At 33.2% G+C, this 72,089-nt stretch overlaps 1 protein-coding gene across 1 annotated transcript; it reads right to left on the reverse strand.

Annotated features, from left to right (window-relative positions):
* Positions 1-10,388: 10,388 nt before the first annotated feature.
* LOC149572653 (alanine aminotransferase 2-like) lies at positions 10,389-35,104 on the reverse strand. Its single transcript, XM_089813757.1, has 15 exons — positions 34,946-35,104; positions 29,069-29,119; positions 26,814-26,864; positions 24,717-24,782; positions 24,552-24,613; positions 24,338-24,416; positions 22,387-22,491; positions 22,141-22,251; positions 21,844-21,981; positions 21,506-21,580; positions 21,146-21,266; positions 14,333-14,487; positions 14,142-14,216; positions 10,781-10,984; positions 10,389-10,685 (listed from the first exon to the last, which is right to left on the reverse strand). The coding sequence occupies exons 1-15, from the start codon at positions 35,099-35,101 to the stop codon at positions 10,569-10,571; spliced, it is 1,566 nt and encodes a 521-aa protein (XP_089669883.1). The 5' UTR covers positions 35,102-35,104; the 3' UTR covers positions 10,389-10,568.
* Between the last annotated feature and the right edge of the window lie 36,985 nt (positions 35,105-72,089).

Below are 72,089 nucleotides of genomic sequence, written 5' to 3' on the forward strand. Positions count from 1 at the left end.
AGTTCTTTTCCAATTGTAAAAGGAACACTTTGTTGGCTTGATAAATGATATCGATTGATAAGATAAGTTGATGATGATAATGTTGATGCCTATATAGTACAAACAAGAAGATAATTTGATGGTAGGACAATCAATTATATTGTTATCATTGTTGTCAAACTATTTGGCATGTTGTTTGAACTTGTTACCATAAATTCATAAGAAGAAAGAGTGAGTTATAGAATGCTTTAAGTGTTGCTATTGTACAAAGATATTAAGTAATGACTGTAGATGTTAATTATATGATAACACCTATTTATGTAAAGGTTTGAGTAAGTTATGAAGATATGAATCAAACTAGGTAACTGTTGGGACATATAATGATGAACAATTAAATGATTTGAAAGGATTTGCAAATTTGTAAAGGAATAATTTGATTTTATTGTTGGATATTATTAATGAAGATGATAAAAGAATATGGAGACGACAACACCCTACACTAAGCACCAGTAAAAATGATTTGATCAGTTGGAAGTGATGTAGATATAAAAAAGTAAATAGAAATTGGAAAAAGAATTGGTAAACGGGAAAAACACAAAGACTAGACATATCAGTACAAAGGAAGGATAGGTAAATAGAAAAAAAGGGAAGGCTTATTGGAAACAATGGAGTGATATTGCAGGACAAAGAACAATTAACAAAGACGTGAGGCATGATTGTAAATTTCAAAGTATTATTGAAAAGTGTGAGTTGTATTGGACTACTAGAAGGATGAGGTGTGATTTAAGGAAAGAGGTAAAGGCACAAGGATCAAGGTAATACGTTTGATTGAGATTCTTCAAGAATTTCCTTAAAGGTCAAAACAACTTATGGAAAAGATCAAAAGCAAGGCTAACATAGTTAAGAAAAAGAAAGGATGGATGGTTAGATTTGTATTTAGGTCTAAGGTTTGTGATCAAGGTTATTCTACTAAGAACGAGACAAAGATATTTGTAATTGTTGCAAATGAAGGTTGTAGAAATTTGCAATCATAGAGTAAGACATGGTTGCATTAGATCAAAAAAAATGATGAAGCATGGAATGTTAATGTGTTGAGGAACTTTATTAAGCAAGAATAGTGTAAACTGAAGATAATTTCTTATATTTTTACTCTCTAAACATTGTAGCAAAAAATTTCTTTCATCGAATGACCTTAACAAGTCTTTTATAAATCCTCTAACCAGGTGACATTCTCATAAGAGTGTTCAAAATCCTCTAAATAAGTCTCAAGTTCAAACTCTAGCCCCCATCATGTGGTCACCGGATTGAGGGACCTATGGGTTCATGCTCCGAGGACCCATGTGTGGGGGTACATTGTTGCACTTGTGCATACCATTGCCTTAGTGGTCAAGCACATTCAAGAAATTGGCTATTCATATAAGGTCCATCACCAACACCGGCCTCTAGTGTTTTGGTGTTTGGGTAATACTTTACCACTGATAAGTCTCAAGTTCAAACCCCATCCCCCATTGTCCGGTCACTAGACTAAGAGGCCTACGGGTTCGTGCTTTAAGGACCCATGTGTGGGGGTACATTGTGCAGCTGTGCGTACCATTGCCTTAGTGGTCAAGCACATTCAAGATATTGGCTATTCATATAAGGTCCATCACCAACACTGGCCTCTAGTGTTTTGGCGTTTGGATAATACTTTACCACTGATTAGTCTCAAGTTCAAGTTCAAGTTCTAACATGATTACTCGTAATAATGTATAAGACTTAAATCTCCAAGGAAATCCCTTAAGCAGGTAGTATTTAATAGTGTTTTTGTAACCCTTATTGAGGCAAACTCCTAACTAAGCACATTCTAGGAGAGTAAAAAAATTGTGAGCATCATTCTCACACCATGGTTTTCACCCTAATTGGGATTGCATGAGATATATATGGTATTATACTTGTGTGGATGTTTTTATGTGTTGCATGTTACTTTAAGTTTACTTTACCGATAGTGTTGATAATGCATTAAAAAAATTTAAAAGATTAATCTGATTAGGAAAGTTTGTTGGTATATAAGTTTGATTGAGTTGGTGATTATTGATTCTTCCACCCCACCCTCCCTCTCAATAATCATTCCTATACCTACACGCATAATGGTCTATGATCCTACATGTTGAGCCTCTATAAAATTGAGTTCATATACTCACTCTGTCTTATTATTATATTTCTATTCACTTTATCTCTTCTAGTTTCCATCCCAAAAATGTGTTTACTTGCACCAAGATCTTTCATTTTAAATTCAACATCAAGTTAAGGCTTTCATTATGAATTCATACATTTCCCTTTACCAATAAAATTACATATCATCAACATAAATGCAATATATACGAAATGATTAGACCATCATCTTTATAATAAACATAGTGATCTGAGTTAAAACACTCAAACCCAAAAGTCAACACATGTATCAAATTAATTTGTTTTCTAACAATTTTCATTAACGATGTCTCCTGCTCCTGCTCCTGTCTCTACGAATGATGCCCTTGCAGGGTTTGAACCTATAGTTTCTCCTGCACATTTATCTCTTGTGGATAATGGGGTTGTTCCTCAAGCCATGGCAGTGGTTGGTCCCTTTGTAGTGATTAGGGATGCGGCTTACGCTCCTGTGGCTATTGCTAGGGAGGCTCATGTTTCTCTACCTTGGTGTGTTGTGGGTAGCTCCGCAATCTCATATGCTGATGCGGTTGCCTATGTGGCAGCTATTGGGGGTCAAGCTGTGAAGTTGGGACTCTAAGTTGATGTGCCTATTGTTGTAAGTAACCTGATTCTAATTCATCTTGAGTTTGAAATAGTTGATGAGGTTTCCACATATGTGAAGGACTTCTCTTCTACAATTGTTATTTTTTGTTTTAAGGGATTTCGGCCCTCTCTGTCGGATCTACATGCTTGGATATCCAAATATTGGGAGCCTATCATTTTGGATTTAGTTCAGATTTACCCTATGGCAAGGGGTTTTTAATTGTGAGATTTGCTACTGCTGAAGATAGAAATGCCATCGTCTATCGTGGTTTCTCCTAGGAGGAGAGGTTCGCCTTGATGGCTAAACCTTGGTATAAGGATTTTGGCTTGTCGACTGAATCATTTAATAAGATTCCTCTTTCGGTAAGGTTGTCATATATTCCTCTTCACTTATGGCTGGATTCAATCCTGAAGGCTGTGGGGGAGGCCCTTGGGGACTTCTTGTTGGTTGATTTCACATCTTCCAGTGTGTATCAGATGATGTATGCTCACATTCTTGTGGAGATTGACGTCTCCAAGGGGCTCCCTAAAATGATCAAGTTGGTCTCTCCAAAAGGCTCTTGGATTCAACTTCTTGATTATGAGGGTATTCCCTTCAGATGCAGGAAATGACATAAGACCGACCATCTCACTGCGTGATGCTCCTCTAAAGAGGTTAGATCGAGGAAATCACCTTCTTAGTGATTGGGGGTTTCGAATGATCACTACACAACTCAAAATGTTTCCATTGTTGGGGATGGTTTGGAAGGCTCTTCTCAGGAAGATATTTCTTTGGTGAAGGAGTTTGTTGTTGTCTCTAATGTTTCAACTGATGTCCCTATGGTGACGACCAAGAATGTTGCAGTAGTCCCTTCTTTGGCTATTGTAGCTATTGACTCATTTGTTGCCCCTCTTGTGGCTTTGTCTCGGGATGGTGTTGTTGTCCCTTCTTCTGCTACGGTCCAAAAATTGTGTAGGGGTGTTGTTTCTTCTCCTGTCGCGAGGGTGTTGGGAGTTGGTCGTGAAGCTGATGACCTTGAGTGGCAGAAGGCTGCTAGGAAGGTGGAGGATGGATGGTCAATAGTAAAAGGAAAAAAAGTCAAGCCTTCCAATCCTTCTTTTGATATGTCTTTGTAGTGCCCACCCCTAAGTTGCATTTCTGTTATCATTGCCAAACTCTTTTAGGCCAATTTATGTTTGATGATTAGTATTATTATTTTAGAGATTATCAGATGTTGTTTTACACTCAATTTATTATATGATGAGATTACTTGGTACTCTATATTTCATGCATGTATAATGATTATTCAATGTTTTTAGTTATCGATGACGATTAGTTAGATGGTTTATTATCACATGTGCCTTCTTATGGATACTTAGCCCATACTGCATGTGTATGGTGTGCGTGTTTTTTTTATTTATGTATGGTGTTTCTGATGTGGTTAAGGAAGGGAGTCGTAGTCACCTGCTAGTCGGGATCTACACGATGCACCACTTCCTGCCATTATCTGTTTAGCTTAGAATATTGTGTTTGTACATGCGTGGATTTTATGCAGGTTGCAAGTACCGGGTATCGACTTCCCTGAATTGTCAGGATGAGCGTACCCTATCGCATTGTCTCAATGGTAAGAGAGGGGAGATAAACTCTTAAGTCCAAATCCTAAACCCTTTAGCCAATTGTCCTAATTGATAATTAGGACAAGTATCTGAGTTAAGTACCCTCCGAATGTATCAAAGGATGTAATTTCGTGATTATAACCCTTTTTGTTTGATTTAGTATGTGTTTTTCTATGATGGGTTTTCGTATGTTTCTTTATGAGTCCTTGGTGTATTTTCTACTAATTAAGTCTAATTAAAAAGATTAATTAATGATTTAATTTAATGGAAGATTATTATGATATTTTAATATTTGATTATATTTAATTAATTGAGAAATTAATTAAATAAAAGAATTAAATTTGGAGATAAAAGTTCAAAGATAAATTTAGAACAGGATGATATTTATTTAATTTAATAATAATATATTTGGAGTTCATTTTTAAATAAATGCTAAATATTATTGTTATTTAAATTAATTAAATATGTTTTGAATAAAGTTTTTAAAATAAATTAAAAGTTGAAAGATATAAAATTATTAAGAATTCTAGATCGCATGATCTAAGCATGAGTTTAAATATGAGAAATAAATTAAAAGATTAAATAATAGAAAATAATAATGTTATTTTAATTTCATAAAGTGCACATGAGATTAAAGTAATAAATTAATTTAAAATAGAAGTCAAGTGGAATATTAAGTAAAGTTATTTAATAATTCAACTTAATGTGCATGAAAAGATGAATGCAAAATAAAAGAAAAGATAATAAAGGTTAATTTGGGAGTTAACTGAGCTGTGCAAAGAGTCTTCTCGGGTAAACGCACAATTAGTGCCCCGATTTGAGGAGAAAACTCTTTATCACAACTTTGGGGGTTCATTTTTGTGCCACACGAATTTGGACGGAAATTTTTGGGAGACAATTTTTGGAAGCGAATTTCAGAAGGTTGGTACCAAGAAAGTTTTCCAGAGGAAGGTTATTAAGAGGAGCGAATTCTCTTACAGTTCTTGGAGATTAGATAATAGCATCAGGATTAGGTAGGGTCTTGTGTTTTTTATTATCCATTAAATACGCAATTATTCTTTCCTGTCTTCTTCGTGTCTGGGGTTTGTAAATCCGAATTCTCTGTGATGAAAGTTTTAACTTTTTAATATTGTGAATTTATTAATTGTTCGTCAAAAATTTCTGTATCCATAGAGACTGGAAGAGTTACTAGAACCCTTGTTTTCTAGATTAAGAAATTAAGATTTATTTGGGTAAGGGTTTTGGATGTAAAATTGAAAGTTCTAATTTTTTTTATAATATATATATATATATATATATATATATATTCCTTGGAGGAAAATTGTTTTAATAAAATTAAATAAAACTAATTTAAAATATACATAATTTATTTTATATGTATATATTAAAATAAAGTTTTAAAAAAATAATTAAAAAAAAAATAATATGTATTTGGAGTGGGGCGAGGCCACCACTTCCCATGCCCCACACTCCCACGCTGCCGCAGCAGGTGGTACTGCTGCGCAACAGCAGCAGTACGAAGTACTGTTGCCTGCGGCCGCAGATGGATGGCAGGCCGGCAGGCCTTTAAAAACGCCATGATTTATTAAAAGAAACGAATTATGATTTATTGTTATAAATCAATTTTTTTTGTAAAACGTTTTTAATAAAATTGTTTTAATTAATATTATTATTATTTAATTTAAAATTTATTAAATTTTAAATTATATTGAAATTTTATTATTATTTATTAATAGTTTTATAAATAAATAAATGTAATATGTTCTTTTATGTATCATTAATTAATCTTATTTAAAGTTTGACTTAATTAAGATTAATTAAATCGAAAATTTGTTTAAACAAGTTTAATATTATAACACTGATTTTAATGGAAGCGTAGATTATTATATTTAAAGATCAACAAGTGTTATTAATAATTTGATTATTACCTTTAGATTGTTTTAGGACTTTGACTTGAAATCAATTAGGGGTAATTAGGTGTTTCATTTGGAGATAGGAACGGGATAATTTGTAAAGGTGAATTATGGGTTCTATCTGTTTAAAACATACGTTCAACTGGAAATGGAAACCTCACATTAACTCAATAGTATATTATCAATCAAATTGAACTATAAAACTTTTTACTTGAATATAAATACTGAAAACTGAAACCTTATTGTTTAACTCAACTGTATGTTTTCAAATCAAAACCAATTGTGAGACTATGATGTTTTCTATATATTGTCTATGCTTTGAGTGTTATGGGGTTGGTTTAGCGTTGACCAGTTTAGGTTGTTACCAGAGGCTTGGGGTTGTGAATGTGATGTCATGATGATTTGGTCTCGATCTTTCTTAACCCGACCATGGTAATGTGATGGAGTGCTCTATGACATGATTGTATTTACTAGTTGTTATTGCTTTTTGTCTTCTTATGTGACGTTGTGGTGTATATATATTTGAGATACTTGACTTAACCATTTTTGAGTCTCGAACAGTTATACTTGGATTGCTTTTCGGTCGCTTGAGAGGACTGAAGTGTTTGTTATGTTCTTGATGATGTCATGTGTTGACTTGACCATTTTGGAGTCTTCGATCAGTATTGTAATTTACTATTGGGATACTTTCTGGTTGCTCATTGGAGAACCATTGGATTTTGTGATTTATCATTGATGCCTTCAGTTGCTGATACAGAACTGTCGTGATCATATGATTATTATTTGATGCTTATCTGTTGCTCATGAAGAACTGATGTAATTTTTTGTGGCTTATCTTTTATGATGTTTTTCAGTTGCTTGTATAGGACTGAGGTGATTTTATTATGATTCTTTGATTTGTGATTTCATGAGCCTAGGGTAGGTTATCTATGTGTAGTGTCGGGAAGTGGCTTGCAATGGGGATCAGGGCCCTAAGACGCTGCCTGGAGTAACCCATTGTAAGTTGTTTTAATAAGTGAAAACATTTACACTAAATGAGAGAAAATGAACCTAACAAGATAATTGTATGTTCTCTCCCATGCCTTGAGTGCTAGTACAGACTAGGATGGGGTAGAGAGAACGCTTGGTTACGACCTTGCACTCCGTAGTATGCCTCGTCAGTACGAGAGGATACTAGTGGCCGCAGGATCAGTAGGGACCCGGGATTCCTAAGGGATTGCTCGGGTAACTTCTATGTGACTTTTGCGATGACACTTTCCCACTTGCATATTAGGTTTCCTACGTGTCTTTGTGGTGCCTCTGGGTCTAGATGTCTATCTATGTTGGAACCCTTGAGTTAGTATACTTTTAGGATTTCCAAACTTAGAGAGTACTTGTGTTTTGTGTTTTGATACCTTGTTTGGGACTTGAGACTATCTCCTCAGCGCGGTGGGAGTGGACCATTTAGGTTCCACGCGGTCAGGTGGTAGTGCTTTTACTCTTACCATTGAGATCCGTTTCGTGGTCACCGTGACTGGAGTTTTTGTGATTGGCATTTACCTTCACTATGTTCTTGGATTATTATGATGGATAGTTAGATTTTATGATAGATGTTTTATCATTATGGATGTATGGATGTATCATGTATGGTGAATAGTTTCATATATTTTTACTGTACTTTGTATCATGGATTCGTGGAGGTTGATGTATTTCTATTTTTACATATGTATATTCTTTTAAGCCTTTCATACCCTGTGACTTGTACAGTGGATGATTGAGCATCTTGAATTAATTTGCCAAGAGGCATTCGGATCAAATGTATATTATGGACATGGGACTTTCTGCTTATTCTTTCATATGTATGTGGTAATTGTTAGACTTAGAATTAATTAAATTTAAATGTGACTCAACGTCTTGGGTTCCTTAAGAAATGTAACTTGCAATGTATGTTAGTCGATGATTACATGTTATTGCTTCCGCTACTATGTGTTTGATGTGTATGTTATACATTCTTACTTTTAAAAAAAAAAAATGTTTAGCAAACTTAGTGAAACTTTAGGTTAATTCTTTTGGATCCCTTGGCGGGGCATTACAATCTTTACGTTTTCAAAAGATGGGACTGAAATGTAAATCTTAAGGCTTGGTTTTGTATTAGGTTTTGGGTCCTTTCAAGACCTAGTGCTTGCTTGTTCTTTTGAGGCTGTTCCTTTTTGTTTGGCTCTCCTGGCCTTTTTGGCCTGTTGTTTCTTTGTAGTTTGTCATGGTTCTGGACTAAATGTTTATTTCTTTTGTAACCATGGGGTTTCAAACACCTATTTTGGTGAAAGAAGTGTATTGTGTTATCTGTGAGGCCACCCTAGTCACCTTATCTTGGTTGATGACCTGTTTCATCTTTGGTCTGTTGTATCTTTGTGTTCGAGCTTCATTAAAAATATTTTGATTTGTAAAGGTTTCAAGCACCCTTCAAAACCTATTTTCCTTAATCAAAAACACATATATCAAATTTTGAGTACCACATCCTAAAACTTTTCTTGAGGTCATACAAAGATCTCTTCAATTTACAAACCAAATTACCTTTACCATGTAATGGTCTGGATGTGTCCTACAAATCACCATGAAAGAAAGTAGTTTTCACATCCATTTGTTCAGCCTCTAAATCATAAGCAACATAAATAGAAAGAAAAAATCTAATGGGTATTATTTTTGAAGCATGAGAAAATATCTCACCATAATCAACACCCTTGTTACATCCCTCTTTCAAGAATTTTTGTATACAATTGTTTGAATTTCATTATATATATATATATATATATATATATCCACACACACACACACATTTGGTAAGGTAGTAAGATTGTGTCTAGCTGCCTTTGTGTGTCTAAGTAGATGTAGGAGAATAGATCACCCATAGGATAGGGATGGAGGGTATCATTAAGGAAAGGGGAGGAGAGAAAAGGAAAGGTCAAAGTCGTCAATTTTTTCAAGGGTTGTGAAACAAGTAAAACCGTAAGATTTGTTTGGTTACCTTAGAGTTGTAGGGTCAACATGGTAATCATAGGTTTCCAATCAATTAGTTTATACAATGAAGGTTACTTCCTCTTGATTAATCTTATATATAAGTAAAAGAACTCAAGTATTCAACCATTCCTATTTAATCTGATAATTTCATTGTTACACAAAAATAAATTAATACATTAAGAGAGAATACAGCTCAAATATACATATATTAGTAGAATGTTATACTGACCGACCATGGAGAAGGAGCATTAGAATGTGTGCAGAAAGTTTGGACACTATAAATGAGTGGATTTGCTACATGGTTTCCGAAAAATAAGAGAGATTTTGTGTTTGGCTATTCTCTTTTTACTGGGCGGTCTAGGTTGGGGGACTTTTGCATTGCACGATTATGCTATGGAATTTTTAAACACATTTTAAGGCTTTGAGCCGAATATTGTTGTGTGATTATTTGTTATTGTCAACATATTTGCTCGATGTTATGGAAACTGATTTTTTTGCCAAAAGGGATTTTCTAGGATAAATTGGTTTCTTATCTTATGCCTATAATTATTTGTCTCATTATTGCTTTGAAAGTGTTAAATGCTTTTAAGCTAATAAAATTTCTGTAGATCCTCTATCTCACATTTCTCTCTTGAAAAGGTTGTGAACGAAATGACTGCCTTATGTCCCATAATGGGCATGCTTTGTTTGCACAATTGTGATAGAACAAACAAAATGATTCAAACCACTATTATGTGCCACCATTGCCAAAGAATGGGATATCTAAATACTCTAATTAGCAATATAGAAAAACTTCAAACTCGTAAAAACAGAGTACTACCAAAATAATCATGTCATAAATTTTGACAAAGAACATATTGAATTATATTAACAATAGACTAATTGTCGCTGTATTGTATCATGTACTATCACGAGTATCCATAAGAATTACATTAGATGTCAAAGAATGATACTATCGTAAGTATCGAAAAGTCTAAGTCCATAAGAATTGGATGAGCTGTCAAAAAATGATTATCATAAGGCATTATCATTGCTAATCAAACAAACTTGAATCTATAGATTTACACATTTGATGAGATAAAAGAGAATCAATCATCAAGAGAAGGAAAATATGTGAAAAAGGCACCAAAGTGATCTAAATGGATGATTTTATTGAGAAAACAACCAACACCAGTTCACATTTTAAAGTTTCGAAGTGAAAATCATCTACAATGAATTAAGGCATTGCTGCGGCAAAATCAGCATTATTTTATTCAGTCTAAATAGCAAATATTGCAAATTGAAGCACATCGAACCCAATCTCAAGCATGCTTAGTCGTGATATTCTTCCATGAACCGCTTGTGAAATTCTGTTAATCCAGATACTATTGCTGGCATTTTATCCTCTTGCGGCAAAATTGTACAACGAAAATGCCACGTGCCAGGTACCTTCCAGCAAAAACAAATGTCAACATTTTGATTCAAACATTTACTTGACTAAAAAAAAGAAACGTGAATCGGCAAAACTGACCTACAGAACCTACCTGACCAAATCCAGACCCCGGAACTACAACAATCCCTGTAGCATCCAGTAATTTTTTAGCATAGAAAGCATCAGGCACTATTTTAGCTGCTTCTGCAGCTTTAATTGCTGCTTGAGGCAAGTGGAGACGAGGAAAAGCATACATGGCACCCTCTGATTCATTACAAGTAACACCTTCTAGCTTGTTCAATGCATCGACCAATGTCTACAAAAGTCACCCAGTACAATCAGAAGAATAAAATGTTATAAAAAACAAATACAAACCATTTAGACCCTACAGTAGTGTATAACATACAATGATTATTCATATTAAACAATAGGAGCTACAAAAGCATCATATGCATGCCAGTGTAATGCCAATATCTGCCAGAAACTATCAACTTTATGAGAAAACTGTTACAATCACCTTAGTTGCATACAGAAAATCGGCCCTCCTGATATTGGAAGAGGGTAAACCAGCCCAAGTTCGGTGGAGGGGATAAGAAATGTTTTTTATACTTAAAACGAAAATATGTCTCCATATAACAATATGGCTAATATCAAATATAGAAGCAAGAAGGCTCCTAGAACTAGGTCATGCTGTGATATATTTGGTGTCAGAAGGTTAAAAAATTATAAACAGATGCCCCTTGCCCCAGGAAGCATGACTAGAGCCCTTCCAACTTAGAACATGTCACGGTTATTTCAAAATGAGCATATTCATCCCTATCTTTAGCAAAATATCATGAAAATTTTGTTCACATTAGTTCATAACTTGGCCCAAATAAGTAGATCCCAAATATATATTTGCACGTCTGCAATTTCTGGCACCAGATGCAGATATCTATTAGAAACATATCATTCTGTACATTCATTATGTATTTGTCACTCTTCATTTTTAAAGGTAACTGACCCTCAACTACCATTGCTTATTTCAAAAAGTTTCTTTCATAGCCACCATAAGGAGATATATCGAACATGTACAATAAACATAGGTAACTACTAAATGACTGCACGAACTGACAAATATCTACCGTTCCAAAAGGTTATCAGTTGAATCTCATTGATTCTAGCAAATTCAAATTCTGGAAATAAGCGAATGTTTAGCAATAGTGTATTACAAATAGCAATATACACGATTCCTGTATGATAAATATGGTAATAATAATTGAGACAGATAACTTATCCACCTAAGAAAGAGGAATCATACAGAATCAACCCACAGAACGGATCAGAGCATTCATCACAAATTAGCAATGTGACAGAATCTAGGTATTGCCATGATTAACAAATACAGAAATAGAAGATGGCAATATAATAATACATACAATGATCGCAAGAATTCCAAAATTATTGAACTTAATCAGTGGTCTAATATGTGCCACTCCATTTCAGATTCCCTCAGAATCAGGCAAGGAGTCAATAAGAATATGAGCCACTCAATTTCAGAGTGCTCAGATTAGAGCATGGAGAACAAAATCTTGAATCAAAATATGCACATACAAGGACTTCATAAGTGCAATACTATAATTCATTCATGCAAATAACATTGATGCAAATTCATTCAACATTAAATTTTGAACTTACACTAAACTGGATCATATGCAATGGCCACTACAAAGAAATGAGCACGGGTTTAAAGCTTGAGAGAGAATGAATTTATTTTCTATGAACCACACAATCAGCAGTTCTATCATTATATAAAACTCTCAAGGATAGATGATGTTAAACCCGAAAATAGGAAAACCTGACTAGTATGAACATAAGCACGCTTACATGAATAAGCAGAAATTTCTTTCATATTTTAACACATTCAGGAATCAAACATGATTGACCACTAGGTTCTGACGAGCAAATAACACACAAGAATTCACCAGCACTTTAACATTTTGGTCCAGGAATACCCAGACCCTAGAATCCACGCCCCCCCGCCCATTTCAGATTAGGACATTGGCCTGCAAACTACACCAATCACAGATTGCACTTAGCGTACCCAATATCCCACTCCGTGAACGTTTTGTCTGTTTACAGAAGGATAGAAATACTTCAGCTATCATTATCAGTTATTCCCCACTAGGTCCACTAGCTCAGCCAAAGCCAATATATTATTTATGTCATAAGGCAATGACAATCATCCATTTTAGCATTTTCATTGAAAAAAATGCTAAAATTGATCTAGATACCCACAAGCTTGGCCAAAAAAGATTTAAGTTCTGTGTATGGTATAGGACAACAGCAATCCCTCCATTTTGCTTCTTATCTTTTAAGAAGCTAAAACGTAGAGCTTTGTACTGGAAACAGTCACAACTACTTTAGCTATTGATTTGAATTTTAACGTGATTCTGTATCTTCTGACAAACTGTGATTATACCACCATACACTGAGCCTTAAGTTATGAGAAAATTAAGTAAAAAGAAGTCTATCTAGAGTAAAGCTTGAACAAACAAATCGATAGGACGTATAGAATAAGCAGGAAGTTAATGAGTGATCTCAGGACCATGTAGAGGTGGTTTTGATCAAAGTAACAAGAATCAAAATCAGATCGGAATCGGCAAGGCCGAATTGAATTGTGAATCGGCCATAAATAGTAATCGAATCGGCTATGATCGGCAAATTTTAAAAACCCTTGAAATTTAGAGGTTTAAACAATTTATAACTTATTTCATGCACCGTTTATTGAATATATCTTAAACACACTATAACATCAAATAGAATCTAACATACATAAACAAGGAACATAAATGATAAATCCATCACATACGTAAAATAAATCTTTTCTTAGCTTAAGTAATTAGAAATCATAGTGAGTCACAACATAGATATATAGAATTATAAATGTTGTCAAATCATAAATGTATGTAAGATGAAGATCCATTAAACCAATGACATCAAATCATAAATGTATGTAAGATGCAGATCCATGAAACATGTATATCTGTAAACAAAATGAAAAGACAAGTCTATCTAGTCTAGCTCTAGCTCAAGTTTATCTCTCACTTTTCCTCTCTTTTTGTCATACTCAACAAATGGAAGGCCTTTTAGAGTTATAAGAAAGAGAAATAAGAAAAAAAATCATTATTAAAGTTGTACTTTTTTACATTTTTATGTTGCCCAATTGGGCTGCCCCGATTTTTCCAGCTGATTCATGGCAATTCATGTGATTCATGGCGATTGATGCCAAGAAATCGTCAATTCGATTCACCGATTCACAAAATATTGGCAAGCCTGAATTGAACCGATCAATCACATGAATCGTGTGAATCACCGTGATTCTCGTTACTATGGTTTTGATTATACAAATAGATATGCATGTATGAGAAAAATGTAAAAACTTAAAAAGACAGTTGAAGCAGCATCTCAACGTTAGGCTTTATATAACTAACCTTTGCCCGCCTTGCAAGGGATGAAAGAATGTCATCCCTCTCTGTACAAAATATTTCAAACGACTCATCTCCACTCTACAAGAAGTATTTCATAATGAGTGCAGAAATCAGAAGAGAAAAAATAGGTCAATACTCAAACCAGGATTTTCTGGAGAAAAGGGTATATAAAACATCCAGTCACAAGTATGTACCTGTGGTGGATTCATTATAAGATTCGCCAGTATCTGGCCTGAAATGTTAGAGCAAAGATTCACTGAGGCCAATTTATATAATTGATCTTTGACATCACTATCAAGTCCGGTAACCTCCATATAGCCACCTCTTTTTCCACATTCACCATAATATCCTGCATATTGTGACAATTGTTGAGTTGCCTTATTTATCTTAACATGAGAAAAAAGAAATTGACCATACAGAAGAAATCTATTTTGCCTGCATTGCATAAGCTACAAAAAGTAACTGCACTAACTCAAACACCAATATCAAAGTTGACAAAATTGTACCTTCATCCAACTATATCTGGAAGAGAAGAATCATTTGATGGAATTTAACGTGCTTAAATATTAGTAGTTTATGATGGTATAATTGTTTTGTTCAAGTTTATGGAATGGTTGTATCAGCTGGAGGTCCTTTTATTCATTAATAACACACGGAAAAGAAAAGGCTAAGAGAACTACATCAAATTTTAGTCAACCAATGCACGAAAGGTCCCTCCAACTGTGAAAGTACGTTTAATATATTTTTACCAAACAATCCTAAGATCATAACTCAATGACATGCACAAAATGTCCTCCAACAGAAATCATTTTCTTTTCATGACTAATCCTAAAAAGTTAAAAACTCTATGGCTCATAGTTCTAATCCATATATTTATGATAAGTATATGATTGGCATCTGATTAGCTAATAAGCTAGCATGAAACTTAATGCGCATGTTTTACTCTTCTAGGGAACCTTTAGTGATTCTTGCAGCAAATGGAGACATAAAATAATGTTCAGCATTATTTTTCTGCCTTTTATTTGCCTTTTTCAGCAAGAGACGCCTGGAAACTTGGTGGGAGACAGGGAGACAGTAAGGTAAAGTCTCTGACCAAAATCGAAGAGTTCAGGTATGTGAAAAGACTTGGAGATGTGTCTCCTGGTTTAACTGCAATAAACTAAGAAAATCAAACATGAAATAGAGGTAGATCTAACCATAAATGTGATCAAGACTAAGGTAATAATGAAAATGTGTCAAACTGGCAGTTAGGAACGTTGATTTGAGAAAGATAAGAATAAATTCCACATGAATAATATCTAAATCCACTTCAACTAAACTATATTGCTCATGCCCTCTTAAGATGTGGCCTGCACAAAATAATAAGAAACCTTCCATGTTAGAAATGTGGTAACAAGTCACAGCAGTTACTTTCTACTATGTCATCCAGTGTAGTTCAAGTAATTTTGAAAGGGCCTTGCCACATCTAACAAATTAGTAGTGTTCTGATTATGTGTGGGCAAGAAAGCGGGAGGATCAAATAATGAATGGGAGGGAGTGCTACCCGCGTCTTGCCACCATACCTAAGCAGAGAAGAAGAGAGATCCTGCATTCCAAAGAAAATGTTTATCTGCCATCCACTGTTCAATCAAACATCCACTCTCTTTTAGTTTTTTAATTGATATGTCACCTTGCTGTGAGGAAGGAGAGAGAGAAGACCAAGAGTATTGCTGCCAGGAGTCATTGACAAAGAATCAGCACAATGATTTGTGTGTTCTCCTTACAAATTGATTCTCTCAATCCTCAGCTGAAGCTTAGTATGACTGTTGACAATTTGGCTAAGAGGATATATAAGGACAATAGAGTTTAATTTGTGGCAACATACACCTACTATGAAGAGAGCAAAACATGTGAAATTTTGCATAGTTGGACTTAGAAAATTGTCTAAGTGTTATTCAGCAAAACAGTGGACAGTTGGAGTATTTTGTTTAATGCACTTCACAGGATGCATTTCAGCATGTGCGCAATTGAGAGAAGGTAGTACAGGATATATAGAGCACGTGGTTAGAAGCGCTGAAGATTTGGATATGTATGGACAAAGTTATGGACATTTTACTGGGTATAGGTTATGACAGGCAGAACAGAGTAGATGACTGAGTAAAAGCATTTTGGTTGAGGAATAGTTCTGGTTTACCAAAACAATGACTTAACAATGTTGTGACAACATCCTAGATGTTAACCCTCACTTAGCAAAAAGTAATTTTAAGTTCTAGGAAACATGCAAGCTATTGAAGGTAAACTGGTTAAGTAGTTTGGTATTAGGAAAGACACTTTTGTTTGTAATAGTGTGGCATTGTATTATAATGATATAATGTTTTAATGTGCACTTTGCATAATCAGTATTGATGCAAAAGTGATGATAGTACAGTACAATACAGATGAATGATCAATTTTGGAAACAGAGATACAAAGACAGATTAGATATTGAAGATATCAGCACTGTAATTAGTTTTTGTATCTATACCTTTTGTATATAGATTGTACCATTGTATATGCATGTTTGGACAGTGGGCTCAGCTTGCTACTTTTGTATTGCAATACCAACTCGTAATAGGGTTGAGGCTTCTAACAAGGCCTGATCATCTAACAAGGACAAATACACTATACAGATGTAACAAACTCCTAACAGGGTATTCAATATCTTACGCAAGATACTATTGATTAGTGGATCATTTTGTGGGTTCCATCCCCACCGGGGTTTTCCCTAGTTAACAAATAATGGTGTTATGAGTTGCATTGTGTTATGGTTATGTTTACTTTTCAATTTGATCATATATGCATGTATAAAGATTGTTAATAATATCCATAGTTGGGCAAAAGTTTGTGGAACATTGATACCAACTCCTAATAGGGTTGAGGCTTCTAACAAGGCCTAGTCTTCTAACAAGGACGGATACACTATATGGGTGTAATAGACTCTTAACAGGGTCAATATCTTTCAAAAGGTACTTTTGATAAGTGGATCATTTTGTGGGTACCATCCCCACTAGGGTTTTCACTTGGCCAAGGTCTCCCTAATTAACAAATAATGGTGTTATGAGTTGCATTGTGTTATGGTTATGTTTACTTTTCAATTTAATCATATATGCATGTATAGAGATTGTTAACGATATCTATAGTTGGGCAAAAGTTAGCGGAGTACTGATTCACCCCCAAGTATTCCCTATTTCTAACAATGAGTATTTAGGGTCTAATATTCAATCCTTATTTTGAATGTGCTATATGTTGAAAATGTGGAAATTAGTGATCCAAATCTGATAGAAATTATGGACACAAGCACACTTGTAGCTTGAATTTACTTAACATCAGTGTATGCACATCCATGTATCTTTCCTATTGCATATCCATGTATCATCCTCTGCCATTTTAGTTTAGTTGAAAGGTCTCTTAGGTTGCTGAATCTAATAGCTTGGACACTCCACTAAACATTCCATTGCTCTTCTTAAGCCTCCCTCCCCTACACAAATTAGCACAAGGAACCATCCTAATAGTATTAAACTGTGAAATATAAGATGTCCTTGAACAAATTTTGAGATGATAAGCATAATAATTCTAACATATGGAGGGCCCAATCTGCTGTTCACTACATAGGAAGAACACCTAGCAGCCCTAAGGAACAAAATTTTAACAATTTACATGGCTTGCTGTTTGACTTTTCATACATTATTCATTATCAGTATTGCTTAATATACCTATTAACAATTATTATTTATTCCTTAATGTGTTTGAACTAGTTTCATAAATAATAAAGCTCAAAGTCCCAAAACGGTCAAGACTGTCGCCTATAACTTCATCCATAAAACCTTTCACTCCTATCAAATTTAATGGATTCCTGTCGTTTTAGTTTAGATGAAAGGTCTCAAAGGTTGCAAAATCCTGCAGCTTGGCACACTCTGCCAAACATTCCATTGCACTTCTTAAACCTCCCTTCCCTACCCAAATTAGTTCTAATAGTATAAAATTGTGAAACATAAGAAGTCCTGGACAAATTTTGAAATGATAGGCATAATAGTTCTAACATGTGGAGGGCTCAATCTGTCGTTCACTACATAGGAAGAACACACCTAGCAGCCCCAAGGAACATAATTATCATGATTTACATGATTTTCTGTTTGACTTTACATATATTCATTATCAGTATGTATATATTATTATGATTTATTCCTTAACATGTTTGAACTTCCAACAAGTTTTCATTACTAATAAAACTCAAGGTCCCAAAAAGGTCCAATGATCTTGACTGTTATGACTTCATCCACAAAACCAGTCACTCCTATCAAATTTATGCATTAAAGATTTCTTCCTAATAATAATGATATACTTTGAAATATAAATTTGCAAGGATGATATAATCCTTCCACGCAGTTTAGTTTGAGAGATCAAAATTAATATTAGAAATAAGTTCAGCCAAACTCATTTAATGAGATTTCTTTTAATTACTCTGTAAAATATCAGAAGGAAATAAAAATTACATCAAAGGGTGAGGATTCACAATGGTATGTCTCTTGAGATAAAGATAATAATAGGTTTATTGTATCTAACTCATAAATTATAACACTGGAGCAAACTAAAAACAAACACAAAAGGTTAGTATGTAATCTTTATTATTTGATAAAAATGGACTTATTTATGTCATGTTCATCATTCATTTTATAATTTGTTGTGTACTAATAAGCATACTGAGGCGATTAATTGAAAATTAGTTAAAAAAAGGAAATTCCACTTCTAGATCAACCAGATTGAGAGATTGAATGAAACATTAGTAAGATTGTTTAATAATTGGTCAAACTAGAATGCTAGGTAATTAACTAAATGGTTAGGAATTGATACCTGATTAAGACCATCGGTATTAATGACAGAAACAATCGGTCAAGAAATTCATGTGTTGGACAATATTCAATTTTACCCTTAACTGCAAAATTTAGATTAGAAGCATCCTTTTTACCTTTCTTAATAATGAATACACAACAGCATGGAAGTCTCAAAATTGTACGATGAATTTATACGATTCCTAACTGTCTCAAGTGTTTAATTTAAATATAATCCTTAAATATTTATGTGGAAAAAACATACATTTATTTTATGAATGCTTTAAAACATAAAGCAAGATCAATTGTTCCATTAAGCTAATTGTAGAGAATTAAATGACATATTCTTAAACACTGATGTGCAATCTTTCCTTCAATTTTGTGATAAATAATCTAGCTCACTAATCCTTGATAATGATTAGGATAGACAATTTATTAGAAAGACTAGGAAATCACAGTACACCAATTTAACTCTTCTTCCCTTGTGACATAGAAATTAACAAAAAAAAAAGGATTTCATTTCCTTGTAGCATTTATCAAATGTTAGTTTTACAGTTCCCTTTCAATAAAAGATTAACTGATTAGATAAGAGTCCTTTATATAAGAATATACATAGATATTGAAATAATTGACATCATCATTTTCTTTTCAATTCTTATATTTAAATTTCAACATCGCATTGATGTTATATGATAATTTAAACAGTTTCATTTTATTTTCATATTGTTAGTAAACCCAAATAAAGAGGAGGAAACATTGAAAAACCTAGCAACATTTGGAATAAACAGTGCCTCTTTCTCACACTTAACAGAGAATGCCATCATGATTGAACCACTACATCTAACATCTAATAAAGCTGCAACAACAGCTTATGTCACATCATCCCTATAAATTTCTTAAAATTGGGGAGTAATAAAGAAAATTGTTGAATTCAAATCCAAGGGACGGGAAATCCCCCATGAATCAATACTCTAATAAGATGAACCTACATGTGCTAGTGAAACTGTACAAAGCCCCATTAGGGTTTGAGTGTATGTAATTATTCATAATCACTTTTAGTGATATGATCCTCTATTCTGGTACATGATTTAAGGGTGACATAATAATAGGACTATGACCTAGATAAAAATTAAGTAAACAAGAAAGTGGTTACCATGGAACCTTTTGCTTTATGAACTTCCCAATGTGAGTAGCAGCTATAGAGAAACTGTCTAGGGCAATGGCCCCTAGAAAGGGCTGCATATCCAGCATTAAGTTTACACCAAACATAATTAGAAAACAGAGCTACATAGGGTTTGATCCTGTTTGGAAGTGTGTATGTAAGCAGTCCAAAGATGAGGTTGTCTCTAGTATGCAAGCCATCAGAGATAAGGCTTAAGGAAGGGAGTGTATAGATAAAACAAAATTAATAAATCCAAGATAAATTGTTTGAGTGAGGGGCATTGGGATTATAATCTTTAGTATAAAGTAAAGATAAAATGTTTTCATTGTATACTCCAAATGATACTGAAAACTCACTTATTTCTTGTGGGCCACAAACCAGAATTCTGAGGTGGGATTCAAAAAGGACATATTCTCTTCTCCTAAAAGACAGATCTCGGTACACTTTTAGTAGGAGTTATAGTCTTGAGATGAGAATAGTTTAGGGCAATAGACTAACCCTATTAAGACTTTGGCTAGAGCATTCTGTTTCCTATCCTATTTGATGGATGCATGCCTATCCTAGTGTTGGATGGATGCTCAACTTGTGTTATAGATGGATGCCTAACCCTGTGTGAAAGCTAGATGCCTATAATGTTCAATGGGTAGATGAATACATGAGTATACAATGAATGAACACTTGTTACTGAAGGAGAATTAATAACACGAAAAATATACAGTAAGTACTTTGGGACATTACGCAAGGGTCAACTTCATTGAAGTAATAGGGATAGATTCAAAAGATCAAATATCATCAAGTAGATATCCAACAAAACTAATCCAATATTAACCACACATCTTTTAAATGTATAAACTTGTAGTTATTTCAGAAAGATGAAATTTTTTGAAATTTTCCAATTTCCAACTGCCATATAACTATATAAATTAGTGCAGTTTTTATATCTGACAATAATCATTAACATCCCAAATAAGAGAAAGGAAGTCACTTGCTTTATGTACCTTTAGATACTGACTGATAAGATACAAGGCAAATGTCCTTTTCATTGTAGCCTATACTCCTTGAAATCTTTTTGAAAGAGTGGAATTCTTTGTTATCTGCATAAACATTGTCCTGGTAAACCTGCATTTCCCAAACACTTACTCAATCTAAATTTTCAGAGTTAGAAGTATTTTTTTCTGACCCTGATTTAATAGAAACAATTCCAACATAAATAACTCACAAATCGATTTCATGTCCTCATATACTAGTGAACCACTATAAATTCAATTATAATAGAGAATTTGATTTTTACAATAATTCACAGATAACCAAGGAAAGATAATTGTAAACTGATAGAAATGTGTAATTAAAAGAGCTACCTCATCAGCAAGAAGAACCAAGCCTTCACTCTTGCAAAACCGCACTATCTCTTGCTGATTTTCCTCTGATAGAACCTTCATAAAATTTCAAGTGTTATTAAGAGTGTTTCGAAGACTAAACTTTGAGAATGATTACAAATCCAGTTTTCCAATTAAACATGCTGGATCTGTTTAGAAGACATGCAATCAAATAATCGTTTTTTTCATTATTTTACAATAGAGCATAGAAGGCTTAAAATGCATTCAAGCCTCTAAGAATTCAAGTACCTTACTATTCCAAAATGGATCTCAGAAAATTGTGATACCAAATTTATTGCTTTGAATTTCATTTGGCTCACCTGACCCGTAGGATTTCCAGGATTTATAACAACAATAGCCCGAACATCAATTCCATTTAAGCGAGCTGCTTTTAGCTGTTCTTTGACTTCATCTATTTCCAATCCCCATCCTGTTGCCTCATTTAAGTAGTATGGAACCTACAGATATTGAAAATAATTAGTTGGTAAACCTTCTTCTTACAGCCACTGAGAACCAAACATGCAGAAGGCGCCCCTGCAGTGAAAATTTCCAAAACAAGGTGAAGAATGATAATTCTTTGTATAAAATAATAATAAACCCACTGTAGACATACGTACCAGTTTCCCACCATGAAGGGTAATAGATGCTGAGTACAGTGGATACTGTGGAATTGGACAAAGAATTCCATCTTTTTCTGACCTTATAAGTAACTGCAACATCATATGAACCTGTGCGTATTTATATCCAACACAATAGTGAGCATGCATACCTTCCCAAACAGCAGGTAGCTCGTGGGGACTACTATAAATAAATAAAGAATCCGGACTAGCAAATTCTTCAGTATGTACTATAATCTAATTTACCCCAGGACTTGCTCCATCAGTCAGAAAAAGGTCATCTGGATTGCAAGGAAAACCATCACGTTTAGCAATACCCCTGGCAATCTCATCACGTAATGACTTGACACCCTGTCAATGTAAAAGGTTAGATGCACATTAGACATATATGTTCTTTCAGAATTAAGTTTTGTAAAAACCACAATCCCCCTCAAGAGTTGATTTCATAGAGACAAAAAAAAAGCATGAGCAATTACATATATGGTTGGATAATATTAGAAAGATAGGACCCTTGGACTATTATTGTCTTTTGATTTTGCACACTGAACAAATCAAACAGAAGGCTTTCAAAACATGTGAATGGACAACTGGCAAGCAGAGATTAACTTGTTATTTCCTTAACTGTTTGGAAACATATTGACAATAAGTCAAGCGCCTATATCAAGAGCAGTCAAATTAAAGGATACATGCTTTATTGATACATAGTAAAATACGATCACAAACATAAAAAAACTTTCATGATGATAAATAACAAGAGTTAAAATCGTACCACCAAACCATGTTACAGTTGGGGAGCCCAAATGCATTAACATCATTTCAGAACACAGAATAATAATGTAATTTTAATTTCTATTCATTTGAAAGCAGCTTATGCTAAGCATTCAATATTTACCTCCAATAAGACATCATATTGTAAGAAATTAGAAATTAAATTGCTAATTCAAACACCAATTGACCAATGACAACAATATAATCATGTGTCAATCATCACAACACTCAGAGTTTGATACATCATCTTTCACTTCAAACTCTTACATAACAGAAGACTTCACGATTTTAATGTTTAATCTAATATAGCTACCTTCAAGAATGAGAATGTTCATTTTAACAATTGCAACTTCAACAGTTTTAATCTCCATATTGAGTTTCAAATATCAAACACAATGATGAGAGCCTTCTAAAAAACATAATGCTGGCTTTGCATAGGTAGCCATTAATTAATTGTTTGGCTAATGCAAATAGTTAATGATATGTGTTATTAATTATTTTATTGCTAAGTTATATCTTTTTCTCTATTTTCTCTATGGAGAAGACACTATAAACACAGCGAGTGTACTGGAATGGGAGAGAGACAGCGTGCCAAGGAAAGAACAATTGTATGTTGGCTAGTTTCAATTTATATATTTGGTTTTTCCCTAATTTATATCATAACTATAGGAACTTTTTTAAGGCTAGAGATGTTTTCCTTGTATCAGGACTATTTATAAAAGTGTGTTCAATTTATTTAATCCTATCATTTTATGACTTATGACTGATTAAGATGATAATAGGTGATGTGTAAGGAAGGAGATGGCATGATAAACACAAATCTCATATGTGTAAATGGGAAAGGAAGAGCACATGATCTTTCACTTCTCTATGGTTTATAGAAATCATTAGCTCCCCACCCTTACCCCACAACTTAAACTTATCTTTTGCTTGCCATTTGTGGGTTACTAGGAAATTTAGAAGTGATAAAGATATTAAAAGTAACCATCTTTTCATGCATCTCAATGGGCAAGCCATTAATAGCCAAACAATTGTTTAGAATAAAATAGAAAACAACGAACATTTATTGAAAACATATAACTTGACACTATAATACTCCATACTCCATATTGGCATCTGAGGCTACAATTGCTAGTATTAAACAGAGAGGTACAGAGTATTGACTGAGGAGGCACTGCCAACATCTACAAGCCATGGAATTTTGAACCACAGATTTATGGAGATAAACAAATAATAGCCTATTACAATGATGGATCTATTTCATCCTCCAACATGAAAAATTCACAGGAGACCAGTTTGACATCTTCATACTATGCTAAATTTGATTTGCAGATATTGTCTTTTTATAGTGATTTCCCAACCAGCTTATTCAACCATACATATGCAGAATCAGCATAGGTAGAAAAGTAAGTTTCATTGTATATTATACCTGGCTATGACTGTAGGCACCAGTAGCTCTTCCTGGAATTCCATCTAGGATTTGCCAAGCCCTACTAATAGAATCAGAACTGTAACAGCAATTGTTGGTATCTTAACAACAATGAAAAATGTTTACAAACCAAAAAAAATTACAACAGAACGTACAAAATGTTCTAAGCGAGCTTTGAAATTTGTAAGGTAGTGGTAAGTGTAGATTGACCTACCTAAAGATGCCATGTGTTTCATCTTTGTCCAAAAGTGTTGGATGGTCACATAATGCTAGCACCTTGACAAATATCATGGATAAAATGAAGTTAACAGAGCATAAGGTAAAAGCTTCCACAAATCATGACAAGTGATAGATACACAAATAGAAAAATGAAGTAAACCTCTCGGAAAAATGTAATGGGCTGCTGACCCAACGAGTGTGGATTTCCAATATTGCAATAAATAATCTGCAATCACAAAGCATGGTTCAGTTCAAGGAATAACTTACTCTCTGTAAAGATCTATGAATTAAAAATGATGAATGAAATGTTTCTATCAGCAATTAAATAAGCTCAAATGTAGAATGTGTTCCCTAATTTGAAAAAATAAAATTAACAACTGTTCGTTAAGAAAAACAACTTACCTAGCATGAAAACAGAATGTTAAAAATTGTGTTACTAGAAATTTCTGTGATTATACTACCATATATCTGATTATTTTATAACAAAATGACATAATGTCAAAGGACAGACCATAGGTCCATAACTGTAATGCCATTAATTTAATACATTATATGATTTAGCACAAAGTATTTGTATTTGCCAAATTCAAAATAATACAAGGAAAATGCCACCAATAAAGAGAGGGTGACTTTTGTGAGGCTAATCACAAACTAGTACTCATTGCAGCTTCATAAATTGACTAAAACTCAGGAGATATTCAGGGCATGATCTGAATTATCTCTCAATTGGAAATGTTGTGCCAACTATACTCCAACAAAGTTAAACCTCTCCACACATGAATTCTCAATGGAAAAAAATGTAAGGTTGTTGCTGAAAGGACGACAATCAGAACTACGAAGTCAGCAATTAAGTGATTAGGCCAAACACATTCACAGGAGTGTCCATTATACCAGCACAACCATAAGGTATGGCATTTGCAGATAGAACACTCTTTACAAAAAGAGCATTTGAGTGTAAAGAAAAATAAGAAATGTAAAGGCATAGAGGTTTTTATTTGTTATAATGATCAATTAAAGGCAAATTAAGTACCAGATTAAAATATTTGCTATTTATAGCTTATTGCTACAACACACTATAAAAAATATTCAAGTAAATATGTTCAGGCCTCAGTATGTGCCCAAAAGAAAAATAGTTTGCAAGTATACAGAAGGCATAGTAATAAAGGATAACAAAAATGCAGAAGCTTCCATTAGAGCTTAGAATAAAATTCAGATGAGCAGATCTGCTGACAAATGTAGAATATTGAGAAATTCAGAATATAAAGTAGTAAAAGGCCCAATTAAACTTATCAAAAACCTCAAAATTCAATGTCAAAACCAAAACCCACAAAATCAAAGCAATATCACAAGACTGTTGGGCATTACGTCTTAATATAAAGATGGGAAACCAGCTAACATTATTCAAAGTTGGCTCAACTGGAACATGTGAAATCAATTATTTAACAAAATTTATGAACAATAATGATAAGTGAGTACCAATGACACAAAGCATCAAGGCCAGTGTAACAAATATAATAGGCTCCTTGCCCATATAAAGCACAAGGACTACTAGGTTCCATATCAACACACTAATACTAATGTCATATGAGTTAGAGAACTTCTTCCCAATATTTAGCCTTTCATAATAATCCCTTTTAATAATTCATTATCAACCCATAAATAAACAAAAGAAGTAAGCTAGATGGTTGCCCATAAGGAATGAAACCAAAACCGTGCAAGGAAAAGTGAGAGTTTAACAAATCAAGAATGTGTCACGTATGTACATGAATATGTAGATAACTATATGTTTTGTGTCACTTCGTCATCTTTTTTTTGTATCCAATATCTCATTGTTAAAAAAGCATAAATCCTATCCATTCATAGGCTAGAGAGTACCCATAATGGATGACAACTAAACAATAATGGGTGGAAAGAAGAAATAGTGCAGGCAGATTGTATTGTATATTTAGGTGTATATTATTCAACAAAAAGAATTAAGCAGAATTAACATATGACTTTCACTCTATATTATTTTCTTTAATTGTTCTGAGAACAATATTTTATGTCGAAATTTGAAGAACACATTCTATGACACCCTCATACAAACATATAACATATCGATGATTCTCCAATAAAAATAGTCCTAAATTTTTTTTCTACAACGAAGAATTCAGATGGCATAAGTAATGAAATGGATTAAAATGGGATTTACTTCTTCAGATCACCAAATCATGTGATCAATAGTGTCTTTTGAATATGCAAGATGCAATTTAAATACCTCACTAAAAGGGAGTGAAGATGATTTTGTTTGCAATTCCTGCTGTAAGCGCTGCCAAGGCAAAACAGAAAAGGAGAAACTTCAAATTAGTATCAAGCTAGATCAAGAATACAAAAGATTAAAAAATGCATGCAATCACTTATTAAGTTATCAGTATGAATACTGTCAGCTTACCTGCCCTCATTAACCTTTATGATAAAAGCATGCTTTAGAGCATGAATATTGTTCAGTGCAAGGACAAAACAATCTATGCCTATTTTCATTTGTCAAAGGAAATAACATGATAAGAGAACTGTAAACATTCCACAATTCACATGTGCACAATATTGGATTTAATAGAATCCAAAACTATTTACTGGATATAAAACCTTCTCCAAATTACTACAGAATTTATAGTGGTAGCCCTGCAGCTTCGTAGTGAAAGAGGAAAGACGCATATACTCTAATTGCAGTTTCACCCCCAAAACAAAATAAACAGTGCAGTGAAAACTATTTACAGGTAAAATATGCTTGGATCATGTCAAAAAAGAATTATGTGCAGTTGTGAGTTGTGTGCTTTTCTTTTACGATTATTTTTCAATTTGAAACCAGTTTGCTCTTTCAAAGTTCATATAACCATAATCTGACAAACTTGCAGGTAATTGCTACCACAGAATGTTTTTTGCACTATCAATTGCTATTTTTCTTTTTAAAAAATGGTTCTGTAAATGCTACTTATATCTAGTTCTACATTGAATTTGCTCAATTTCTGGATAATTTTATTAATTATTATTAATATTCATGCATGCCGCTGTGAAAATCAGTATTCTGATTATTAATTAGCCTTACTAAACAATACTACATAGATGGTCAATTTATCAAACACAAAGTAAACAGAAACTTGCTAAACAGTTAAGCCACTCAAAAATGACAAGAAAATAGCAATCTACGAAGTAGTAAAGATAGCCAAAAGACAAAGGTATTGGTCATTGATCCCTAGTACTTTGTCATAAAATAACAAAGGATATCTACATCATCGAATTGGATAAGCTCATGTGATAAATCAATGGGGCTTTCATTGTGGAGACGCATTAAAAATCACCAAAAGATGCATTATATGGTTATAAGTCTAAATGTTAAAAGTTCAAAAGGCTAAACTACCACATGCCATTTATAGTGTGGCATACCACAACAGTGAGGTCAGGTGCAAGTCCTACGTGGAAAGATAGCCCATGGTTATGGCATCTAAGGCAAAGGGCACTCCATTGAAGCAATTATCCTACTAAAACAAAGTTACATTTACACTATGGTAAAAATCTCACATTAGACAGAGAATGAGTAAAGAGTGGCTTCTTTGCTAAGCAAATATGTTTTTGAAATGTCATCCTGGCATTTGAAACAACTAATATCAAAAACCTTTAAAAAGTTCAATTTCACAATATAGCTATGTTGAAGCCTGCAAAACAAAAATAGCATAATTGTGTAGCATTGAGTATCTCATAAAGCTTGCACAAAAAATGAATGTATCTAGTAATCAATTGATATCCAGATATTCAGGTTCATAGCCTTAATAAGAAAGGTAACAAAATCAACAAATCCTAACTCATCTAAATGCATAACAGCTTGAAGAGAAGCTTTTCTAGCCAAATAAGATGCAAAATAGAAGGAATTCACATAAAATATGTTAAAGACTCCATCAACATAACACAAAACAAAGAGGCAGCACTGTTGAATGCGTTGGAAAAAAAATAGAATCATATGCAAATATGAACTTATTCAACGGAACAATATAAAGAGGGTTGCACTCTTGCAAAGCATTTTGTTTCCATTAGGAAGAGTACAACATTGAACCTATACTAATTTTATAATGAAACCAAACTCAATAAGGATCTCTGTATCTATGGAACTTTTTATAGGATCTACCTCCCTGTGTTCGCCGTCATTTGAAGACCAGCAGATTAAATCAAAGAGGAAATATTTAATTCTTGCAAGACATTCACATAGGAGTTCATTTGCACTTCAGAGACCATTGAACTTGGTGTAAATCCATGAACAAAAAAAAGTAAAAGAATGTTCAATAAATCTGACTCCACAGACTGCTGCCTTTGTACACATTGTAAAACCTAGTTAGATGCTAAATGAACAATAATAATAAACAGAAAGTTGTGAAACAGTGGGCATCCAGTTTATACATCAAGAACTATAAATAGATGATGAACTCTGGCAAGAGTGAGCAATAAAAATGGCAAAATCAAAATTAAGGAGGTTACAAATACCTGGGCATGAATAACAATTTCTCCACGTACTGCATATTCACATTCCAAAACCTGTAGTACATAACAGGAAATTAATTATAACATACAGTGTGTGAGGATATCTGAATATCACATTCTTATAAGTGTTTAATGATATAATCAAAAGACAAAAATCAAATTAACCAGACATCAATAATTCAAATGCTAACATGATCAAAGATGACTTCTTTCCAATATTAATATGCAGATCAATTTGAAAACTTTAAAGAATCACGTTTCAACCTAAAACAAATATATTACTTGAGTAAAGAGAAATTCACTTGAAATTACAAGCACTCAAGGCTTAAACTACAAAATATATATATATATATATATGCTAGGAGATTGACCTTCAAAATATGATATTATACTTTATAAATAATAAAAGGGGCATTGATTTATCAGATGGCTAATCTATTGAATTCAGCAAAGGATTAAACATACTCATAATAATTTTATTTTACATACTTTTAGAAACTAGCACAAAGTGCAATCCATTATATTCTCATTGTTGCATGTTTTCACAATATCATCAGTCAATCAGCAGAGGATAGAAACAGATTTTGACAGTATCTTCATAAAAAATTTCCCAAATTAAGATCCAATGTTGCAAACTTTCATGCTATATTCCAAGAAACATAAATGGCAGCATTGGATCAGAAGCAGAGCTACAAGTGGTAAAAAAACATTTTAAATATCTGCTTGTGGATGATCAGATAAATTTTATTTTTGCATGAAAGATGGTGACAAGATAGAGAGGCAATGAGCTATATTTGATTGCACTCTTTGAAAAACAACTACTCTATAAAAGATAGGATAATATAAGTGTTGACTCTTGTGCAACACACCCATAGCAAATACAAAGCCATATTTTCAACTTTCGCCATATGCATTAGCTAACAATTTACTAATAAGTTATAACCAATTAAAGATATCTCCTCTTGGCCCATGAACCTTGCCTATGCTCTATCATTTATGTTTGTTTTCTCACGTGAGCTCAATCCCTATTCATGGCATCTTGTGTGTTTGCCCTGTGCTCATTTTGCTCCCACTTTCTTTCTTTGGCGTGCTTAGCATTTATTGCTCCTCTTGGACAAATATCTAATCAAAATCAACCTTCTTCCTTCTACTTCAACAAAATGTCTCAATCTAAATCCTAGTGCTCTATTTACACTATTGATCTCCTTGTTCCCACAAGCTGATTAGATGAAATCTCATCCAACAAATCACACAATATCATTCTAACAAAGATTTCATTATCGTCCTTGTGTTGAATGGCCCATCAGATCATCAGCACAAACCAATCATCTGACACCTTTTACACATCCTCACACACATGTTATGAGCTCACTCTGGCCCCATCTTAGAAACAACTTGTCACTGTGGAGCTAATGGCACAACATTAATGCCATTAAAACTACCATACCTCTTTGCACTTGCATGAGCCAATACAATGGCCATATCATCCATTCGGCAAGCCCCTCCATGGCATCACTTATCCCATGAGCTTATGCTCGCATCACAAACATAAAGCATAGCAATCTTGGGCTCCACTCCTTGCTAACTCATTTATGACAGCTCATTGTGCAATATCTCATGTTGATAATCAATGGCATTGCACCCAACTTGTCATTCCTTGAGATCAAACCCCATCAGACAACTCACACAACCTACGAGAACCATAAATTATAACACCACTAGGTATTGTGGTGACCTTTAGTCTCAATCCTCATTGCACAGCCCCTTTGCCCCCTCCAATTGATAAGCTCAGCCTCCTTTCTCCATGCCCATAGCTTGATATTATTGGTTCCATGAATATGATAAAACTATCTCCTACTACTATGGTGTCTTCCTTTTGAGGCTGCCAAATTATCATAATATGATTAAGTTTAATGACTGCTTGTCATTTTGACTCAAGCTTACCTAGCAAACAGCATAACTAATCATCCCACTTGTGCCATTCACATGCCTACACATCATACCTCAAGTGGTACCGTGTATTGCTTCGTGTGAAGAAATTTGATGGCTAGTTTCATTATCAAGATTGTTTGTGATTAGTTTAGGTGAGGATTTTCTACCAAGCATGGCCCGTGATAGGCCTTATAATTGATTATCGCACCCATCTAGTTTGCAATAAGCATGGTAATGATGCAGCTTCTTCAGGCCCTAGCAACAATAATAATGAGCACAATGGACTCGTAACAAGCTCCCATGCACCCAATAAAACTGACACATTGGATTCCAACACAAAGCGCAAAATTAGTATTAACTTTAATCAGAATATAGATCAGATTTCATGAGCTCGTTAAATTTCAATTAAAATATATATATATATATCCTTAAAATCTGATTTTCATTCGTAGTCAGCTTACAAGTGGCTCAAGGCAATGATACTGAGTACAAATAAGATATCCTTGGCATTGCACAAATAATGAAGGAGGAATTAGAAACATTATGTGTGTGGCAGGAAGATATTTAAATCAAGGAAGCCATTTGTACCTGAGTTTGCCGAGCACTAAATCAGTGACTTTTGGGAATGTTCCAAATACACAGTCAGTGGAGAACAAAGATTTGATAAGATATGAGCTCATCTGCTAGACTCAATGCAAAATAATCCTCTTGTCACAGCTCTAGGCTCAAAGTTTTCGAAAATGCAACATGATATTCTGGTCAGAGCTCTAGGCTCAATGTTTTCAAAGATACCTTCAACATTAATCTTCCTAAAAAAACCAAATATGCATGGCGGCTGAGAGTGCACTTAATGACTAGGTTCACAATTGGCACCTTGGCAAGAAATCTATAGAGTTGTCTAATTTACTAGTGCCACAACTTAGGGAGATTTCTCATTGTGTCATGGACCTGGATTTCTATATAAACATGCCTGCATCTCATTGTTGAGGTTGAAGTGACAACATTGGAGAAAGCTAAAAGTTGTTCTCTTCAACACAAACAATTTGACATGGAGACAACATTTTTTTCAGTTTACATCTTGTTGTCTGAATTTATCACTATTGCAGCTTGCATGAGCTTACTTTGTAAACATAATTCTGAACTTTAATGTAAATTTAAAATTTAGACATGATTTTGTTGGTTAAACTTATGCAGTTGTCTCCACCAGTCTCTATCATTTTTTACCATGAACAATCATTTATTTCACTCTCCTGGGATGATTGTAATTTGCATGCTTCATGTTGAGCTAGCACTAGCAGAAGTGTGATTTGTTTATTTTGTGTTGGAAGGAAAGTTCTTCAAGCCAATGGCTATTCTCCCTGCATAAAAAACACACAATCTCAACTTTCATCCCTTCATTTAAAAAAAAAAAATTCCTCCTCCTCCCTTATCCTTTTGTTCTTTTCTATCAGCAGTTAGAGTAGGGTAGAATAGGATTAGTTCAGAATTTAGTCTATTTTCCTGCTCCACTACTACATCTTGTTCTAAAGGCATGTGTCTTCTCAATTCTGCGACCCATAATCTAAGGCTAACATTATCATGTAATATGTCTGACCTAATTCTAACAAGGCACCTCATTGAAAGAGCATCTCAGTCACCACTGAGTTTCTCGCAATACAGAGACCCAATGACCTTGAAACCTTAGGGAGGCGTTGAGCCTCCTTTCAAGTTTCAAGAAAGTAATTTATGTTTCCAACTCTTGATGTGTGCCCATGTGGTTTCATGAGCCAACAGAAAGATATTTACTTTTATGCAATTTGATCTATGTGCATTTTAATTTTTGATATCATCTCAAGATGACCTCCATAAGCACTCATCACACCAATGAATGTCTGCTTCTGTATGTTGGCAATAAAAATACAAGGCAAGAGAACCCACTTGGCACACAAGCACCTTTGAGAATTTGTTTATAGGAATGAGGAACAATAGATCTAATATATCAATTTGGTCTTTCACACTCTACTTCAAAATTGGCCTCCCTGCATAATTTATCAGATTCTAATACCACATGATGCATGGTTTCAGAAATATAGAAAGGAGCTCAAAATGCACTATCAAATACTGAACATTAACAGAACAAAAATTCTGGGCTTTACAGTTACTAACGAAAACCTGTAGTCAATTCAACTTTTGAAAAAAAATTATACACGTACAAAATCATTCAAAATGATGGCCATGAAGAGATAGTTCGTGTTAAACAAGCCAGAAACATCCTTTTAAAATGGGTGTTTCCTCTTGAAAATGAATGCATATAGAACTAGTGCGATGGATAAAAGAGTAAAGGGTGACTAACCCATACTAGTTATCAGGATAGAGCCTTCTATGGCTGAGCATTGTCTAGCAGCTAGACATACCAATGGCCATGATGATGACCTGCAGTGATTACAAATCCAGAGATTTTGAGTCTTGATAAGGTGGAGCTGGAAAACAATATGTCCAGGATACAATAGAATTAGAAGATATGCAACACTCTGCACAAAGTCGATACATTACACTGGACAATCTTTAAAGAAGCAAAGGCAATTACAGCCATGAACCAAGATGAATACGAATCAATGTTGAATGCTTCTCCTATGAAAAGATCTTCAAGATCCATCTTAAACCTGTTTGGTAATGAATTGGTAAGGCATTCATGAAAGTTACCCTTTTCTTGTATGTGTGATAGAAGAGTGACTTATGACATTCTACTCCATTCCTTTATGTAAAACTATTCACAGAAATCAGTCTATAATAAGAAGGTGGCTTAGTGACTTTGTCATAAGGTTAGTTGAAACATGCTTTATGTAGATCATTACTTGTCCTCCTAAAACAACTTTGATCATGTTCTTAAGACATGCAAGGAAAGCAAAACAAAATATATTCTATGGGGAGAATGAATGTATAGAAATGGCTTTTTGCAACATAATATATATATTTTGCGATGTTTGCAAGTGCTTTTAGATCATATCCTTATAAAATTAGACCTGAAATGTGTTAAGAGGTATCCAAATACTCTCAAGGTGCCAATCCTTATATTCTTAAGCCTAGATGCTTGTGGGATGGGCACGTGAAGTATTTTGGGTTAATCTCAGTGTGCGCCAACATAATTTAAGATAGATCTCTGCTAGATTTGATCACCTCTCATTTGCAAATAGAACAATAGAACATATCCAAAACTTTCTTGAATAGCAAATATGTAGAAAATAATGACCATTTTAGTTCACCGTATCCACTCTCCACAATATAGAAACAGAGAAAACTAGCTCTTCATCAAACCACTCTCCCCAAATTAAATATCACATAATGCATGCAAAAGTTAAAATGATTCAGGAAAGGGCAAAAAAAGGAAAGGAAAGGAAGAATCGTGAAAAGCCTAAATGCATCAGCAATGATCAAGGTGGAGCGCTTGTATTGTGAAAGACAGGACACAAGTTCAAATCCCACGGGGGCAGACTACACATGCCTTGTTTGTAGTATAATGGATATCTCACCCAAGGAGCATGAGGTAATCCTATATTGCTATCATCATAATATAGACAAAAACATATGGCTGGCATCATAGAGTGTAAAAGGACCTTTCCTTTCTAAATGTAAAATAACGAAAAATGAACCAAATGATAGCATTGGTTTTCCCCGACACATTATCAAATTCCATCTTTGAAAATGTTGCAGCTGGCTCAGCCAGTAAAGAAATTAATCTTTAAACCTGTGCGATTTCAAAAAGAAAGCCGGTCCTCCTTACATTACATAGCATGACAAACACTCAAATATTTACCTATTATAACCGCTAAAGGTTGCACTCAATGAAAAGAAATTTGATTTTGATAGGTTCCCACGCATATCAGGAAACTAATCTTAAAACTCAAATCTTGAATTAATTCAAGAAAAAGCATAAATCGACGTGACCAAAAAAGACAAGGTGAAAGGAACCTTTGGATTAATGGTAGCAACTGTGAGAGGAGACGACGAAGAGAAATCTCTCTGCCATCCACTGCGAGGAGGAGATGAATGGTTAGGAACGCTATTTGCCATCGATTTTGCTTGGGCCACAAATCTTCGAGCTCTGTCGATTACAATTCTCCGCATCTTGTCTTTCTTGACCGCTACCCTTCCTCCTTTTATACACCTGTCCTACGTTGGATCCGCCCGGTCAAAACCGGCTTCTGCCCAGGTAATAATTCCGCTGTTTATTTGGCCAGCAGTTCTCCCTTCTGTACCCGAAAAATGTCCACTAGTAAGAACGCTTGTGCCTACGAAATTTGACGGCTACGAATCAAATTCCGTCAAATACAGCCGCTAGAAAGCTTACTAATTTTAGTGGGCCGGGAAAGCATTCCTTTCGCTTGCCAATGGGACAACGTGCCGGATTCTGAATGGCTCGAGGATGTTTCTAATTCCAAGGCTGTTTAGTTTTGTACAATATCATTAAACAACTGCAAATCCGGGATTCTGGACTTCCGATTCCGTTTTGTTCCCGATGGATCTCTTATACGGAGGGCCCCGTCCCGATAAAACGCGTGCTTGAAACTAAAAATTATAGCGAGCAACGAGCAACGAGCAACACCAGCGTCTATCCATCATCATGGTATGCTTCTCACCCCATTGTCCATGCAAACACCCAAATGTCCCAATTCACTGTATTTATTATTATTATTAATTTCTAAAAGAGTCATATTTGATATATTTTTAAAAAAATTGTGGGAGCTTTGTTTGTAGAAATTGTTTTTTTTCATAAATGTTGTAAGACATTTTCATTTAAGATTTTCTAATGTTAAAAATTAATTTAAAAAAATTGTAATAAATCTTTATTTTACTTCAATTATTGTACTTTCCTATTACATTGTGAATCCTTCATACATGTTTCATGTTTCTAATCTTTGTGTGGGCAAGTTTCTAAAATTTGAGATGCTAATTGGTAAGATTGGTAAATAGTCATAAATAACCTTTTCTTTCTACAGATTTTATTTAATTTGGGGTACAAGTTTCCTTCATTGATTTCTATGAGGTAGGTGAAGGACCAGAGTCAATGAAATCTTCACTACTCGTTCATATTTTCTATTTTTCAATTTCATTAATTTTCAACTTGATTTTTTTTTTTTGTCATTTGTGAATTTTGTTGGGCTGGAATTTTCCACTATTAAGCACTGAATATTAGTTTTTCGTGATATCTTTCCTTGTAATCACTTTGAAATGTGTGACTCCTTCATATGGAATGTGTAATAGTTTGTGTACCTTAGATACCTTTATATGAGTGATCTAATAAGTTACAATAAAAGCATATACCATTTACATGGATTTGTCTTTTACCCACATCTCTGGATCAATAATTTTTATAATTCAATATTCATTAAATGTTCAATCTCGGAATTTTAGAACATAGTCTTAGGAAAATATAAGTTATTGTTTTTAAAATTTATTGTATGTTATTTGATGTTTTCTCGGATTATTCTAAATAAAAGTATTTACAAAACAATTTACATACAATAGTATAGCCAACCACATAAAACATTTTGTGACTAGGAAAGGATATATATCAATCAAAACATAAGCATATGTTGAATTGACAAATGAAAACTTTGAACCATTCTCAAACAGATATAGTGATAATTATAGTTTTATTAAACATAATCAAAAATTATTATATTCCAATTTTTAAATTAAATAATTAATTAATATAAATTTATTATTTGACTTCTTATTATCTATAAAAATATTAATTAATTAATTAATAATAATTAATATTTACAGATATAGATGATTGTTTGTTAATTAATTCAAATAATAAAAATGCATTTTTAAAATATGAATTTGTTTTAAATCAAACAATGAACACATAAAATATTGATTAAAGCCCATTTCCCATGAAAATAGCTTAAGCATTATTTTCAATTTTTCATACTATTACCTTCTAATTAATATTTCCACCTATATTAATAAGGTAAACTTGTTTCTATTAGTTAGAAACTTTTATTATATGTTTAATTCATTTTTTGGTCCAATAAATAGGCCTTATTTACTTCTCACATAACATTTGGTCAATAGTGGAGATTAATTAAAAATAATAATAAATGAGAAAATTTAAGAGAGGGTAGGACCTATAATTAGCACATGGATGGATGACTCAAAATTGCATTGAGCATGTAAACAAAATTTTAAGTTCCTTTATTTTAGGCGTGAGTCAAATAATTTTTTTAAATTTATTTTAGGTCAATTCAACTTGAACTATCTAATAAAGTTGGTTCTAAAAAAATGTAATAGGTCTTTGACTTTATCATGAAAATTTAGATTTCCTTTTTTGTTAGGTTTTCTTGGGTTTACAAATGAATTTCTCCATCCACATGGTGGGTTTTCATATTTGTAAGTAAATTTTCTTCATTTAACAATCATTTTTCCGCTTTCCTCTTCAATACATGTAACCCCTAAATTTCTCTATCATTGCTATTAAATTTTTATTTTTTGCATTCAATTAGAAGAATTACTCCTATTGGCCAATTGTTGCACGTAATGCATTTTAATTTTTAATCAATAAATGATACATTTAAAATGTACATAGATTTAACAAGATTATCAAGTGCACTTGCCCTTGTTTAGAAATTGTTTATAATAAATATTTTAGAAATATTTATATCAAATCATATTAATATTATAGTGTATATGTTTTGAGAAAAAAACCAATGTAAAGTCATATTATTATTATTTTGTGTAAGTAGTTAAGGGATGCACTTTGATTTAAGAATTATTTATAAGAAATAATATAGTTGTTAAATATTTTAGAAATGTAAAGTTATAAAATTAATAATAATTCTTAAAGACAAAATCTATAAATTGTTACAATGAATTGTCTTAAAACATATTATTACTTTAGTATGTATGTCTCAAAAAAGGAAGTAAATGTATTTATAAATGTAAAAAGTTGTACATTTAATAATAAATATATAGTAAATATAAATAATATATGATTTATATACAAAGTTGTTAAAATTTTATAATTTTAGTTTTTTTATTTTTTATTTTTCTAAATATTTTTCCTTAGTTGATTTATGAATTGTAATATACCTTGTAAATATGTTAAATTTCATATTTAATAAATTTTTTGTAAATAATCAATAAATATTTCTCATATCAATTTAGAAATATTTACTTATTAGCATATTTAAAATATTGTTGAACTTATAATTAAGGCACAAAAATAGTTTTTTTAAAATTAAATCTTTAAAAGCAATTTTATTTTTTAATATTTTTAATGTCATTACTAAATGCATCGATATTAAATTTTCTTTTTTTGAGATGGAAGTAATTATGTTAAATTACAATGTGTATATAACTATATTAATAAATAGTTTTCAAAAAATTTGTCACTAAAAATGCAAAGATCAAATGAACTCAATCGATTGTAATCTAGATAGTGCAAAGTAAATACAATAGTACATTACCCAGCAGGTACAATACGAATTTACTCACTCTAAATAATTTATAGTAATAATTAATCACAATACATAATTAGAATTAATCTTGACTTGGCCTCTTACCAATCAAAAACAATGTGCATAGATGTTTTATTCTTACTTTTATTTTTATATTTATTAATTAATTTAAAAATAAAAGAATTATTTTGTGGTCTTCAATTTAATTAATAGATAATATTAAATTACTCGAAGAAGTGCAAACATGTTTTCCCTAGTCATTTTTGTGAGTGGTGCTTTTATGTTTTCTTTAATAAAATTTTCAAAATTATCAAATTCAAATTCTTTAGTTTTAATGAAGTTCTTAAAATATATTTTAGTCTAATTGTATAAGTTGCAAAATAAATAAGAATCATCTATATCTAAAATCTAAAATATATAAAAAGGAAGAGAGATTTGATATATCATTAGAATATTAGTTAGGGCACATTAAATCAATTTTGAGATCATTAGGTCAATGTAGGCATATGCATTTATGTTGGCATGTCTTCCAACTTATTTTTAACCATCAAATTGAAACAAGGGTCTCAATAAGTTAAAAGGGGAAATCAATTGCTTCTTGTACCTAACAAAATAAAGTTCCAATAGTATCTTTAGGCACCATCAAGTTAAAAGTAGCATAGGTGAAAAAAAAGCTATGAAGATCAAAGTGCAAGGATCAAGACCATGTAAAAAAATTAGAACTACAAATATCAGGTCAAATTTGTAAGTGCGATGTCAAACTTTAACTAAGTTCAATTCATCTTGGAGGCTACTCAAACTTTATCGTCATGTATCTCATAGAAAAAATTAGGAGCATATCACTCACCACAAATTATAGCACATCTCCATATAACAAATAATTATAAGTGCTATAATCCTCCTTAGGAGCATATCACTTACCACAAATTATAGCATATCTCCATATAACAAATAATTATAAGCACTATAATCCTCATCAATTTTATAAAGCATGTTTATGTATTATAAACTTGAGTCATTTATCTAGTTGGATTCATCCATTATCATCCTATTATGTAGATCAACTAGGATAAAGTAAAGCCATGGTTTTATTGTTTGTTTATAGTGAACTCATCTCACCTTGTGCCGTTAGAGCTTAAATTTTCAATTTTACTCTTAAAACTAATCAACTCTAATTTTCTATTAAAAATAGACCTAAAATTGCCTCTATCCTAATTGCCTACTAGAATTTTGTATTGTAAATTTTTATATGAGTCTCTTTATCCCCCTCATTTCTCATTGAGAAGGAATCCAAGGTTAAATTGGAACATGTCTATGACTTTAAGTAGAAGATTATAGGATTGAAAATCTAAATTGTATGCTTTTATCACAGCAGCATGAAATAATTTGACCTTAAAGATCTTTTTGAGTAAATGTAAGGCTCCAATCATGTATGGATCATTCTATTGGTCCAATTTATCTTTTGATACTTTATCTTACTATTGATGATATTATTTTTGTATTGCCATCGAGGTGTATGGATCGTGTGATTAACTAAGCTTGTATGGATATGTATATGCTAGCTTCACTTTATATTTTGGTTTTATATCATACTTGTCAATGGTGTTCATGTGGATTGTTATTTAGGTTTATGGATTTTGTACATGGATTACTTGTATGAATGTGCATGGATTGTTTTCTTATCTTGAAGATATTGACTTAGTATATATTAATATGACATGACAATTAATGGAAGTTGTTATCTTGAAGATATTCTATAGATCTTTTTTTCTTGAAGGAAAAGTAATTATAATAGTGGTCATTATGATGGTTGTTTGAGCAACAAGAATATAGATACCATCCTCATGGATGTTTCCATGCCATGTTGTCAAGGTTTTACCATGTAAATGTAAAAGGGCTCTATAACGAATGATTCATAAGGCACAACACTAGTTGAAGGTTTTGCAAATGGGTTAGCAAGTGAAGCAAACTTAATCTTAGAGGAAACATGCTTGAGTTGAAGTTGTACTGGGAGGGGTGACCTCTTAGGATGGCCCAATGCTACACTTCTATGAGCATCACCTAGATGTATAATGAGATGATCTGTTCATTCTCATGAGATATGGGTTCTTATGGACTTCTAATAATGAAACGTGGGTTGATGAATTTGAATTAAAAGCTACAAAATTGAATCCTATTAGAAATATCACAATCTATGACACTTTTTTTATAGGTAATGTTGAAGCCTAAATTATAATTTATTTATTCATATTAATTATTATTATATGTTAAGGTCAAGTAGACTCGAACTCAAGACCTCTCAAATGAGAGTCTCATAATTTACCACTGTGTTGTAGGCTCTTGCCTATATCACAATGTATGACTTTTTTATTATTATGTTCTTTTATTTGATTTGATTTATTATTTATTTGTAGCCAATTGTATTTTAATATTTTAATTGTTGTCTTACATGAAAATATATTTTATCGACCTTATATATTGGTAGTGGAATTCAAGGAGCATGGATAAAGAGTTGGTAGCGGCTAATTTTTCTCATATGATGTTTCCAACATAGTTTTTATCTTTTCATTCTTTAAATTTTTCCACCTTTATAGTATCTCATTGGTATTTGTTGTTGGTTGTGCTTGGTCAATTTTTGTTATATCTCTAGTTTGGCTAGTTTTTTGTGTTCATTCATGTTGCAGTAGTATGGCACCTCTCAGGTATGTGAGAGTTTATGGATGGACATTATGAAGTATTTGGTGAACCTTCAAATGAACCCTAGCTCTAGGAAACCATGTTGCACTAGTTTATAGTAATTTTTATGTTCGTTATGTTTAGACAAAATGATGGTGCACTCTGGTTACACCATAGACAACACCACATAAATGAGCAGGAAGGGGGAAATGATAACCACAATCATTCCAAGTCATTGTGGGATATTTTTTATTGAGAAAGATTGTGAATATTGTATGCTATAAAATCTTATGTGCACACTAATTGTGGAATGGAAAAGATGAAGTAGAAGAGAGGAGAGGGTTAGAGTTCCTCTGCCAGCTCAAAAAAAAAAAGTTTCATCTTGCCTAATGTAAAACTAAACGATGAATTGCTAAAGAAATTAATAGGTTGAAAAATATGTAATGTCCCCAAATAGGACCTTAATTAATAAACTCTAAATTTTCCAATTAGGGCTTGGATTGTAGTTAAAGAAGGCAACTTGTAACGTTCCTTACTAGGAGAATACAATTTCTGAATGCATTAAAATATAATGGTAGGCTTAAATTATATTTAATGGAGAAAAAATATTTGATTCATACTATATTTTTAAGTCCCAATTTCTTACTTCATTCCACTAGCCTTTAGAAGGATGGTAGAATTACTTTGCAAAGGGTGTGCAAAAGAGTCTATAAGAGGGGTCCATCAAGGTTTAACTCCAATGTTGGGAACTACCCATCACCTAACCAAAATTACACTATCTTTCCCTTCACAAAATCCCTATCTCCTTAGTTTTATTATAAAGTCGTTAAGAAATTGACTTAGTATATATTAATATCATTTTATAACCCTATATCTAGATGTAATGAAATGAAAATGAACAAGTAATTCACTAAGCATCATAGATTTGTTATATAAAAGATCTCATATAGATTGTATGAGCCCCTTATTCTCTTCTAACTAACAACATTGTAAGGTGGAAGACTTATTATGCCAAGGGTATGTGAAACAGTCTACGAGAAGGTTCCCTTAAGGCTTAACCCCAATGTTGAGAACTACTTGTCAAGTAACTAAAAGTACCTTTCCCTTCCACAAAATCCCTATCTTATGTAAGCCTTAGTAAGAGATAGGAATCAAATTTGTATTGTTTATAATCTGACTATCAGATTTAGATATTTATTATTTATATTATATATAATTTAACATTTATATTCTAAATAAATCAAATCTTTTAGTTATATAATCTGATTGTATACTCCCTCTATATGATTCAAATATATAATATATATAATTCTAAGTATTACACACACACACACACACACACACACACACACACGTGTGTGTGTGTGTGTGTGTGTGTGTATTATATATATGTATGTATATGTATATGTATATGTATGTGTATATGTGTATATATTGTTTGCATGAATGCTGATGGTATTCCTTTGGGGGAGCATCCTAAGCATTGGAGAGTATTGACATGTTGCATTCATGGCTGTGTTTGTCATTGATGTCAACATAGCAGTAAGTTTGTGAAGACTAGCAGAGTAGCAGACATAGAACATACTTGTACAAACAAATTTTTGATGTACAAGTGAAGTGTGTTTAAGGACATGTTGTACCTTGTGTCTTGATGATGAGGTTGAATGTGCAAAGTCTAAGTCAACGATGTATAGAAGTTATAAGTTGTTTACAGAGAGTAGTGCAGAGATAGAGTGCATGGAAAGCAATTTTTGATGATACTATTATATCTTCTAGCTGAGATATAATCGGGTGATGTGTAGTCAGACAATGATTGAAGATAGTTTTATGGTGATGTCAGTGACTGCACAGGCTTTAGTATCACACGTGTGAATTTTTGTATAGACTATGAGCTGACAATGCTATTGTAATTGCAAATTAATTAATTATCTTATTATAATTAATTGGCAAAGCCTCAAGGTTGACTCAAGGAATTATTTTGAAGATAGGGTATTAAAAAAGATGTTTTCCTTATTTGTATATGTATTGTGTAATATATGTTCTATGTGAAGTGTGAAAAGGAGCAAAGTGTTTGGTGAATGTGAGTAAGTGATCCAAGGGATTATTGGATGTGAGGTTTATTTATTAGTTACAATATTAGAAGGAGTAGAAGTCTAGTTGACATGACAGATAAAGAGGAAGGAAGTATAATTCAATTCTATTATTCTGCAAGGAATAATACATAGATCATTTGGACAGTGGGTTCATTGCTCTTGCCCCTGAATCTATTTGGATAGTGGGTCCATCTTCCTTCCACAACTCCTAACAAGGTTGGCACAACTCCTAACAAGAATTCAAAGTCTCCTAATAGGGACTAGTATGTATTGATTGTTTTTATAGACTCCTAACAATGTTCATCCTTTAATAAGGAATATTTATATTAGTACATCATCTTGTGGGTACCATCCCCACTGAGGTTTTTCCTCTAATAAAGGGTTTCCCTAGTTAATATTCTAGTGTTATTGTGCATGAATATCGTGTTGTGGTTTCTGATTTTATTGCTCACATGGTTAAGTTTGATTAAGGTTGATAATTGTGATAATAATTGGATAACTAATTCACACCCCTCTTAGTTATATTGGTGGACTATATATTCTAACAATTGGTATCAGAGCTTCAGGTCCTTGAAGAGAAATTTTAACAACTTTGGGAGATCTATGAAAAATCTTTTTAGAAAGGATAGTCCTAAATTTGATGTGGTCAACTATGACAGTTGGAAGGTAAGATGAAGACTCATCTGTTGTGTATGGGTCTAGGTTATTGGCTTTTGACAATAAGTAGGAAGGAAATTGTAAAAGAAGAAAAGCTTGAAGAATGTAGTGAAGTAGGAAGAGATCTATTTATGTGTAATATGTGAGGCAGGGAAGCCTCACTGTCAGCCCTTCCATAAAATCAATATAGTCAAGTAAAATCTCTATTAAATTCTTAGGAGATTTGGAAAGCAATAGAATCTACTTGTGAAGGTGATACACATACAAAGATGATAGATTGTAGAATTGGATTTGTGCATTTCAAGATGCTAAAATGATGGGAAATGAATCCATAAGAAGCTATGTTGGTACAATATCTGAGATTGTTGTAGGAATTCAACCGTATGGTGGATCCAAAGAAGAAGATGAACTAGTATGGGAGATCTTGAAAACCTTAACACCGACATTCAAGAAAGAAGCCCATATGATTGAACTTATGATATCCTGTACTAAGAATTTTTCCTGAGAAAGTTTGCTGAAAGATTAGAATCAACATAAGCAAGTTTGAGATGGTCTAAAGAGTTCAAACAACATTCAATGCTTTAAGTGTTCGGCCTAATCTGACTAGAAGTACGAGCACACATGGAGATTTTGCTAGCAATAGTAGAACCATGATTATTGAGGATAAGAAGATTAAAGAAGGTATAGCCCTTATTGTAAGAAGAGAACCAAATGGTAAGAATATTTTTGAATATTAGACTTGTAATTAATTTGGTCATTATGCATCTAAATATCCTAAAAGAGAGAAAAAGTATAAGGGAAAGTTTAAGCCTAGAAGACCTAGAAATTGTCTATATGCAAATGAAGATGAGGAATTTAATGAAAAATTTCAAAGTGAAAGTGATGATGAGCTGAGATTCGTAGCCACTAAGGAAGATGATCTTGACATAGAAATTAGAGAAGAAAAAGCTATAGTTTCCCAAGTTGAAAAGAAGTCTAATTGGATAACAAACAATGGATGTTCACATCACATGACTGGTGATATGAATAAGTTTGTTAAATTTAGGAATCATGATGGAGGTACTATTAGAGTTGGTAATAATGTAGCCTATCATATCACAGTGATAGGGTTATTACTCTAGATGGAAATACTAACACTGATGACGTCTACTTTGTTGATGGATTAAAGCATAACTTGTTAAGTGTTAGACAGTTGGTAGATATGGGTTATCTATTGTAATTCACAAAGAAGACTTGCATTATCAAAGGCAAAGATGGCAAGTTGATTGGAGCTAGAACAAGGTCCAGAGGTAATGTATTTCAATTGAATCCTACTGAAATAACATGTTTGGTTGCTAAAGTGGATAATAGTTGGCTATGGTATAGGAGGTTTTGTCATATAAATTTTGATAACATTGTGAAGGTTAGTAGCACATTTGTAGTTAGATATCTGCCTAGGATAACAAAGTCTACTAATATTGTTTGCAAAGAATGTATCTTGGCTAAGTAGAAGAAGGTATCTTTTCCTAGCAAGAAGTTCACTACTACAAAGAAGAAGCTAGAGATTGTTCACATTGATTTGAATGGTCCCTCAAGGACAAGAGAATTCTATGGAGAAAGGTATTTTATGATTTTTGTTAATGATTTCACTAGAATGATGTGGGTAGCATTCCTTAAAGAAAAGTCTGAAGTATTTGAGAAGTTTAAGATATTTAAGAATAGAGTTGAGAATGAATCTGGTGTTAAGATAAAATGTTTGAGATCTGATAGAGGAGGAGAGTTTATCTCTAAAGAGTATGACATATTTTGTGATGAGAATGGAATCAAGAGACAGTTGTCTTCACCCAAGACACTTGAGAAAAATGGGATTGTTGAAAGAAGAAACAGATCAATAGTAGAGGCAACAAGAGTAAAGATGTTTGAGAGTGATGTATCAAAGACATTTTTGAGAAAAATGATCGATACAATAGTGTACACTATGAACATAGTACAAATCAGAAAAGGTATGAATAAGACTCCTTATGAATTATGGTTTGGTTCTTCACCCTCAGTAAAGTATTTCAGAATCTTTGGAAGTAAATGTTATATAAAGAGAGATGATGATATTGGTAAGTTTGATCCAAGAAGTGATGAAGGCATGTTTCTTGGTTATTCATTGAAGAGTAAAACTTATAGATGTTTTAACCATAGAACTAAGACTATAGTTGAATGCACAAATGTAAAAGTTGATGAAAAGTTTGGAGTTAAGGAAAAGATAATGGATTACAATTCTGATGAAGAAGAAGATACTACTGGAAGTGTTAGACAAAATATAGAAGTTCTCTTTGAGACTAACAATGATCTATAGAATGATGTGTAAGTTGTTGATCAAAGAGGAGAAATATCTGAACCAAGAGTAGAGATAAGAATTGAATTAGCAACTCCTACCTCTAACAAGAATCTAACAAAGAATCACCCTTTGGAGTAGATAATTGGAAGTAAAGACAAAGGAGTGATGGAAAGAAATAGAGTTAATGAAGATATGTGTTTGATTTCTCAAGTTGAACCTAAGAGTGGAGATGAAGCCTATAAAGATGATCATTGGATTCAAGCAATGAAGACAGAATTAGATCAGATTGTGAAGAATGAAACATGGGAATTAGTTCCAAGACCTAAAGACAAGAATGTTATTGGAACCAAATGGGTATTTAGAAACAAGATGAATGAGCAAGGAAAAGTTGTAAGAAATAAGGCTAGACTTGTGCATAAAGGATATTCATAGCAAGAAGGAATAGACTATGAGGAAACATATGCCCATGTAGCTAGAATGGAAGTAGTAAGAATGTTCTTGGCTAATGTAGTAAACAAGAAATTTAAAGTGTATCAGATGGATTTAAAATCAACCTTCTTGAATGGAGAACTTGAAGAAGAGGTATACATTAAGAAGCCTGAAGGTTTCCCACTTATAGAAGAAAAAAGACATGGTATGTAGATTGAAGAAAGATCTATATGGTCTGAAACAAGCACCTAGAACCTAGTATGCAAGGTTGGATAGTTATTTGGCAAAGCTTGGATTTGCTAAAGGTACAACTGACAGTAACTTATATTTTGAAAGAAATAGAGAATGGTTTGTTGATAATAGTAATATTTGTTGATGACATAATATTTGGAGGTAATGATGAAGCAAGTGATAAGTTTTCTAAATAAATGAAGAATAAGTTTGAGATGAGCATGATAGGAGAAATGAAGTTTTTCCTAGGTTTGTTGATTGTGCAAAACAATGATGGCATTTTTATTTCACAAGCTAAGTATTTGAAAGACTTGTTAAAGATGTTTTCCTTGGAAAGTTTTAAGCCTATTGGTACACCAATGATAATAAGTCACAAGCTATCTAGCAAAGATGAGACACCTATAGTTGAGCAAAAGAAGTATAGATCCATGATTGGAGGTTGACAATATTTGACGCACACTAGACCAGATATAGCAAATGTAGTTAGGATTGTAGCTAGATTTCAAGTTGATCCTAAGGAGTATCACTATGCAGTAGTAAAAAGGATATTCAAATATTTGAAGGGGACATCTAATTATGGAATACGGTATGACAGATTGAGTGATTTCACTCTATGTGCATATACTGATGCAGATTGGGAAGACAATATGGATGACAAAAAGAGCACCAATAGAGGAGCATTCTTTCTTGGAGGAAGATTGGTTTCTTGGCTAAGTAAGAAACAAGATTGTATCTCACAATATACAGTTGAGGCAGAGTATGTAGCAACAACAAAAATTGTAATCAAGTGATGTAGATGAAGAAGATGTTGAAAGACATTAGGATAGAATTTTTAGAACATGTTATAATATACTGTGATAACACAAGTACAATAAGTATGTCTAAGAATCATGTATTGCATTCTAAGACTAAGCATATATCTATTAAGTATCATATTCTAAGAGAGAAGGTGATAGAAAAAGAGATTACATTGGACTATGTGAGTACTAAAGATCATATTGTAGATATCTTTAGGAAGTCTTTACCTAAAGTTACATTTGAGTACTTGAGAGGTATGCTTGGGGTTATGCCCCTACCTACTTCAAAGTAGATTATGTTGAGATTGCATAAGTCTAGTGGTATAGAGCATAATTGTTAAACTGGACTGAATGTTGATGCTTCCTGTATGGGGGAGTATTTGTTATGAGGTGAGTCATTGAGGACTTTTGGTACTTAGTATTGAATAGTGTCTTAAGACACTTGAGCCGGTTAAAGTCTTTGAGCAATTGACATAATGAGGTCTTTGTCATTGATGTCAATGGGGGAGAAGAGTGCATGAAAAACATCTCCTAAGCATATATGGGGGAGAAGAGTGTCCTAAGTGTGTATGGGGGAGAATAGTGCACAAAATATCTTGTAATGCCTACCCCTACTTGAATTTTTTGATTTGTTTTGATCGGATTCTTTTAGGCCTATTCTATTATTATGTTTTATGATTAGCAATGCTGGATCACCAGAATTATTTAATTATATTTCATATTCAGTTAATATATGTGTTGAGTTATTTTAGTACTAGTTATTTCATGTATGCATGATTATACTTTGATGACGATTGTATACAATGATTCTAGTTATTTCATGATGTCCGTTGGATGAACTATTTTTAGGCAGTTTCTATGGATATTTACCCAACACTTGCATGTGTATGGTGTGTGTGTGTGTGTGTGTTTTCTTTATGTTTGACATTTATAATGTGGTTGAGGAAGGGAGTTGTAGTCACCTACTAGTCCAGGTCTACACGATGCATCACTTCCTACCATTGTCTGTTTAGTTTAGAATATATGTGTTTGTACATGCATGGATTTTATGGAGATTGTAGGCATCGGGTATCTACTTCCTTGAATTTCTAGGATGAGTGTACCCTATCGCAGTATTTTAATGGTATAAGTGGGGAGGTAACTCTTGAGTCTGAATCCTAAACCCTAAGCCAATTGTTCTAGAAGATAGGACAAGTATCTAAGTTAGTTTTTCCTTTCTCAATTTGTCAAGTGACATGAATTTGTGATTTAACCCAGAGTTTGATTATGTTCTTTATCTTCAATTGAGTTATCATTTTTGGTTTTGTGGGCCTGTGATGATTTTTTGTTATAATTAAATCAAATTAAAAGATAATTTAATGATTTAATTTAATGGAAATTTTATAAAGAAATTTGATATTTAATTATATTTAATTAATTGAGAAATTAATTAAATAAAAGAATTAAATTTAAAGATTTTATTAAAGTTCTAATTTTGGCATATTTATATTTATTTAATTTAATAATAATTTATTTAAGAGTGTTATTTTAATAATGAACTCTAAATAATATTATTAGTTGAATCAATAAACATATTATTAAAGTGTCTCATGATTTAATAATAGAGAGAAAACATAATTTAATAAAGTTTATTTTAATTAAATTGCATAAAGCGTATGCATGAAATTAAAATATAATAAATTAATTAAAGAGAGAAAGCTAATTAATTTAATAAAGATATTTTAAATTGCAAAAAGTGAGCATGAAAGTGCAAAAGATAATTAAATATTAAAAGATATTGATCAACGAGTCCCCCTTGGTGATTGCACAATCAAAGCCCCAATTTTATGGGAGAACTCTTTATCATAGATCTAGAGCTCATTTTGCGATTACACAAGTTTTGGAGGAGGAATTTCGAAGAAGGAAGTTTTCAAAGAAAGGGGATTGTTTTGAGTGCTTCGTGTGATTGTCGTTTTAGCATAAGATCCAAGTAGGATCTCGTGGTTTATTTGTATAGTGATTTTTTATTCGTTGATCTTCTATCTTCTCTGTGCTGGTTATGTTTACTATTTTTAGAATGTTATCTGGGTTGAAACCCTTGTTTGCATATTTATTATTCTTCATTTTCGAAGATGTCTGTGAATGAATTTCATTCTTGTGAAATCATTGTTTGTTAATTTAGAATTGAAACCCTTATTTGTTGAAATATCGTTCTTCATTTTAGAAACACATGTAAATGAAGTTTAGTTTTGAAAACCTTGTTAGATGGATTTGAAGGATTATTTTGAATTGTTAAATCTAGTTGTGGGTTTCGATAAGAAAAAAAAAAATTGTTTTATGGATTTTGACTATTTGATTAGGGGTTCTATATTAGGGTTATAGTGGAAAATGTATGTGTGTGTGTGTGTGTGTGTGTGTGTGTGTGTGTATATATATATATATATATATATATATATATATATAATTAAATATTTAAAAATGATGTGATGGGGGTTGTTGTTTTGTTTTTAATAAAAATAAAAATTTAATAAAATTTAAAAAATTTAAAAAAGAATTATTTTGGGTGGGTGGGGGCCACCACCCCTCACCCCCCTTTCTCCTTGCCATCCTCCAACTGCACAACAATAAGAGTGCTATCAGCGACCTTTATGGTCTGTTGAATGATAAACTTTGTTGCTACAATAGTAGGTATTGTCGTAGGCAGCATTTTGTTGTCGCGTCAATAGATAGCCCATGGGCTGCATAATAAAAGCAAAAAAAAAAAAAGGTAAGTTTTTAAATTATATATTTTTTAGTTTATGTAAATTTTATTATTAATTATATTAATTTAAATATTATAAATGTTAGTAATTAGTACATGTTAGAAGGTATTAATTATTATTATTTTATCCCGAGATTTATAATTATTGTATTTATAATTTAATATAAGTTATCTTATTAATAAATAAATAATTATTATCTTTAGTGATTTAGGGATTATTGTTTCTTTTGAATAATTTTAAAATTAAGGATCTTATTGTTGAAATATTATTGGAAAGTAAGATTGATAATAGTAATTTGAAAATGACTATTTTAGTAAAATCGTATTTTAATGATGATGTAATTTTATGTGAAAATGATTTTCATCAACATTAGGGTAATTTTATGATTCAAAAACCTTAGTAGTTATTATAGTTTGAAAAGATGAAAACTGTAATATTTGGAAATGAAAACTTGGAAACCTGTAGTGAAAATTAAATGTTTGTTTTCCAAAACTTGATGTATTATGAAAGTTGCATTGTGTGTACTATATGTGATGTGTGGTTTATTGGTGTTAGGGTTTTTGGGGTTGACTTAGAGTGTTGACCAAATCAAGATGTTCACCAGAGGCTTGAGAATTCTATTTTGAGATGTCATGATGATGTTTTGGTCCCGATCTTTTATACTCAACCATGGTAATGTGTCTTGTATGCTCTATGAGGTGTTTTGATCTATTGATTGTTATTGCTTTCCAATATTCTTGTGTGAAACATAGGTAAATGGTGTGACCTATCTGATATAACCTTTGAGTCTTCGATCAGCTGTATTTGGATTTCTTTTTAGTCGCTTGTAAAGGACTGAGGTGTTTGTATGATTTGTTCTTGGTGATGTCATGTTATGATGAGGATTGGTTTATGTGTACTTTCTTAGATCAATCCTGTTAGAATGATCATTTTAGTGATGCTTGTATTTTGACCAGTGATTTCAGTATTTGTCAGTTGCTTGTTTAAGAGCTAATGTATGGTATGTGGTCATTTGAGATCTTTTGATTTTATTGAGCTTAGGGTAAGTTATTTGTATGTCATGTTGGGAAGTGACTTGTAATGGAGGTCAGATACCTAAAGAGGCTACTTGGATAACCATTGCAGGTTATGTTAATAAGTGATAGCATTTCATTAAATGGTTTTAAAATGAATTAACAAGATATTGGTACTATAGAAAGTCACTAGGGGGCCGGAGGATTAAAAGACTAGCTAGGTAACCTTAGAGCTAACTCATTAGTATGCCTTGTCTATACAAAAGGATACTGATGCCGCATAGAGACACTAGGGGGATGGAGTCTAGAGAGGTTGTCAAGGTAACCTTAGAGTTGGCTCATGCAATGACACTTGCCCACTTACATAGTATATTTCCTACATGTATGTGTTGCCTCTAGGATTAGTTGATACTTGTGACTTGGTACCCTTTGAGATAGTTTGCTTTCAGGTGATTCCTTGAACCTAGATGTTGGTTTTGACTTTTGAGTTTGTTATCCTGTTTGGGACTTGAGACTATCTCCTTAGCATGGCGGGAGTGGACCTTTTTGGGTTCCATGAGGTTGAGTGGTAGTGCCCTTTTTTATACCATTGAGATATGACCATTGGATGTCGTTATTGGATATGTTTGTGCAAATGTTCCTTTTTATCTAATCTTGTATTTCTATGATGGATGGTTATGCTCTAAGTGTATTGTATTTGATTTCATAGATCTTACAAGATGTAATTTATTTCATGATGTATATTATTTTAGCTCTTCATACCCTGTGACCTGTACAGTGGATGAAGGTGCATTATGATTATTGCCAAGTGTCATTCGAGATGACTGTATATTATTCAAACGGATTCATACTTGTATATTATTATTTGATGTGGATTTATTAAAAAAATGGATTTAGTGTCAATTAAAATTAAATTTGATTCATTATCATGGGACCCTTAAGAGTTATAACCTATTTATGTGTTGTTGATGTATGAGTGTATGTTAATTGCTTCCACTATTCTATTATTGTTGTGTATGTTATCTTTAAAAAAAATGTTTGTCAAACTTAGTAAAACTTTAGGTTAACCTCTTTTGGGTCACATGGCGGGACGTTACATATCTACTTTATTAGGGATATTTAGAAAGATTCATGAATATTCAAAACAAGATGTGTTCCAAAGGTTTTTTAGATTTGATCGATGAAGAGGATTTGAAAAGATGAGAACAACAACAGAGTGATGTTTGGTATTCTTGGAACTTAGATGTTTTTCATCTATGTTTTCATCAATGCCAAAGGGAGAGATTGTTAGCAAGAATGCTGATGATATTCCTTTGGGGGAATATCCTAAGCATTAGAGAGTATTGACATGTTGCATTCATGACTGTGTTTCTCATTGATGTCAACATAGTAATAAGTCCATGAAGACTGGTAGAGCAACAGACAAAGATCCTACTTGTATGGACATAATTTTTATGTACAAGTGAAGTGTGTTTAAGGACATGTTGTACCTTGTGTCTTGATGAGGAGGTTAAATGTGCAAAGTCCAAGTCGATAATGTATGGAAGTTATAAGTTGTTTATAGAGAGCAGTGCATAGACAGAGTGCATGGAAAATAGTTTCTGATAATCCTATTATATCTTCTAGCTGAGATATAATCTGGTGATGCACAGTGAACCAGTGATTGAAGAAAGTCTGATGGTGATGTTAATGAGTGCACAAGCCCTAGTATCACACGTGTGAATTTTTGTATAGATTGTGAGCTGACAGTGCTATTGTAATTACAAATTAATTAATTATCTTATTATAATTAATTAAGAAGGCCTCAAGGGTGATTCAAGGAATTATTTTGAAGATAGGGTACAAAAAGAAAGATTGTTTCCTTATTTGTATGTGTTGAGTAATATATGTTCTATGTGATGTGAGAAAAGGAGCAAAGTGTTTGGTGAATGTGAGTAAGCGATCCAAGGGATTATTGGATGTGATATTTGTGATTTGGTTACAAGATTAGGAGTAGAAGTCTAGTTGACAATATGAAGAAAGAGGAAGGAAGTATAATTTAATTCTACTATTGTGTAAGGAATAATACAAAGATCATTTGGAAAGTAAGTTCATTAGTCTTTCCCTTGAAGCTATTTGGACAACGTGTCCATCTACCTTCTACAGCTCCTAACAGGGTTAGCAAAACTCCTAACAGGGTTGGAATCTCCTAATAAGGATTCAAAGTCTCCTAATAGGGACTGCTATGTACTGAATGTTGTTATAGACTCCTAACGAGGTTTATCCTCTAACAAGGAATATTTATATTAGTACATCATATTGTGGGCACCATCCCCACTGGGGTTTTTCCTTTGATAAAGGGTTTCCCTAATTAACATATCTAGTGTTATTGTGCATGAGTATCTTGTGGTGGTTTTTGATTTTATTGCTCACATGGTTAAGTTTGATTAAGGTTGATAATTGTTATAATTATTAACATATCTAGTGTTATTGTGCATGAGTATCTTGTGGTGGTTTTTGATTTTATTGCTCACATGGTTAAGTTTGATTAAGGTTGATAATTGTTATAATTAAATTCCCACCCACCCCCCCCCCCCCCCCCCCCCACCTTCAGTTATATTGGTGGACTATATATTCTAACATTTATATATATGTGTGTGTGTGTGTGTACATGTATAGACACACACACATTTGTGTGTGTGTGTATACATGTATAGACACACACATTTGTGTGTGTGTGTGTGTGTATGTATATATATGTAGATGCATATGTATATGTGTGTGTATATGTACATATATATACACACACATATATATTCGCTATATATATATATATATATTATAATATTATTATCTCGTGTTCCCTTTCCATTCTTCACATGAAGAGTATCCAAATATATATATTCTTCTCTTATTTCTTCCTTGGGAGTAATTTCAATACTTATTAAATATTAGTGGGATTTAATAGTTGCATCTTATTGAGAAGAGACACATAATTTTGTCAACATTTAATTAATATTTCTTTATATGCCTTTCTCTCTTTTTTTTATGATAGGTTTATTTGTCACTCTCTCTTATTGTATGTGATTTTCTTATTTTCTTCTCCTAAAATCAACCCTAAAGAGAGTGTCAGTTTACTTTTCGTAAGGTGCTTGACATGAAATTATTTCTTTAATATGATAATTGATGCAAGAGTATTCTGGGTGTAAGGAAAATCTTGCATCACCAATTTTTTTTTTTTAATAATGGTTATTTCGATGTAGAGTTGCTATTTGGAAAACTACAAGTTTTAGTAAGTTGTTTATTTGAGCTTAGAATATTTTGATTTCAACCATGGAGGTTCATTTTAGACATATTGGCCTACCAATTGAGTTTCATTACAATACTAAGTAAATAGGTAAAGTTACTGAGAAATTTTTGTCACAAAACCTTTGAACTCGGTTTTGAAGGCTTCAAAGGTTCCAAAATAGGGCCAAAGTTTGACTAAATAAGGCTTATGCTTTCAAGTGTTGTATATTAGGATTGAAAAGGGGTAATCATAGTTAATTAGAGTTATGGTTGATGAGTTATACTCCTTGAAAGTTGTGATACTTGATATTATAAAAATGAAACTATTTGGGTTGACTCTGATGCAATGAAATATTAAAAATAATATTAGTTTAGGGTTGATTGGCCTTAGGATCTTAGGTTAAAATTCTAGAACCTTCTTGGGAAATCATCTATGTAAAGAAGGCTTGTAGGGTTGTCTAAGGTAGTTCTCGATTGTTTTTGGTGGCTCTAACTTACATAATATTGTAAAGAAAAAACTCATGTGAGTTTCCATGTTGTATTTTTGAATTCTGTAGTTCCATACTTTTGGAGATAATAAGAAGCCCATTTTTTGTTCTTGCAAATTGTTGTTATTCTTTAATTTTGTTATGTGTTTGTGTAAATAAGGGGAGTAACCTTCATCAATCATCTATTTCATTATCCTTATGTATACCCAAATATACCTTGGGGTAATCTCTCTCTTTATTTATTTGACAAGTAATCAATTTTGTCATGTGCAAATGCTTAGTTTGGTTTAGATTAATGATGTCTCACCTTCCTAGTCCATGGAAATAATAACTAACACTTCAAACTATGTGTAAGAATTTGGTATAGCTCTGATGCCATGTAAGAAATTGCCTTAGGGAAAAATCATCCAAGACCAAGAAGCACAATAACTAGCACAAAAAGAGCAACAAAGTATGATTAGAATAAAAATATAATATTCAATTGATTGTCATTGATTGTATAGTACACTAGAGGTGCCTGTATATAAAGGTCTCTAAGATGCATCTAGAATATCTAGGAGTTAACAATATGATAAGCCTCACAACTAAGCACATGTCCACTAGGAGTGGGTTATCCTCCATTAAGCATAAGAGTTAGTGCGATGATGAGAGGATAAGTCTACAAAGGTCCATCATGTAAAATGATGTTGTAGACACCATGTGCTTAATTAAGAGTGCAAACAACTATGTTGTCTATGTGACGACTCAGTTGTTTATGTAAACTCCAATGTTGTAGACACCATGTGCTAAAATAGAGTTGATTACTCTTGTGTTGTCAACATGACAACTCATATGAGTATGCAAAATCCTAGGTGTCTAACCTAAAAAATAATAAAATAATGCATTTATCCTAAGTAAACTTTTGTAAAGTGTAAATAATAATTATTTACACTAACACCCCCCTTAAATGCAAATTAGGGGAATGCACTTAAGCTCACAAAAGCTATGATGAAATGCATAATGGGTCCCAACTACAAGGTTGTGTTAGGTACCCATGTACAAATACAACACTAAACACACAATGCAATCTCTTTGCAATCAAGGAAAGAGGGAAAACCTCATGGGAAAAACCCTCCCCCAAAAAGAGAGAAAAGTACAATAAAGAAAGATGCATAAATGGATGGAGTAATCAAGACCCCACATTCCCCCCCCATTATGACATACATCATGCATATACAATAAAGAATCCCTCGATGAAATCCCCCCCCTTAGTGAAGGATCTCTGAATGATAAGTGTCTAAAGACAAAAGAAAATCCAATGCTGAAAAACAACATTTCTCCCTTTAGAAAGAAGATACACCAAGTATAGGTACAAATATGCTTCCCACTATGGATAGGAAGATGTAAGAGGGATCCAAATGTAGTATGCGATGGATGTTGCCTCTGAAGTCTACTCATATGTCGACAAGTCCTTGATGAATGAAGATGCCACGAGCCAATTTGGTGAATGCCCACAAGAAGGTGGCAACCAAGGAAGCATGTCCATGTATGATGCTAAATCAAGCTCCAAAGATGATGAAGCATCCTTATAGGAAGGTGGAGGAAGAGAAGTAATGTCACCTCCCCTAAATGATGTAGGTACACCCATGATAGAAGCTCCTTGATGACTGAAGAAGCTACACCATGAAAGTTGAATGATCGCCCTCTTTTTAGGAAGAAATGGTGCCATAGGTGTAGTAGAGAATGCTCCACAACTGATAGGAAGAATCCTTAGAAAATATGATGTCTAAGGAAACTAGAATAAAATCTCCATAGATTGAAATGTCTCCTCATAAGTGAAAGAGTCCTTCTCCATCTGCTGTAAAGAAGCCACAATCAAGTCAGTCTCGAAAGAAAGCTCAAGTGGTTGAGGGTCAGAGTGTGCCCTCACAACAAGTGAAGAAGTCTCCTCAAGAAAGAGAATATTGATGTCATCGATGATGTCTCCCACATATTCAATATGAAACTCCACAAATAGCCCTACAATTTCTAGAAGGAAGTCATCCCATGAAGATGAAGTAGGAAGACATGGTAATACCTACTTCACTGAATCAAGAGCATCTGTGGCTAGAACTGGATTAGTAGTATCAATAGGAATATCAAAATGTGTGATCTCATATGGAGTTGAAGATACCATAATTGAAGTGAGTAAAGAGATAGTGTCTTCTGGAAGGGGAGGAATATTTAGATCTCCATATGCTTCCCAAAGACCTATCCAAATATCATAAGGATAATTGTACTTGTTAATGACTTTAAAGCAAGAATGAGTGTCATTGAAATAAATGATGTCCAAAAGTCTTGTAGCAAGTTGCTTATCAATGGAAGAGATTGGTTCATTTAAACAAATATAAGGAAATACTTCCTTATGCTCTCTTCTTAGATGATTAATGAGTAAGGCACTTTCTAACAGTTCCTCTTTGTTAACCTTGGTCTAAGACTACCCTGACATGTGAAACAAAACTCCATGAGATCAATGTATTCACCCCCCAAAATAATCAATCAACCCCACCTAATGTATGATTTGGCACTTTATAGGTAGTGTGTTTATAATAGGCCACTTGCTAATTTAGGCCTTAGTGGACTTCTGAGTTTTTTGTTTACAACCTCCTTTTGGAGTAGAAATCTGAAACTTTACAATGTATCTCAGATATACAATTCTGAAGTTATATCAAAGCACTACAATGCAAAAAAGGACCTAATTCTAAAAGTGGTATTTTTATCCACACAAGCCTATAATTTGATTATAGATCTAGAAAGTAGACAAAAAATTATGCACTTAAAAAAAAATGGAACCTAATTATGTGTCTAGATGAGCCCATACTAAGCATTTGAGGTTGCAAAAATTGAGATTTGCAACTTGCAATTTTTTTTTAGGAATAGAGATATCAAACATCCTACACCAATGTGTAGATCATGAAATTATACCCCCCAAAAAAAAAATTGCTTGAAAAAAGGAGTCCATATGAGGGAGATATCGTTGTTTGAAAATAACCTCTATTATTATTTTTCTTGAATCTCTGCCATCACACCTCCAAAAATCAATTGACTTTAGATTTCACCTTAGATGTCCAATTTTGATGAAACAAAAGTCAATTTGGGGTTTTTTTTACCCTCTAAATATGATGCCAATATCTGATTAGCACCAGCAATCTCCAACCTTGTCCTGCAAAAAATATCTCCTCTACAAGCCTAATGACCAATTTTTTTTCAGGAAATAATGCAGATCTAAAAAATAATGTAGAGAAATTGTACAGACTAAAATAATAAAATATGCAAATCTGAAAATTAAATTCAGAGATTTGAAATGATCATACCAAATTCACAAATCGAGCCTTTAGGTGCCGGTTTGCAAAAAAAAATTGCCTCAATTTTGACTATGGCCCAACATGGGCGTATTTATAGTCAATTTTCACTGAATCGATGCTTTGAACACAATGGTGAGGTCTGCTTTGGCTCTAGATGCTCCCAATATCTATGGATACTCTGGATCTAAATCAAGGTATCCTTAGAGAGGTGAAGCAAGATCGATCTTAAATGGCTATAAAATGACTCTCCTATGGCTCTAATACCATGTAAGAATTTGCCTTAGGGAAAAATCACCCAAGAGAAAGAAGCACAATAACTAGCACAAAAAGAGCAATGGAGTATGATTAGAATAACAATATGATATTCAATTGATTGTATAGTACACTAGAGGTGCATGTGTATAAAGGCCTCTGAGATGCATCTAGAATGTCTAGGAGTTAGCAATATGATAAGCCTCACAACTAAGCACATGTCCACCAGGAGTGGGTTATCCTCCATTAAGCACATGAGTTAGTGCAATGATGAGAGGATAAGCCTACAAAGGTGTGTCATGTAAAATGATGTTGTAGACACCATGTGCTTAATTAAGAGTGCGAACAACTATGTTGTCTACATGATGACTCAATTGTTTATGCAAACTCCAGTGTTGTAGACACCATGTGCTAAAATAGAGTTGCTTACTCTTGTGTTGTCAACATAACAACTCATATGAGTATGCAAAATCCTAGGTGTCTAACCTAAAAAATAATAAAATAATGCATTTATCCTAAGTAAAATTAAGTAAAGTGTAAATAATAATTATTTACACTAACACTATGTACACCTATTTTCTTATTATTGTGGCTTCACAATAGACGCCCCATTTTTGACTCAAAAATGGGAACCACCTCTTTTCTTTTTAGGACAGAGGAACTTGTTCTCTAGAATAGGACATCTTTATAGGCAACTCAAAAAATGGGCCTCCTATTAGTCAATTCTAAGGGTTCATTTAGTCGTTGTCATTCAAAATATGCTTGCTGAGAAGATCAAACTTTGCACTATGACTAGAAGTGTGTCTATACACACATATCACACCTGTGCACCCTATCAAGTTGTGCTAGATGTGTTGACTTAATCTTCCACCCAATAATGTGCATAGGCACACCATTCTAGAGGTATGCTAGGTGTGCCAAGTCTAGGGTCTATACACCTATAAATACAGGGACCCCCCATTGTGTGCTCATATTGCTCACTAGTCTCCACGCATTGTCGCATCTGTATACCTACACAAAAGTTCATTTCTCTTTGTGTGCAAAGGTGCACTAAGGTAAGGTTTGGTCCACAAGGTGCACCCTCTAGGTGCACTAATTATGCAAATGTGCCCATCACTCCCTTTAATGCACTAGTTGCACCCTATGCTCTTGTGCCTAGTGCACCAATTTTCCCTTTTGTTGGTTTTCTAGCCAGTTTTTTCTTGTTGTCATCAGTTTTTCACTAGTTTGGCCTAGCATATTATTTCTCTACTCTATCTTTTTTGTTTTTTCTATTCTATTTTTCTAATATGGTATCAGAGCCATCTTCTTGCTAAATTGTGCATGTTAGAGAAGAAGCTATCAAAAAGATGAGACCTAATGAAGTACCACCATATTTTAATAGTGATGATGGTTTTGTTGAAGATGAATAACTTATTTTATTTTGAAGAGGGCAATTCTTTGGAAATAGGAAAGGTTTTTGTAGAGACTAGATATATTCTCAATAGTATAAGGTGATACTAAATTGGAGAAACTATACCTCATTGGGGTTATGAGATGCACATGTGTGGATTGGTGTCCAATAGTTCAGGGAGATCTAAAAGTTTGGAAGCTTGGCATCATACCTTTACGAGGGTTATAAGGCATTTTATGTGGAGATGGTGTGTCCAATGGTGTCTCAAATCTGGATGATAGCTGCACAACTAAACCAGTAGTTGGGAGTAACTTGAGGAAGTCTTACTCCTCTATGACGTATTTTCAAAGTATAATTTCTATGTAATGTTTCCTTTAGTTGTCACATTAAGTGGGTGTGTTGGAGTTAATGTTCCAACAATAGTAAATAAATAATTGTCACACATATGGAAAACCTTTTTTGAATTGTTGACAATAAAAGTTCAGTTCAGGTGTGAGTCAAAGAGTTTGAGTTTTAAACAATGACAAGTTGTAGGTGTGTCTCTTATATCTAGTTAGGTATCAAGTTCATGTGTGTATTGTCAATCATGAAGTAGTTTGTTGTCAATCTATTTAGCAGTCATTTAGAAATATTAGTGGTTCAATTCATTGTATAAATATGCATCTATTATTCAAGAATAAAAAGATGGAATAACATATTTATACAATGGATTGACCCACCAATACTTCTAAATGACTGCTTAATAGATTGATGATAAATTACTTCATGATTGACAACACACATGAACTTGACACCTAACTTGAAATGTAGATGCATATTTATATAATGGATTGACCCCAATATTTCTAAATCACTACTAAATAGATTGACAACACACTACTTCATGATTGATAACACACATGTGAACTTAACACCTAATTGGATATGAGAGACACATCTACAACTAGTCATTGTTTACAACTCAAACTCTTTGACTCACACTTGAATTAAACTTATGTTGCTAGCGACTCAAACATGGGTTTTCACATGTGTAACAATTATTTATTTACTACTATTGGAACATTAACTCCAACACCCCCACTTAAGACCAAAGTTATCCTGATGGAAAAAAGAGACATGGTATAGATATCTTATTATATGCATGTCATCACCATGCATACCACATTAACGAGACTTTGACTGATGGAAAGGTAACAGAGGTTTTATTTCATTTTGAACAATTTTTACTTTCAGTGAATGCCACCCAATTTAATTTGAATTTTCTATCCCACCTAATTTAATTTTAAATTTCTTATCTTGCCCAATTTAATTTTGAATTTATTATCTTAGATTGTTTTATAATTTAAACAAAAAAAATAGAGTAGAAAATAGTGACAACATTCATGATTGTGGCAATGACCATGGTTGAAATGTAGCTATACCCAAATAGTTAGAAGCTGCATTGAAGAACCTTGAGGTAAATCAAAGTTTTCTCTATTTACAAATTCTATTTTGTTACAACCAAATTTCTAGCTTCAAAAGTTTTGGAAATGGTAGAAGTAAAAGACATTTTGTTAGAATATATAGTCCACTGATATTACTAGGGGGGGGTGGTGTGGGGTGGTGAATCAGCTATACAAATAATATCAAAATTATCAACCTTAAACAATCTTAACCATATGAGTAATATAAACTAAAACCACAACAACATACTCATACACAATAACACCAGATATGTTAACTAGGGAAACCCTTGATCAAAGGGAAAACTCCAGTGGGGATGGTACCCATAAGATGATGTACTAATATAAATATTCCTTATTAGAGGATAAACCCTATTAGGAGTTTGTTACAACATTTAGTACATATGAGTCCTTATTAGGAGACTTTAAATCCTTGTTAGGAGATTCCAACCTTGTTAGGAGTTGTGGAAGATAGCTGGACCCACTACCCAAACAACTTCAAGGGTAAGACCAATGAACCCATTGTCTAGATGATCTCTATATTATTCCTTGCAGAATAATAGAATGGTATTGTACTATTCCTTCCCCTTTCTTTGTCATGTCAAGCAGACCTCTGCTCCTTTTGATCTTGTAACTAGATCACAAATCTCATATCCAATAATCCCTTGGATTGCTTACATGCATTCCTTAAACACTCTGCTCCTTTTCACACTTCACACTTCATACAACAATAGATACACTTTACAATCAAGGAAAACATCTTTCCTTTATACCATATCTTCATAATAATTCTTTGAGTCAACCTTGAGGCTTTCCCAATTAATTAAAATAAGATAATTAATTATTTACAATTACAATAGCACTGTCGGTTCGTAGTTTATAAAAAAATTTACACATGCAATACTAAGGCTTGCACACTCATTGATGCCATTAGCTGACTGTCCTTTGTCACTGCCTAACTATGCATCCCTTCATTACATCTCAGATGTAAGATAGCTAACAACCATCAAGAACTGCTTTCCCAATAGTTTGTCTCTAAACTACTTTGTATAAATCAGTTACATCTTCCGTATGTCTTTGACTTAGACTCTATGCACTTGACCATGTCATCATGATACTATGTTGAACATGTCCATAACCACACATCACCAGAAAATCAAAACATTGTCCACATCATTAGGATCTATGTCCACTACTCAACAAGTCTTTACAGAAACCATGCCATTTTGACATCAATGACAAACATAGTCATGAATGCAACATGTCAATACTCTCCAATGCTTAGGATACTCCCCAAAGTAGTATAATCAGTATTCATGCTAACAATCTCCCCCTTTGGCAATGATGGCAACGTGGATTAAAAAACATCTAAGTTTCAAAAATACCAAACAGTGTTCTATTGTTGTTGCTGACCAGCATCAGTTGTCCACACACTAAAAAGAATCTCAAACACAATAGATGCACACAAGCACACACTCCTTCTTAGACATCAATTGTTTACTTCACACTAAACAATTCACAATACATTAGGTGCACATTCTTGCTTCCTTTAATGAATCTTTCTAAATCTCTCTAAAGAAATATCACCCCCCCATAACTTAGGAGTTCTTCACATACATACTCTCCCCCATGCCTTAGGATATGTTTTTCATTCCATACTCTCCTCGATTGACATCAATGTCAAAGGCCTCAAACAAATACAAAAATACCAATTGTTATATCTACTTCTTCAACTCTTCAATCAATTCAAGTGTCCAAAGACACTATTCAATGCCAAATACCAAGAGTCATCAATGACCCTGGCTATTACAGATACTCCCCCATATGGGAAGCATCAACACTCAGTCCAATCAAACAATAGTACTCTAATACCAACTGTTAGAATATATAGTCCACTAATATAACTGGGAGGGTGGGGGTTAATTACAAATAATATCACAATTATCAAACTTAAACAATCTTAACCATATGAGTGATATAAACTAAAACCACAACAAGATGCTCATACACAATAACACTAGATATGTTAACTAGGGAAATCCTTGATTAGAGGGAAAACCCTAGTGGGGATGGTACCCACAAGATGATGTACTAATATAAATATTCCTTGTTAGAGGATAGACCCTGTTAGGAGTCTATTATAAGATTCAATACATATAAGTCCCTGTTAGGAGATTCCAACCCTCTTAGAAGTTGTGCCAACCCTATTAGAAGTTGTGGAAGATAGCTAGACCTACTATCCAAACAACTTCAAGGGCAAGACCAATGAACCCACTGTCCAAATGATCTCTATATTGTTCCTTGTGGAATAATAGAATGGTACTGTACTATTCCTTCCTCTTTCTTTGTCCTATCAACTAGACCTCTGCTCCTAATCTTGTAACCAGATCATGAATCTCACATGTAATAATCCCTTAGATTGCTTACACGTATTCCTCAAACACTCTACTCCTTTTTGCACTTCACACTTCATACAATAATAGATACACTTTACAATCAAGGAAAACATCTTTCCTTTATACCATATCTTCATAATAATTCCTTGAGTCGGCCTTGAGGCTTTCCCAATTAATTAAAATAAGATAATTAATTAATTATAATTACAATAGCACTATCGGCTCAAAGTCTATACAAAACTTCACATGTGCAATACTAAGGCTTATGCACTCATTGATGTCATCAACTGACTATACTTTATCACTACCTAATTGCACATCCCTTCATTACATCTTTGATGTAAGATAGACAACAACCATCAAGAACTGCTTTCCCAATACTCTGTCTCTGAACTACTCTCTGTAAATTAGGCACATCTTCCACACATCTTCGACTTAGACTCTGCACACTTGACCATGTCATCATGACACTGTGCTGAACATGTCCATAACTGCACATCACCAGACAATAAAAAAATTGTCTATACCATTAAGATATTTGTTTGCTACTCAACCAGTCTTTACAGAAACCATGCTATGTTGACATCAATGACAAACACAGTCATGAATGCAACATGTCAATACTCTCCAAAGATCAGGATAATTCCTAAAGTAGTATCATTAGTATTCATTCTAAGACACTTATGCAACAATATTGGCAATGGTTTTGGTGGTGATAAGTGTAGTATCAATGCAAGTGGTGGATGTAGTACCAGATGCCCACTCCATTAATCACTGTAGGTGTAGCTTCTATGTCATGGATTTCTCTACCATAATTTCTTTTTATTAGCTTATTGTTGTTGTTACTTAAATTTTTTACATTATCTTTATGTGATGGCTTGATATAGAAGTGAATTTTTCATGTTTACGCCATGATTTAAACATTTGAAATCTATAATCCTGTGTTCATTGGGGGTAGTTTATAGTTATGGGTGTAGCTAATATCATGACTCTTGTCATTATTCTCATTTTCATGGTGTCTCCTTCCATATTTTCACATACTCAAACTTCATGGGGCAATGAAATATAGAAGTGATGGAATACATATACCATGATACAACTATCTACAATAGTTTATTATGGCAAATAGTGCCCCATTAAATAGAGGGTTTGAAGATATAGTTTTAAATGAATGCAAATAGAAAGTGGGAAGCCCTAATCCACATCCTTTTCTAACCCCTACTTTTCTTGTGGTAAAATTTGACATTTGGATTAGGGAATGGACTTCTATCATAGCAATTTAATTAGATGTTGAAGCAAGTGCTTGAACATACATGTAAATATGAAGTGTAGATCTCACCTTGAAGAAATCATTATAAGTACATCTATGTCAGCATCCAATGATGCCTCTTCCTATTTCAATAGGCATGTTCCCACATTCTCTTGAATTATGTTAAATCATGCAACATGCATGCACATAAACTTTTCAAAATCCTCTTGCAGAGATGTGTTGAAAGCACAGAAGTATAGACTAGGTGGTTAAAGGAGATTATTGAAGTGAAAAAGATTGATAAAACCTATCAAGGAACAATCATTATTTTGTCACTAATGTCAAACCTACTACTTTTTGGTGAGAAAATTGCTTACTTTGGTACAAATGCTATCATTTGTTTGATTGATGAAGAGGATTTGAAAAGAAAGGATAACAAGAGAACCTATAGAAAGGTTGAGTTATATTATGTATAAAAGGAGCACTAAGACCAAGCAAGACATTGATGATATAGTGTATTTTTTATCTACTTAAGGCTATAATAAAAGGATACTTGAGCAAAGACTAGAAGAAGGCTAAGTAAAGAAATGTGTTTGCCAAGCCTAGCTGAGCAAACACTAGAAGCTGAGCAAAGTTAGTGCAGGCCGAGTAGAAAATTAGTTGAAGCTGAGTAGTAAGTTTAGTATGTGTCGAGTAGGAGAAATCTAGTTGGTGCCAAGTGAAGAAAGTTAGTATGTGTCGAGCACTAGTAAAGACTTAGTGGATGTTGAGCAACCTAGTGTTGGCCAAGCATTAGAAGATAGTGTTTGTCGAGAAAACATAGTATTATTGCTAAGTGCTAGTAAAATGAGTTAGATCAAAGATTTAATGAATCTGAGATAAAAAAGTTGATTTCTTGAATTGTGTGAAGCGTGTGCAAGATAACTATGATGAGTTGGTGGCACAAAATTCAAGATAAACCATTTGAGATGAATTCAAAGAGGATTGTAGAGGAAATTTTGAGAGGGAATAAAATGGAAAGACAGGTAGATTCAATGAATCTGACCTAACCATAGAATGGATGATTATGGTTAAGCAGAAAAAGACTTAAATTATATATATATAAGGAGATAGAAGGCTAGAAGCAACTAGTGTCATGTGTGAGAACTTGAGAAAGACAAGAATTCTAGGGTGTTGCTTCATATGGTGGCCAAATGAAAGAGTCTAGAGTTGGCATACAAAACAAGAAGGTTTAAGGTGATGAATGCTTGAAGGGTGAATAAGCTATTAGATATGAAGAGGATGAATGCCAAGTAGAATGGAGGACTGAATTTGAGATTTGTAATATGCAAGTGAGTTGTTTTCATTGTCAGATAAAGTCATGTTGTTACTCTCTAACAATTGTATCAGTCTAGATAAATCTTGTAGACTAAGGTTGGCCTAACAGTATAGGGTGAAATTCTAATGGAATTTTCTAAATTCCTCTAATAAGGATCACTCCTAACAAGGTGATTGAAATCCTTTAACCAGGTCACATTTAATAGTGTGCATTGCAACCTTTAACATGGTTGGCTCCTCATAGGGATCACTTTAGAAGAGTGAAAATTAGTAGCATGTTACTGGTGGTTTTTCCCAAATTGGATTTCCATGTAAAATCCTTGTACCAAATATGTGAATGATTTTGTGGTATTGCATGTTTACATTTTTGGAAAGTTATTTTGACCTAGGACAACAATATGCACATGTTTAAGATGTTGAATGATCAATGCATGTATAAGTATAAGTTGAGGTACTAAAAAGTTTTATTTATACATTTGGACCTTGGATAAATGATTCACCCCCCCTCTTAGTTATTCTAAAGTATTCCAACAATTGGTATCAGAGCACCGAGTGCTTGTGGAGAAAAGTTTGAAGGTACTTAAAGCTAAAGATCAAGATGTACAAAAAGGAGATGCCCAAGTTAAACAAGGAAAACTTTCCTGCATGGAAAAGTTTGATGAAGCTACATATAGGAGGTCTTGGAGATTATGCACAATCAAGTATCATGATTAAGCATGTTGATCCAATTGGAGCCTCAAATGTTGAATAATTGAAATAGAAGAAGGAAAACAACCAGACAATGTTAGAGATTGCATCTTCCCTAAGCTACTTAGAGTTTGATGACATCAAAGGATGTGATTCTACTAAGAATATGTGGGATGCCCTACAAAAGATCTATGGAGGAGACAAGAATGTGGTAAGAGAAAAAGCTAAAAGTCTTAGAGGAAATTTTGATAAAATGAGAGTGCAAGAAGGTGAGATTATACTCTAGTATTGTGCAAGGATAAAAGATATTGTTAATGCGATTCAAAGATCTAATGGAAAGATTGAAGATGAGATTGTGATCAACAAAGTATTGAGTACCCTACTACCTATCTATGCTATTAGAGTCTTTGCTATACAAGAACTGAGGTGTACTCCTGGTAGTAATCTAACCCTTGAAGGACTAGTTGGTAGACTCACTTCTTTTGAACTTTCAAATTTTGATAATTTCAAATTTGAGAATGTTGAATCTTCTTTCAAAGCTAAGTTGACACTAAAAGAACCTAAAGATAAGAAAAAGAAAAAAGGTCAAACTCGCTACTAGTGACAGTGATACAGATGATGAAGAGCTAGAAGAATTGGAAGGATTGTTGGCTAGGAAATTTCACAGAGGCAAAGGAAAATACAAAAGGTAAGTTACCCATCATATGCTTTAATTGTAATGAGGTTGTTCATATTGCAGCAAAATGTCCTAATAATTCAAATGAAAAGAATGAAGACAAATTAAGAGGTAGAAAATATGGTAATAACATAGGCTATAAGGACAAGGGAAAGAAGGCTTGTTACATTACTAAAGAATAATCCAATGATGAATCTGAGGATCATGATGATGAAGTTGTCTTTGTTGCTAAGAAGGATGATTCTGATGAAGATGAGGCAACTGCATTGATATCATATGTAAACAAAAGTGACATATGGATCATTAATAGTGGATATTCACATCACTTGACTAGAGACAAAAGTAATTTTATCACCCTTGAGTATTACAATGGAAATAGTGTTAGATTTGGTAATGATGCACCCTGTTTGATAAAAGGAAAATGATCGATAAGGTTGATAGAAAAGATCATGTGTGACAATGGTTACTATGTTGAAGGACTTAACTATAATCTATTGAGTGTGTCACAATTGAATAGTTCAGGATGCAAAGTTGAATTTGATAATGGAAAGGCTAATAACTGTGAGACTTATGGAAAACTAATTGGAAGTGGAGATCATACTAGAGGTAAACTATTTTACCTTGACATGAATGATGTTACTTGTCTTGTTGTACAATTTGATGATGTGATACTGTGACACAAGAGGTTATGTCATGTAAATTTTGACAATTTGGTCAGTATTAGTGAGATGAAAAGAGTCAGAGGTTTTCCAAAAATGAAGAAACTTGATAATATGATTTGCAAGAAATGTTAGTTAGGAAAGATGACAAAGTATAGGTTTAAAACTAAGACTCATACTTCAAAAGAAATTATAGAATTAGTTCATACTAATTTATGTGGACCAATTGATGCGCAAAGCTACAAAGCTAACACGTACATTATCCTATTTGTTGATGATTACTCAAGAATGATGACAATAATGCTTTTAAAAGAAAAATCTTATACTTTTCAAATGTTTAAATGGTATTTGGCAAGAGTTCAAAGGAAAATGGTAAAAGATTGAAATGTTTGAGATTTGATAGAGGTGGAGAGTTTACATCAAATGAATTTGAAACTTCTACAATGATAGAGGAATCAAGACACAAACTTTTGCACCTAGGACCCCTCAACAAAATGGGATTGCTAAAAGGAGGAACAAATCTATAATGGATTGTGCTAGAACTTTGATGATGGAGAAGAATGTTTCTTTGAAATACTGAAGAGAAGTTGTTAGTACAACTTTCTATACCTTGAACCGAGTACAAGTCAAGAAAGGTATAAATTCTATACCTTTTGAATTATTGTATGGATACTCACCCAATGCAAAATATTTTAAGGGATTTGGAAGAAAGTGTTACATTCTTAAGGACAACAAAAATGGAAAACTCGATGCCAAAAATGAAGAAGGTATATTCCTAGGCTATTCCACAAGAAGTAAGGCTTATAAGTGTTTAAATACTAACACTAAAAAAGTTGTGGAAAATACAAGTGTAAAGTTTGATGAATATACAAAAGTGCATGAAGATGAACTAAAGAAGGAACCTAAAAATTACAAAACCTTTATGAACTACTATGAAGACATGTTTGTTGATGCTGATAATTCTACAAACCAAGTTATTAATCAACAAGAATCAGTGACTGTCGAGTCACATACAATGGATGTTGAGTTGCAATCAGGAGCCGAGTTGTGGTCAGAAGTTGAGGTACACTTTGATACAGACATTAGTTTACATGAAAGGAATGCTGAGTTACTTGATAGAGAAGTGCACAGTGAATATGAAATTGAACTTCAAGAAAGACCCAATGTAAAAAAGAGAACTGAGCCAAGGTTGTCAAAGTATGTCAGAAGACATCACCCTGCTAGACAAATAATTAGAGATAAAGAATATAGACCAATCAAAAGGAATAGTTTGAGAAATGACACATGTTTGTTAAGCATGCATGAGCCTAAGTTAGTGAAGGATGCATAGAGAATGAAGACTAGAATCAAGCCATGAAGGAAGAAATTGATCAAATTGAGAATAACAAAACATGGGCACTAGTACCCAAACCAAAGAACAAGAATGTTATTGGAACCAAGTGGGTATACAGAAACAAACTAGATGACAATGGTGAAGTCACAAGGAATAAGGCAAGATTAGTTTACAAAGGGTATGCACAAGAAGAATGAATTGACTATGGAGAGACGTTTGCCCCAGTTGCAAGATTGGAAGGAGTAAGAACTCTACTTGCTTACTCTACTTACAAAGGTTTTAAAGTTTATCAAATGCATGTTAAGTCAATATTTCTAAATGTTATATTGGAAGAAGAGGTTTACATTGAACAACATGAAGGATTTTTTGACCCAAACAATAAAAACATGGTGTGTAGACTACACAAATCTTTATATGGTTTGAAGCAAGCTCCCAAAGCATGGTATGAAAGATTACATAACTATCTTGTGAAGATTGGTTTTGAGAAGACTGATGAAAATAAAAATCTATACTTGAAGACAAAAGGAGGTAAAGGAATCTTACTAGCTGAAATATTTGTTGATGATATCATATTTGGAGGACAAAATGCATTATGTAAGACATTTGCAAATGAAATGAAGAAAGAGTTTGAGATGTCTATGTTTGGAGAAATAAAGTTCTTTTTGGGTTGTAAGTATATTAGATGAATTATAGTATTTACATCACTCAATCCAAGTTTGTGAAGGAAATCTTGAAAACTTTTAGTATGAGAGATTCCAAACCTATTAGTTCTCCTATGGTGATAGGACACAAACAAACCAAAACTAGTGATTCTGCTAAAGTAAATCAAACATTGTACAAGTCTATGATTGGCAAATTTTAATATGTAGTTTATAGCAGACCTAACATTGCATTAGATGTTGGGATTGTTGCAAGGTTTTCCAAAAATCCTAAGGAGAATCATTTAATGGCTATTAAGAGGATTATGAGATACTTGAAAGGAACATAAGACTATGGTCTATACTACAAGAAGAATGACTAGTTTGAATTGAGAGCCTATACAAATGTTGATTGGGCTGGAAACATTGATGAGAGAAAAAGTACAAGTGGTGGAGCATTTTTCTTAGGAAAAATATTGGTCACTTGGACCAACAAGAAACAAAATTGCATTTCATAGTCTATTGTTGACGCTAAATATATGGCTGCTATAGTAAATTGCATAAATATTGAATGGATTAAATAGTTACTTAAAGGAATGAATGAGGAGATTATAAACTTGTGGTACTCTACTATGACAATACAAGTGCTATAAATTTATCAAAGAATCCAATGATGCACACAAAGAAAAAGCACATTGCAATCAAGTATCATTACTTGAAAGAGTTGGTTCAAGACAAAGAAGTGAGAATAAAATATGTGAATACAAAAGAATAGATAGATGATATATTCATAAAGGCTTTACCTAAGGATGCACATGAATATCTTAGAGGTAAACTAGGGGTGGTACCCACATCCAGAGCTACTTAAGAAGTAAATATTAGTGCCCTACATCAACTGAGTTGAATGACATACTTTAAAATTTGATGTAGTGGATCTTACCTTAGGATCTTCCTAAAGTAAAGGAGCTAAAACAAAAGATTTACAATAACACGCAAGGTGACAAATGGACAACTTGAATTGATTATATTTGCACGTATAGATGTCAAGTCTTTGGCATTGTTGTCAAAGAGGGAGAAAGACAAAGAGTTTTACCTGAAGAATATACATGACAAAGATATTAGATAGAGAGAGAATATAGAGAGAGTTGCACCAGAAGAGAGATAAGAGAAGGAAGGAGAAAGAGGGACAAGACCAAGTGAAGGAGAAATATGAGGAACAGATGAGAGAGTATACTAAGGAAGGCACACATAGTGATAGAGGGAGAGAATTAAATGAAAGGCATACAATTTCTTTTTGGTATTGTTGTTGGTACTGGTTTGCCATCAATTCCAAAGAGGGAGATTGTTGCAATGAAGAAGATTGATGAAACCTATCATGGAACAATCATTATTTTGTCACTGATGTCAAACCTACTACTTGTAGGTGAGACAATTTCTTACTTTGGTCTGAATGTTATTATTTGTTTGATTGATGAAGATGATTTGAAAAGAAAGGATAATAAGAGAACCTAAAGAAAGGTTGAGTTATATGGTGTATAAAAGGAGCTCTAAGATCAAGGACATTGATGATATAGGGTATTTTTTT

Source organism: Cupressus sempervirens, chromosome 2 (assembly GCF_028749045.1).
Source record: "Cupressus sempervirens isolate cs-2001-9-10 chromosome 2, ASM2874904v1, whole genome shotgun sequence".
Lineage (NCBI taxonomy): Eukaryota > Viridiplantae > Streptophyta > Pinopsida > Cupressales > Cupressaceae > Cupressus > Cupressus sempervirens.

Excerpts from the sequence above, each read along its gene's own strand:
- LOC149572653 (XM_089813757.1), bottom strand. The coding sequence starts at position 35,101 with ATGCGGAGAATTGTAATCGACAGAGCTCGAAGATTTGTGGCCCAAGCA. Across the intron at positions 24,783-26,813 it reads CTTCACTCCCTTTTAGTGAG|ATTATTTATTGCAATATTGG; the intron begins GTATTTAAATTG and ends TTGTGATTGCAG. Across the intron at positions 24,614-24,716 it reads CCATTACATTTTTCCGAGAG|GTGCTAGCATTATGTGACCA; the intron begins GTTTACTTCATT and ends ATATTTGTCAAG.